Source organism: Rattus rattus, chromosome 3 (genome assembly GCF_011064425.1).
Source record: "Rattus rattus isolate New Zealand chromosome 3, Rrattus_CSIRO_v1, whole genome shotgun sequence".
Lineage (NCBI taxonomy): Eukaryota > Metazoa > Chordata > Mammalia > Rodentia > Muridae > Rattus > Rattus rattus.
Window position 1 is genome coordinate 34148890 of NC_046156.1, and position 72089 is coordinate 34220978.

The window sequence follows — 72089 nt, forward strand, 5'->3', positions numbered from 1 at the left end:
ACCTCTCTCCCATTTGGATCCACTCCCATCCTGACTCTTGTTAGACAAAAAGCAGGCTTCTAAAAGATATTGAAATATAACAAAATAAAATATGGCAAGACAAATCAACAGAAGAAAAAGAGCCCAAGAGAAGGCACAAAATCAGACTCACTCATTCACACCTCAGGAAACCCATAAAAACGCTAGACTGGAAGCCATAACGTAAACCAAAGGGGCCTACTGCAAACTCCCGCAGGCCCAGTGCAGACTGCTTCAGTCTGAGTTTGTAAGTTTGCACCATGTTGTTAGAGAACCTTGTTCTTCTGGTGTCTTCCACCCACTCTGGTTCCCTGAGCTCTGAGGGGAAGATCTGATGGAGACATCCCATTGGGGGCTGAATATTCCAAGATCTCTGTCTGCCTAAGGTCTGGCTGTGGGTATGTGTATTCGACTGAGAATCATTTCTGTAAATTGTGGTGCACAGCACACCCTTGTCGGCAGCACATCACACCGAGATCTTTGAAGAAGCATTACTTCATTTTTGTAGTCTCATTTCCTACTACATGAGTAATTTTTCATATATCCACTGGTTATTCAGAGTGATTTGTCTGGTAATGGCTTGTCCATTGATCTTGACAATTATGCCTTGACATACAATGTTTTTTACGGATGAAAACCATTCAGCTGCTATCACACATGCGACATGTCCCCAAAACCCAGGACTCTGTGCGTTAGGTGGTAAAGGAACTTTGTGAAAGTGACTGTGCTTGAGATTCAATGTCCTAGGAATGGCCAGGTGGGGCTGTCCTGATTTAATCACTCCTGTTCTTCTGGGAGGGAAGGCAATGTGACCTCTGCAGACTGCAGTGACAGCCAAGAAACAGGCCGAGTTCTGAGGTGGGAGAGACAAGGAATGGGCTCGCTCCTAGAAGCACCCTGCCCCACTGACCTGCAGTCAGACTGATACTACACTTCTCATCTCCAGACAAAGGGAATTTGTGGAGGTTGGGAGAGCTGTTTTGTTTGGTTAGAGAAAAGGCCTAGATATACAGAGCAGTCTGGCCACACACACGATCCATTATCAGTTTGTAATTAAGCTGATTACGTTTTAATGTCACCAACAGGAAACAAATACATGGAAGCACATGCCTGCAGTCCCAGCACTTGGGAGGCAGAGGTGGGAGGATCAGAAGTCTGAGGCTAGGCTGGGATAACCGAGACTTGTCTCAAAAACAAACAGCAGCAAGCAGAAATTGCTAGGAAATTAGTCAGTGAAAAGGTACATGAATTAAATACACAAGTATACAAAAGTTTATTATTGTTGGGTGTGGAGATTATATATATATATACCAAAATACTAGGCTGTACACCATAATATAAAAAACTTTTTATCAGTTTAAAATAGATGAGAAAAGGGAGCGTAAGAGTGTACGGGGAAAAATTGCTCAAGGTACAATACATACTTGTATGAATGAAAAAATTAGCATAAAAGAAATAAAACCCTAATAAGAGAGGGAAATGAAGATGGCTCAGGGGTTGGCAGACCTGGCTGCTTTTGCAGTGATCCAGGTTGTTTCCAGCACCCACATGGTAGCTCACACCTATCTGTTCCAGGGGGTCTGATGCCCTCTTTTGGCCTCCGTGTACACCAGGCAATAATTGTGTTGGGGTAGAGATAGACATGTAGGCAAAACATCAATAAATTAAAAAATTGAAGAAAAAGAAAGTATACTAAAAGGAACTTGACTTTATGCTAGTGGTGAGGCGGGGCGCGGGGAGCGCTTTTTAGAAATACAGACGCCTAGCAGTAGTGTAGAAAGCCTGAACCGTACTCAGCGCCTAGAAGGCAGAGTCGGAGGATCAGGAGTCCAAGGTCAGACCTGACTATGAAATGCATTCAAGGCCATCCTGGGCTACATGAGACCGCCTCTACAAAACGAACCACCAAAAGGAAACATGGATGTTAGTGATTCCACAGTGAAAACTCAGAAGGATCCCAGCAGGACTGCATCCTCTCTCTGAGAAGGACCTGAATCCTTCAGGACAGCTGGTAGACATATACGTGCTGTGTGTGCTGAGAAGTCTCTGGAAGAAATGAGAATTGTTGGAAACAAGGCAGAAGGGAAGTGGGGGAACAAGTCACTTAGTGATCAAGAGATGCTTTAGGAGATCGGCTGTCAACCAGTGTCCTCTGGAGAGAAAGCAGGACTACCTTCCACTAACCACATCAGAATGTCAGTTGACTTCGAGTGACCACCTGACTGGATTAAGGGATATCCAGATAGCTAAACATAATTTTGGGGTGTATCCGTATTATTCCTATAAGATACTGGCAGCAGAATGAGTGAAGAGTCACCCTCACCAACGTGAGAGGGTATCATCCAGCTACTGAAAGCCTAACTAGAGAAAAACCAGGGGAGAGCCAGCGTCCCACATTTACTCGAGGGTCTCCATGTTCACCACCTCTGGACTTGATCCAGTAATTGATCACTGGCTCCCCTGGTGCTCAGAGCTTCAAACATGGATTGAACTATACCAGCTTCCAAAATCGAGTGAGCCACTTCCTGTAAGACTATTTTACTAAATTCTATATACTAATTGGCTCTGCTTCTGAAGAACTGCCATCTAAAGTTTAGTGCCACCAATGTTTCCAAAGAAACAGAATTGTGAGGATGAGACTCCTCAACTGGCACTACAATTCCTGAAGCTGGCTCTCTAAACTGATTAAGACATCAGTGACTTGCTTTCTAGTAGCTTTGCTAGTCTGTGTTGTCACCCCCTTTATATCAGCCTTTGACATTCCTGAGCACTTAGAGAAGGAGCTAAAAAACTCTGCAAAGCAGCTTGTTGTGAACACTTCCAAAGCAAGAGAACGGCATGGTTAATTGTGCCCAATGTCACTGACAAGAGAAACGACCATGCTCAAGGGTTCTACTTCACAACTTGTTCACGGCATAAATGACCTAAAAGAATCTAGGTGTCCTGGATTAAAAGCCAATCAATTAAAAAAACAGCTCCTTACTTTGTGAGTGGCAGGATTAACATACAGGCTGAATTCCCAAGCTCTAAGTATCACACCTAAGTAAGCAGTCACAGCTAAGGAGAAAGTCCAAGCCAGTGGGCTATACCCAGAGAATGCTTGAGTCTCCTCAGTTGTCTTCTCAGCCTAATAACTAGGTTCAAGTGCCCACTAGCCTGACAGATGAGGCACAGCATATGCGTAGCATACAGGAAGCTCTGCAGTCCACCCCCAGCACCACATAAACCAGGTGTCTTGGCATGAACGTGACATTTCAGTGCTCAGGAAGTAGAGGTGAGTCAGCCTAAGCTAAGCAGGGTCAGCCTGGACTGCAGATTAATTCCAAAAGCAGTGTTCACCTGTCAGCTCCCTGATTCAGGCCCTCAGACTCAGGACTTGATTATATCACTGTATTCCTGGAAAATTCTAATGCGATCAGCAGCAACACACAGGGCTCTACTAAATAAACCTTCTGAGATCTCTGAAGAGACTAAACATGTACTTACCCGTCTCACCAGAAGCCAGGAATAAAGATGGGACCACTGAGAAAGCTGACTGAGGGACAGTCTCTTGTCTAAGTTTCATGAGTTATAAGATATCTGATTCTGACTCTGTCAGAAATACAGTGTAGACTGATTAAGAAGATAACACCAAATGAAAGGGTGTCCCAGCTCCAGTTCACAAGCAGAAGACTAGCCCACCTGCTCTGATACAAACTGATGCCAGCCTTATTGAAAGCACAAAGGATTCCTGAGAGATCTTATGAAGATATGACGTTTCATCCGATTATGACAGCACGGTACATACCAGGGGATCCACAACCACCAGGTCACTGTGCTATCCTCCTAGCCGCAGCTTGGGCAAGAATGTCACCTCACACTTGTGACCAACTCAAGCAGCCTCTCACTGACCATTGCTTTTCTGTATCAAGCATTCCTTCTCCCTAGCTTTGGTTTCACAACGTAATCAAGTTTCTGTTCCTTACCTTTCTTCCTTGACCTCAAAAATTTGGGATTTCCCTTAACAAAGAACCATCCAGAAGGCAAGGACTATGATCTATGCAGAAGATCAGCTACGGATGTCCCTACATTAGTTGAAATTCCTTGGAGTTTGTAGCAGGCTCCAAGGACCACATCATACCCTCTTATAAACACAAAACGGTTTTCTGGAAATCACTACATACACAGATAAAAGTTAACTTCAAGTACGATATATAGTACAGGTGAGCTTTCATTACCTAATCCTACGTCAATGGACTTGACTTTGCAGTATTGCTCCATTCCCACAAGGTGGGAAGAGTACGTGTCAATGGGTGGTATTATTTTAGTATTTCTAAATTCCCTGGATAAGGATTACAGACATTTTATTTTGCTACTAGGAAAAAATGGCGTACAATTTCCCAGTTTTTCACCAAAGTAGTAAATATTAAGATCAATAATGGCATCTTTATTTAATGGATTATTTTCAATTTTTAAATTTTTCTCTTATGTTAGTCTGTTTACACTTCTAAAGATCAGTTTCACAATCTTTTAAATATTTATCACTATTTTATGTATAAATGTTTGCCTGCACATGCATCCGCAGAACCACACAGTGCCCTTGTAAGCTAGAAGAGCTCTTTTAAGTTACCATGTGCTTAAGTGCTGAGTCCTCACTCACTCCAGCCCCTCACTACATATTTTATTAAATATAATGCTGGTCTATTATCCACTACTGGTTCTTTGCTCTCATTGTGTGTGTGTGTGTGTGTGTGTGTGTGTGTGTGTGTGTGTGTGTGTGCGCGCGCGCATGTGCTGCATACACTTACAATTACAGAGGCCACAGCAGACCAGCAGTGCCTTCTACTTGTATTCTCTGTAGATATCATTGCCCTAATATGGGACTGTCACTGAGCCAGAAGCTCACCTTTGGGCTGGATTGCAGTGAGGTCTCAGGATCCACCGTCTGCTCCCAGTGCTGAGGTTAAAGGCACACAGAGCTATGCCAGAATTTTACATGGATTCTGAGGATCTGAGCTGAGGTCCTCACATGTACACATAGAGCATGCACAACAGTGGGCACCCCTTTGGCCCTGAGCACCCGCATCTAGGTAGGTATGTATTTTTTATCGATCTATTATTTTCTACTTGGTCATCTGGTTATCTTTCACACTTTGCCTGTTTTAACTGCAAGCTTACCTTCAAGTCAGGCTTTTTCTGTTGCTTGAAACTGAGGCATGTTTAAAGATATTTCTGCTGGGTGGCAAGACATCTTAAATTTTAGAATTTATGTGAGATATTTGTACATAATCATCCACATTCCCAAGGTATCAACTCCAGAACATTCCACAGCCAAGGTACCAACTCCTAATCGTCAACAGAATGAGTCAGCGAGCATTAGCTACCACCAATAGGCTTTTAGTTTTCAGTTCCTCACACTAATGATTTCCACCGTGTCATTTTCTTCTTGGTTACATACCAACATGATTCTTTGTTACAGTTCATAAAGGAATGAACGATTTTAGGGCTAGCAACACAGACAGCTCAATGGTAGCTTGCCTATGTGATGAGAAAGTGTGTCTAATCGCCAGCACCAAATACAGTTGCTTTTTGTGCTGCTGAGTGGTCCTCAGAACGTAACGGTGGAAGAATATTATTAAGCAACCTTTTGAAACTTGGTGATGAATTATTATCTCACCTTTATTGTCAATATAAATCATATCAATAAACACCTTGATGTTAAACCACCCTTGCATTCTTGAAAGAACACTATCTGATGCTCTGAAGCTTTAAAACAATTGTAAAGGCTTTTGTGATAAATAAGGCAGTGTTTCTTTCTCAGCAGAGGGGAAAGTTGCTGATAATTCTGCATGATAGAGACTCCTAATGTATTTACTACACGAGCAATTTGCCTTTATCTGATAATGAGAACACACCAAAGCCCTACAGCAGACAGTTAATGATAAAACTCAGACACAGCAGCGTAAGTTAAAATTAATTACTCGCTTATGTGATATTTTCAAATGTTACACCCAATAACAGTAATAGTTCAAAACCTCTGCTATTTCTTCCCCTGGAAAATGCAGTCTTTGGTGGCAGGGCAATACCTCCATCTCTGATAAAACAAGAAAGGCTGTGTGTTTTCTCCTGGGGAAAAAGTGTATACATAGACATAAACACAAAATTTAAATGAAATACAGGATTTACACCCCCTACTGTAAAGCTGAGCTTAAAACCCCTATACTACACATAGCCCAGTATACAAATATTCAAAACCATTAGTGAAACACATGAATAAAATATCAAACAACCCAGACTAAGAAAGCATTCACATGTCTACAAAAATTCCCCTGAAGAAATTATGACAGGACACATAAGATACTTGCATTTTAAAGCTATTTATTTACAAAGTTCTTGCTAATATAACTGCTTTTAAAAATACAGCAAAACAAGGCCACTTACTAACCTGTGAAGTAGCACATGCATGGTATAGAAAAAAAAATCCAGTCAGTTAAACTATCAAAGCAGATTACTGAAAAGTCCGTAACAAGGAATCTTGCAATATTCCCTTGAACATGTAGGAAATAAAATACACTTGGCCATAGGAACCCAGTCATTCTGTCTTATTGACTATAAGAAATGTTATAGTACAAGATAATGGCAGACTTGCAAAATTTCTGACAATAAACTTCCAATCTTGTATTTAATGATATGGGCACAATAAAGAGTTGACCATACATTACATCCATGCATTTCACAGGCACTTAGCAAGAGTGAAGACAACCTCAGAACAACTGTACAGAGAACAGAAGCAATTCTTAACAGCTTCCCCGTGGTCTTATCCTTTGAAATAAATTCAATACAGTAGTCAAAACTAAACCAAGATTTGCTAGTGTCTAGAACAAGGAAATAAAATAAAAATAAAAGTCTCTGAAACAATTATAAAGTACACACTAATATCTTGTCTTTGCAACATATACAATGTTTTGTAATCTTTCTCTTATCTCAATTTGCAAAAAGAATTCGAGTGATCTTAATTATATGGTTAATAACGGTGTGTCTTTTAAAATTCATGTGTTAGATCTTTTATTTAAAAAGAAAATAAACTGCAAAAGCGCAGTTAAGTACATCAAACAATCCAGCTGAAGAACAAGCCTCCAGACGATAATCAGAGGCTTTTATTCAGCAGGAATCAAATTGATGTTTAGTCTCTGTACAAATTGAGATACACAAATATGTACTTCCCAAAATTCATTCAAGCTACTGTACAAATACACAATAGTTTGCTGCACCCACCAAGAGTTTACTGTATCAGGGTTACAAAGCTACTGATTATCATGAATAACTTAAAGCCACTGGTCTTCTGATGTGAGATTCAAACAAAGAGATAAATTACATCAAAATTAGTATTTTTTTACATAGACTATCTTGAAAATGTATTTCAAGAAAATAAAACTGTTGGTTAGTGTTACTTATCTTCTCTACAACTTTTACCAAGTGCTAATTCAAAGTACCATGTAAGTCAGCATCTTATTGAAGTATGAGGTCCCTTGGGATTTAAGTTTCATATCAAGTGAGTTGTAGATCGACTTAATGTATGACTTCTCCGTTCAAAGAAAGAAGGGAGGCTGACAAGGGAAGGCGATGGAATACCCTATAAAAGACAAAACAAATATAATTTACATTATTCTCCTCAAAACTTAAGAGTTGCAGAGTAGCAGAGTTGAGAGCCAAGCCTATGTTCTTACCCTCTGCTAATTAACATGACAATCAAGACACCAACAGTTCCAGACTCTAAATATAAAACTTAAGATCAGAGGAAAGGAATAAAACACAATTAAAACTAGTTTAGCATTCTCAAACAAAAGCTAGATGACTGACTGATTCAGCAGATGTTAATTAACTTCACCAGAAGACACTGGCTTAGTAACAGCGCTGGAGTCTTTTCTTCTATGAGACACTGATGGCTCAGTGTTAAGTTTTGGAAAATCAGTAGGTTCTTTAGTTAAAAAATAAATACTGGAGGGGTTGGGGATTTAGCTCAGTGGTAGAGCACTTACCTAGCAAGAGCAAGGCCCTCAACTCCGAATGAATAAATACATACATACATACATACATACATACATACATACATACATACATACATACATACATACAATGCTGGAGGAACTTGTTTATTTGACAGAGGACGAGTGTCAGGAACTCCCCTTCCAGGGATTGAACTTGGAACTCAGGCTTGGAGGAAAGCACCTTACACCTGCTGAGTCATCCAACTGGTTCTTTCTTAATTCTTAATTAAAGGTTGGTGTGTGTGGGTGTGAGGGTGTGCTGTGCACTCTCATGGGTCCTGAGAACTAAACTTGGGTGCTCTGAAAGAGCAGGAAACATTCTTAATTTCTGGGCCCCCCTCTCCAGAACCCTCTTAATTATTAACATAGAATTAGGGAGGATAAAAAGACATCTAATTTTAAGTCATATATTCCCAGAGTGCTGTATTATATGCACAGCTCCTATATGTATGTATATATGTGCATTTTCATGGGTGTATATTTCACTCCACATGAAAACTGAACAGAACTGCAACATTCTGAATAATAATAATTATCAGATTGCTAAGCAATCTAAACTTATTCTTTCAAAGGTCAAAGTTAATCATCATTAGAATCTTAAACTATATCCAAAACATGCAGAAGGTTAAAGCCCAAGAGTGGGTATAATCAAGATAAACTAAAAGTCTACTTTTTATTAGAATGCATATAAATGACTAACTTTATCTAAACTGAGGGCTTGTAAGATAACTGGCTCTAAGTTCTCACCAAAGGGAGTAAAATAACTAAAATACTACCATTCAAGTGATAGGATAAGAACTTCAACAGGGAAACTGTCTTCCCCAGGCAGTTTCTATGATTTACTCTATAAAAGCCACAAGTGTAAGGATCTATGTATCACCACGTCACTCTCCTTTACACAATCATTTTCCTATCGAAGAAAATGTGTAATAAAACATGCTTCTCGTGAACCTAATACATGTTTGTAAAAACACCTTTATTTGGCAATATGCGAAACCTATTTAATCCAATTCACTATCAATGCAGAGCAACGATGAAGTTGTAAAGTCAAAGGATCCAACCCACAGAAAGGGATTCGATGACAGAGTGTTTTCTTCCACAGAACGAGTTTCAAATACAATGAGCTCCCACTAGACTTCAGGAGACTTGTTTCCATCACTGTTTGGCATAGCTCCTAGTTCTTCACAAGCGTCAGCAGAGACTAACTTTTTTGAAATTTGAAAAAAAAAAAAAAAAAACAAAAAAACAATTTGCTACCTTCCCCTAGTAATTCTGAAGACCCTAGCTGGGGAGGTAGGATGGGAGATGGACACCCGGAGCGCTGAGCATGCCCTACAGTGGGCCTGAGAGCGCCGCATGGACTTAATCCACCATTGCTTATGGGTGCTAGTATACAGCAGGCCATGAGGAGAGAGCGTGGAAGCCTTAAAGATATTTTAGGTACTTCTCATTTACAGTGTATTTCAAGTATTACTACAAGTAATATAAATTTTCTAACAATTCTTTTTTAAAAAACCATTTACTATAATTTAAAGGCAATGGCATTTACATTATTTACAACAAAAATTACACTAGATAAACCTTTGGCCTTGAGAAAATGTATAACCTAACAAGCAAGTGCTTGTCTGCACTGTGGTTACAATTTTGCACACTTTTTTTTTAATTTTCTTTTTCTGTTTAATTTTTTTTTTCTTAAAGACAGAATCCTTTCCATAACTACATGGCGGAGGCTGACCTTGGACTTGGGGCTCTGCCTCCACTCCGCTGCATGCTGGGACTGCAGGTGTGTGGTTAGCATGTGTTGGTTGCCTTGTGCACCGGAGACAAACCCTACCAATGAGCCGCGTCATCCTCTGTGGAGCGCTACAGACTTCAGCCATCTTCTAAAAGACAGCTTTCACCTGTCTCAGCTCCTGGCCTGCATTAGCTCTGCATGGCACACAGCTAACCACTCGTTAACACTAGAGCACACTGTGTCCCAGACCCTAACACGGAACATACAATTAGTTCACCCTCTATCACCGTGCTGGAGATTTGTCTGCTGTGAGAAGTGAAGCAGATCTTTAACAAAACGTGCTTCAAGTTACACAATAGTAATGCCAAAACAAGGTTTGGAGACTTGGGCTTCATGCTCTAACCAGTACCCACCTGCCTTCCTGCATGGCAGTATACATGACATAGATGCATTATTTTACTATAACTTAGTCCTCTGAGGTAAGCATTACTGACCTGACAGCCACTTCACTTCCCGAGCCTTCGTGTTAATAGCGCAGGTTACTAATCATTCAATAACACGGCTACTTTGGTGATGTGACACTCCTACAAATGTCTTCACCCAATCATTCTAAAACCGAATGCAGACTGTTCAGGAACACTTAAGTATTTGCCCAACTTGAGATTCCAGAGAAATCTCTATTCTTTGGTTGCACGGATTATACTACACATCAAATAATTGAAAAGAAATAAACCTTTGCCCAATGTTATTGGAACTCATCAAATAGAAATATAACATTTATAAAGTGATAAGCCAGGCCAAAACATGATTTTCTTCTTATGGAAATTAGAGTATGTCTCGGTTCCAGTAAAAAACTCATATCCAATAAACTACATAGTAGGCATGCAACTAACTCGGTAAAAGGAGACTCTTAGCTGGGCATGGGTGCACACATCTTTAATATCAGCACTTGGGAGGCTAAAATACATAGGCAGATCTGAGAGTTTGAGGCCAGTCAGGTCTACATAGCAGCTACATGATAGCCAAGGCTACACAGACTCTGTCTAAAGGATAAGGGGGTGTATCTTTCAATTGCTTTTATAAGTAAAAGTTACATGTTTAGACAATAAAACAAACTCCATTACTTCGTAGGCTACCCTAAAATTTTCAATTAAAAAAACTATCAAAAAGTTTTTTTAGAAAAATAGATGACTTTACAGTATTAAAAAGTTCACCAACGTATACATCTAGGAAAGTCCTTCACCATGTTAAACCAATACTTACTGCTAAGGAAGATGTGCTGGACAGACGGCTCACAGCAAGTTTGCCACTACTCGGAGGACTCCTTCCTTCTGAGCTATGGGATGATGACAGAGCCATCCGCAGGGCTCTCTTGGGAGTTTTGGAAAAAGAGAATGCCCTTGTAACCTGAGGTTTAAAAGCAATAGTATTAGTTATAGCTAGACAAACTTAAGATGGTCCATAAAAATCTGTCTTCATAAAGGAAGCCAAATATATCACTTTCCACAAATAGGATGTGGTAGAACTTCTCTGGCACACGCGGCGAGAAATGAAGTATGCTGTAAACTATCCCCGCCTCCTGCAGGTAGGGGCACTGAAATCCAGTGGGAGAGGGTGGGAAGGAAGGTAGCCAGCCTGGAACACAAGAACTTAGGGCTTGTTGTGTTGCTTGTTTTCTATTTTCCTGTTTGCAGGGTGGGATTGAACCCAGGCTTTCTGTGTGCTAAATAAAAAGCTTTATCCTCAGCTAAACCCCAGCTAAGGAGTTTCTCTTATCCTGCCACAGTGTAGACATGCAATCCAAAACCCTAGTTTCCTTACTGCAAGTGAAGGAGTTCTTCTAAATCACAGTCTACCTAGTTTGTCTCCTATGTTACATGTGTTAAGTGAGGGCATATATAAAGGTAGAACAGGACCTCCCTTTCAAAGGGAAACAAAACAAAGCTATAAGGCTGCAAACGTCATGTGGCTCTCTGAAATTCTACTTCTACTCTTTTTGGTTTTTTGAAATATATTCTCTCTCTACATAGCCCAGGCAGGCCAGCACACCCAGCCAACTTCTACTTTCCATTACTAATATAAGATGAAAACATGAATACATTTCCTAACTCAAGTCATGCTTTGCTGAAAACTGTTCTTGGCGTTATTTAACATGAATGTAAATGCATTTATGTCTAAAACACCAACAACTCACTCAAGTCTGGTTCATACAACATTCATTGCACCAAGAATACATCAGCAATCTGTAAGTGCTGTGACAAAGAAGCCACTGAACACTATAAAATGTAATCTGTGAGTCATTTCCAAGTACTGTAGATCAGTTCTGTTGTAGACTGTGTGTGTGTGTGTGCGTGCATGCGTGTGTGCGTGTGTGCATGTGTGCGTGCGCAGGTCACAGGGGTCCTGCCATGTATCAGCTGTTTTCTAACTTTTTTCTTGTTAAAGGTGGGATCTCTGCTGGCCTCACCAAACAGGCTACACTAAGGACCACTGAGTTCCAGGAATGCCCCACACTTAGGATTATCGATATCTCAGTGCCCAGCTCCACATGTTCTAGATTCAGAACTCAGGTCCTCACAACAGCTCTAGACTATTCTGTTATTGGTGCTGAAGGCAGCACTCTTTTAATTTAGTGTGAAAAGTACATTCTAGAGAACTAGAAGTTCCAGAAGTCCAGAACTTCACTAGAACTCACCTTTTTTGAAGTCTTTTTTATTGCTCTAGATGCTCGACTAAGTGTACTATCCATATCTTTTGTATTTACTTCAAAAGATTCTGGATCAGTCACGTACATAAGATTCTCCTGTTGAAAAACAAAGTTCAAAAACCAACTGTTTCTAAAACCATTAAGCACTCATGCACATCCCCACACATGGTAACATCTATAAATGAAGCTACTTCAGACTTGTGACACAGGCACATATGTCCTGGATCTGACAAATGTAGCCACCCTACCCCACTATCAACAAAACTTTAATGTACTTATTTTTTACCCTTAAAAACAGTACTTTGAGGATAATGAAAAATAATTATTGTATAAAGTTACTGTAGACCACATAACTCAACAGGGAATGCATCCATATAAAATCTTACTAGCAACCCTAAAACTGAACAGTATTTAAAACAGCAAATGCTCTTTTAAATTTATGCCTCAAAGCCAACAAAACACAAAGTTTCCTTAAGAGAGTCACACCTGACTTTCTTCCTCAGTTTGTGTCTGGAAGAAATCTAAATTAGAAGTTCTGGCCCAACATCCTGAGTCCCTACAGAAACAGCAGCTAGGTATCAGATATATGTAACACTCTTGAAACTGTGCAAACATTGTGTATAAATATGAGCAAAGTGTTCTTTCCAAAGAAGAGAGTTCACAGATTATAGAGTACATTCTCCAACGAGCAAAAGCCCTCCTAGAGTAAGCAAAGAACCATGGACCAAAATTACCCTTAAAACAAGATAACCTTTGTCAGAACATATCCATGAACTAGAGTCATGTCAGTGGAATTCCAAGTGCTTATGAGAAAACTCCAAAAAAAGCAATTCTGGACCTCAGTTTCTTCAAAACACAGAACTGCTCTTGGAATGTGTTTTTTCGTGTGAAATGGATTAGAGTGAGTTTATTTCAAATTATTCATTATAACTGACTATTGTTTAAATGTCTCTGCAGAAAAACATGGGTTTTTTTTGCCTCCTGGAGCTTATCTGGATGATTGTACAATTTATTCACAGGACTCATGTTAATCTTCAGCGTTATTATAAATTGTCTGATGCTCTGAATAAAGCTACTTACTGTATGATATACTAGTCAGCCTCATTTATTGGCTCCATTTCCCAGATCCCAACCCCTCTAGAGGACCAGACAGTCTTCTTCAACTAATTTCGAATAGTACTTTGGACTTTCGATATTAAGGATTTTCACTTTAAATCCATAAATCTAGACTGAAAAAAGGTCAATGACCTCATTCTTCAGGTACTGAAAAGCCTGCTCTAACTATAGAAATATATACCATCTTGTGAATGATTTTTTTTACTGAAAGTTTTCCTGTGTACACACACACACACACACACACACACACACACACACACACACACACACACACACACACACAAAGGGAGAAAATATCTGGCATGTCTAGCCGAAGTAATTACAAGGAAAAAGCCTGATAGTACTCAGAACTGACTGAGTACACGGCTGTACAGAAGCCAGAGTGCAGTCCTAGCACCGGTCAGGAGGCTCCCATCTGCCCTAACTCGGGCCCAGAGACTCAGTGTTCTTCTGTCCTCCACCTCCCTCACAAGTACATACCCCCACACACAATAGCTAGAATTAAGATGAATCTTTTAAAATTAAAAACAAGATGCCAAGCAACCAGAGCTTCCAGGGACTAAGCCACTACCTAAAGACTATACATGGATTGACCCTGGACTCTGACCTCATAGGTAGCAATGAATATCCTAGTAAGAGCACCAGTGGAAGGGGAAGCCCTGGGTCCTGCTAAGACTGAACCCCCAGTGAACTAGGGGACTGTCGGGGAGGGCAATGGGGGGAGGGGGGGGGAACACCCATATACTGGAAGGGGGAGAGGGAAGGGATCTCGGAAACAGGGAAAGGAATAACACTTAAAATGTACATAAGAAATACTCAAGTTAATAATAAAAAAAAAAAAAAAAGAAAGAAAACAAGTCTTTCTACCTTCTTTAGACCCACTTTTTCCACCTGACACATCTGCTAAATTTCAGACTAGTCCAATCCCCAACAGATAACAGTACTTGTAGATATTTTTATCTTAGAAAGAAAAGTTGGGCTGGAGGGATGGCTCAGTGGTTAAGAGCACTAGCTGCTCTTCCAGAGGTCCTGAGTTCAATTCCCAGCAACCACTTGGTAGCTCACAACCATCTAATGGGATCTGATGCCCTTTTCTGGTGTGTCTGAAGATAGCCACAGTCTTATTTATATATACTTATTTACATATAATAAATAAATAATTTTTTTTAAAAAAGAGAGATAATAAATACCACATATACTGTTTTTGAAATGGTCTCTCATTTTTCCACACTTAATTCATATTTATAATTTTCATAGGAATAGGATATACATCTAAATTCTAAATACTTAATGAATTTTTGTAGTGTCATGGGCTAATAACTATAGCTAAGGTCTACAATAATGATAGCCTTATTTCAAGACCATCTACGCTGGAGCTGAAGAAATGGCCCAGCAATAAGGAGTACAGGCTGCTTTCCAGAGGACCTGAGTTTGATTTCAAATACCCACCTGTCAGCTCAAAACCATCTGTAACTACAGTGCCTGGGAACCAATGCCCTCCATGGCCTTCTTGTGCACTGATGACCAAACATACACAAAGGCAAAACATCCATCTGTGTAAAATACTATGTATTTATTCTACCTATAGGTTCATATATAAACTTTAAAACAGTGTAAAACTTTTCATAAAGTACAATTTTAGGGCCAGAATGATTAAACCGTGAGTAAGGCGTCTGTCTGCTAGCCTGATGCCTGATTTCATCCCAGAACAACTGTGGTGGAGAAACAGAACTTGCTCCTATGAGCTGTCCTCAAGCTTCCTTCACAAGAGCACAGTAGCATACACATGCACTCTTCCAATGAACAAATGTCACATTTGAAGCTTAAGTATAATTTAGTATTTCAAATGGTAGGAGCACTACTAAATTTTCTAGGTATAATTTTATTTTCTTTACAAATTATCTTAGGGATCACTCTGCCAAATTCTAAAAGTTTTCCCTAGGACTTTAGAGACAGAAGAAATCCATAAACTAATTAAAGATGAATCAACATCTGTGTATTAACATTCTCACTCAGGAATATCTTATCAAGGGCTCAATACTGCAGATATGTTGCACTATTTTTGTGCGGGATACTGAAACCAGGTCTTGGAAACTGTCAAGATGAACACTCTACCATTGAACTATAGTCCTAGCTGAATACAAACTTGATAAAATAGTGTGCCTGTTTCTTAGAAAGACTACTCTTATATACTTCATAACAAATGTTACTGAGCTTCCAGTCACTGCGCCCCAGACTTAACCCTATGGCACAGCTCACAGGACCCAAATCCCGCCCAGAGAGAGCTGGTCTCCCAGGAGTGCTGACACACCTAATATCACAGGCTCACGGATAGGATAGGCTACAATCAGAGACAGGAACACCAACTAACACCAGAGTTAACCAAATGGAGTGAGGCAAGAATAAGAACCTAAGCAGCAGAAACCAAGGCTATTTGACACCAACAGAACCCAGTTCTCGCACTACAACAAGTCCTGGATACTCCGATACACCTGAAAAGCAAGATTCAGAGTTAAATTCACATCTCATGATGATGAAAGAGGACTTTAAGAAGGACATAAATAACTCAGTTAAAGAAATACTGGCAGAACACCGGTAAAGAGAAGCCTTTAAAGAGGAAACATAAAAATCTCTTAAAGAATTACAGGAAACCACAACCAAACAGGTGAAGGAATTGAACAAAACCATCATCACAAAGTGAGACAACCCTGGAGACAGAAGATCAGGAGTCATACGCAAGCAGCATGAACAGAACACAAGAGATAGAAGAGAGAATCTCAGGGGCAGAAGATACCATAGAAAACATTGGCGCAACCGTCAAAGAAAATGCAAAAGGTCCTAACCCAAAACATCCAGGAAATCCAGGACACAATGAGAAGAACAAACCTAAGGATAATAGGTATAGAAGAGAGTGAAGATTCCCAACTTAAAGGGCCAGTAAATATATTCAACAAAATCATAGAAGAAAACTTCCCTAACCTAAAGAAATGCCCATGAACATGAAAAAGCCTACTCTAAATAAACATGACCAGAAAAGAAATTCCTACCATCACATAATAATCAAAACACTAAATGGACAAAACAAAGAAAGAATATTAAAAACAGTAACATATAAAGGCAGACCTATCAGAATTATACTAGACTTCTCACCAGAAAATCTAAAAGCCAGAAGATCCTGGACAGATGTCATACAGACACGAAGAGAACACAAATGCCAGCCCAGGCTACTGTATCCAGCAAAACTCTCAAAACCAAATTTACACAATATCTTTCCACAAATCCAGTCCTAAAAGGATAATAGATGGAAAACTCCAACACAAGGAGGAAAACTACACCCTAGAGAAAGCAAGGAAGTAATCTTTCAGCAAACCCAAAAGAAGATACCCACACAAACATAATTCCACCTCTAACAACAAAAATAACAGCATCACTACACCTTAATATCTCTTAACATCAAAAGACTCAATTCCCCAATAAAATCTAACAGAATAGATACGTAAACAGGACCCAGCATTTTGCTGCATATAGGAAACATACCAAAGTAATAAAGACAGACACTACCTCAGAGTACAAGGCTGGGAAAAAATATTCAAAGCTAATGGTCCCAAGAAACAAGCTGGAGTACCCATTCTAATGTTGAATAAAATCGACTTTCAATCAAAAGTTATCAAAAAACGATAAAAACACTTCATACTCAAAGAAAAAAAATCTATCAAAATGAACTCTCAATTCTGAATATCTATGCTCCAAATTCAAGGGCAGCCACATTCATAAAAGAAACTTTACTAAAGCTGAAACACACAATGCACATCACACATTAATAGTGGGAGACTTTAACGTCCCAATCTCAATAGACAAATCATGGAAACAGAAAATGGAGACACAGGAAAACTAACACAAGTTCTGAACCACATGGATTTAACACATATCTATAGAACATTTCATCTTAAAACAAAAGGATATACCTTCTTCTTGGCACCTAATCGTACCTTCTCCAAAAATGACCGCATAATCAGTCACAAAACAAGCAGCAACTGATACAAGAAGATAGAAATAATCCTGTGGGTCCTATTAGATCACCACAGACTAAGGCCGGTCTTGAATGACAACAAAAGCGATAGGAGTCCACATACACAGGACCTAAACAACGCTCTACTTAGTGATAACTTGGTTAAGGAAGAAATAAGAAATTAAAGATTTTTCAGAATTAAATGAAAACGAAGTAACAACATACCCCAAAATTATGGGACACAGTGAAAGCAGTGCTGAGAGGAAAACTCATACCCCTGAGTGCCTTCAAAAAGAAACTGGAGAGAGCAAACACTAGCAGCTTGACAACACATGGAAAGGTCTAGAACAAAGAGAATCAAATATACCCAAGAGGAGTAGAAGGCAGGAAATAATTAAATTAAACTCAGGGCTGAAATCAACCAAGTAGAAACTAGTAGGACTATAAAAAGAATCAAAAGGAAGAAAAAAAACCCAAAAAACAAAAAACTGGCAGCTTTGAGAAAAATCAACAAGATAAATAAACACTTAGCCAGTCTAACCAGATGTCAGAGAGACTGTATCCAAATTAACAAAATCAGAAATGAAAAAGGAGATAACAGAAACTGAAGAAATAAAAAAAAAAAAAAACACACAACCAGATTCTACTACAAAAGCCTATACTCAACAAAACTGGAGGGAATGAACAATAATCTAGATAGATACCAAGTACCAAAGTGAAATCATCCAGATCAGATAAGCCATCTAAACAGTCCCATAAACCCTAAAGAAATAGAAGCAGTCGTTAAAAGTCTCCCAACCCCCCCAAAAAAAAGCCCAGGACCAGATGGGTTTAGTGCAGAATTCTATGAAATGTTCAAAGAACTAATACCAACACTCCCTGAACTATTTCACAAAATACAAACAGTAGGAAAACTACCCAATTCTTTCTTTGAAGCCACAATTACGCTGATACCTAAACCACACAAAGACCCAACAAAGAAACAGAGAACCAATTTCCCTTATGAATATCAATGCAAAAATACTCAATAAAATTCTAGCAAACCAAATCTAAGAACACATCAAAGCAATCATCCATCATGATCAAGTAGGCTTCATCCCAGGAATGCAAGGATGGTTCAATATACAGAAATCCATCAACAAACCCACCACACAAACAAACTGGGAGGGGGGAACCACATGATCATCTCCTTAGATGCTGAGAAAGCATTTGACAAAATTCAGCACCCCTTCATGGTAAAAGTCTTGGAAAACTCAGGAATGCACAAGGCCCTGGGTTCGGTCCCCAGCTCCGAAAAAAAGAAAAAAGAAAAAAAAATGTTCTCACATTTCTGGTATAAGTCAATCAAAAGCATCTCACTAACATCCGGCCCTTCTTCCTTTCCTTCTGTAAGCTCACCTCTCAGGCTAGTTAGTGAACATCCACAGGCACAAAAAAAAGTTATCTTTGGACTATGAGTATAAGAAACAAAAGAATTACAGGCTTAAATTTGCATAATACCCAATTTATCATATTATGCATATGCAAATATTTAAAAATGTAGAAAAATTGAAAATCTGGAATACTGGGGATCTTAACATTTAGTATCCAACAATTTTGAATACTCAGGGCTATGTATCTTACATATAATTTGCAGAATAGTTAAAAATAAAAATCATATTAACTTCATAATAAATATTACTGACTTCACAAGAACAAATCTCTTCCTATAGGTCCTCTGTCTATTCCCTTTAGTTATAATTCTGCTTACAAGACTAAGAAAATCAAAATACCGCTATTCATAAGCAATTGGTGGGAGCAATTAAAATCAAGACATAGAACATTTTATTATGTACATGAATATTTTGCCTGTATGCATGTATGAATGTATGTCTGCACACTACATGTGCGCCTGGTGGCCGCAGAGTATAGACATGGGCATCTGGATACAGAGGGTTTTAAACTAGCATGTGGGTATTGGGAACAGCACCTGAGTACGATGCAAGAACAGCCAGTACTCTTAACCACTGAGCCGCCTCTCCAGCCCCAAGAAATAGAATATGTATTTTATTTTCAATAGAAATATTGAATTAGTGGCAAAAATACTAAATGATGGCTTAGGGCATTTAATCTAAGTTACTTCCAGACTAACTATATTGGCAAAATATAATAATGCTTGAGTTCATTTATTCATAAAACTATACTACTGGAATTAAAGGATGTGTATGTGTATGTGTATGTGTGTGTGGTGTGTGTGTGAGTGTGTCTGTCACATACATGAAAAAAAAAAATCCCTGACTGAGAATGTTGGCAACAGACTGGAAATTTCCCTGTATACATTCTGAGTTAACACTTTAAGCAGACTAAACTTTACACTTTACACTCTGAGGGAGCAGAGATAACACAAAGGTTTGACCGGCCTGCCAGAGGACTTACAGACATGGCTGTTATGTAACATGTGCATCAGTAGGTGGCAGAAAGACAGGCTATGTCTTCACGCAGTGTTCTGATTTGTGAACATTTAAATAATCAGTAGCCTTACCATTCCCTGGAAAAAGCAAGTCTGGCATGATCACCAGTCCAGTGCCAGGAGTCCGGGATGGGAAGCTAGCTCGAGATGATCACCAGTCTGGTGCCTCAAAGGTCCAGATGAGCATCCAGATAGGAAGCGCACTGGACCCTAGAAGATTACCCCTGGGATCATGGCACCTGGTCAGGAATGAGCCCAAGACAGACTAGCCCTGCATGAGACCACTCAGGGAGACCCAGTGAGGAGCTGAGCCCAAGATGACACCAGTCTGGCACCACAAAGGACCGGGGGAGCAGACCATATCCAAGATGACCCCTACCCGGCACTATATTTAACGACCTGGGCATAGCAAGTGGTCCTGTGACCACATGTGAGATGACCCCCGACACCCAGAGTCCCCAAGAGGCACTAAGTAGAGCAAGTCAATGGCAGAGAAATAGGGAAGAAAAACAGAAGGGTGTGGGCACAGAGAGCAGAGGAACTGGAGGCTCAGGGGTAGTGAGGTGGTGTGAGTGGCCAGTGACACCTCCTGGATCCTGGGCTGTGCTGCAACCTGGGTCCATGGCCTTGCAGCAGCAGGGATCTGTTCCCAAAGGCCAGGGGATGTCCCTGACTGGGCTGTCCCTTAGGAACATACTGGTATCTGAGGGTGTGCAGAACTGGCTCAGAGCTATGAAAGTGACAGAGCTGACTGACCCTAACCCTAGCTAGCTGCCAGACTAGGGATAGCACCCTTCTCCCAACAATGCAGTAGTTATAGGTGAGTTACCCAGTGAATCAGCATGAGGAGAGCTTACCTTACCGCTCATCTCCCTTCTACCACTCCCTTGCAGTAGCATGGACAAAGGAAAGATACCTTCCTCCTCTCCCCCTCACCTCTGCCACCTTTGGCAGGCAGGAAACCTAACACTGGGATCATGAGAGCAAAAGAGTTGGCCCCTTTCTTCACCTGCTGCAGCACTTAGGAGAGGGAGCACTGCACTTTGCCTAAGCAGCACAGTAGAGATGACCATGGTGGTGGGGGTGCAGATGAGCCATCCCTAAGGGTGTGAACACTGGAGAGCCAGCCCTGCTGTGAAATGTTGTTGGTGAGATCCCCTCCCCCACTTTTGCCATGCCACCTAGGACAGGCAAGAGAGCTGGCTGTATCCTTCAGCTGCTCAAACAGTAGAACTGACCCTGATTTCTACGAGCTGGCCCAATGGTGCGAGATTGGAGAGTCGTCAGGCTGGTCAGCTCAGGCCCCAATCCAGGGCTTTGAATTTGTCCCCTACCCCCCATAACATCTACCCCAGCAATGAACTGCTGGAGTGCATGAGGGGGCCAGTCCTACAGATCCAAAACCACAAGCTCTCCATGACACAGGGCAACAACAGGATATCTGAGAGGAGTCCCGCTGGTTCCAGTATTCATAGTGTAGCAGAAGTCAGAAGCCTCAACTAGACCAAAGTCATTAAAATGAACACTTGCAAGCAAAGAAGTGTGGACAAAAGGTTACACTGTGGGATACATTGTGACCCAGTACAGCTTCCACAAGAATGTTCTCATTTCTGTAGTGGGGGAGGTTGCAAGGGTAAAAGACAGGAGAAGAATGGGACTGGGGCACATGATGTGAAATTCATAGAACCAATAAAAGGTTTGAGTGAGAATAAAGGAGCCTGAGTCCTAGAGTTTGCTGTACAATCATCAGCCATTTTCTCAGCTTTAGTTTCACATGCATTGTTTTAAAGTTTTCTTTCATCCTGAAAGCTTTGTTAACCCATTTACAAATGGTCACAATAAATGAAACAGTATATTCAATAAAATAATCATACTTATTTTACTCAGTTAAACAGCCTCAAGCTGCTGTGGTAATCCTAGGGTCTGAGAGGCTAAGTCAAGAAGGCTGCTTCAAGCCTGAGGGCTCCCTGGGATTACATGTCAAAGAAGGAAGGAGACTTCAACAACAAACAAGCAAGCATCTACTGGTCAGGGTACCAGGAAGTTTTTTTAAAAAACTATTGATTCAAAGAACCTGAAATGCTTTTTAAAAATACACCAGTTGTACATATATTTATATCATTTGAACATACATATTTAGAAACATACTTTCTTCAACATGGCAAAATATTCTCAAATTAGACATTAAACTAGGGGCTTTAAATTTTTTTTTTTTTTTACTATGTGTGAAACCTTAAACTCAGAAAAGAGCTTACTGATGTCACCAAATCTTTCAATGCATAAGCAAATCTTAAGGAAAAAGAATTTCAACCGACTAGAATAATTCTGTGATAGAAGTATAAATCAGTACATAGGTAAATGTTTGCTGCCATCTTGTGGATAATTATATTATCTGAAATTCTCTGCATTTGTTGCTTGTAGTTCAGTTCTAATATGATTATTCATCTTATAGCTAATAAGCCAATAATTGCATTTGAAGCCAAACTTCCCAGTAGCTTTGCATTGCAATGTTAGAGTATGCTCCTAGAAAGGACTGCATAAGCCATCCTGCCCCCTACTGTGTATGTCGTGTGTGACCATCACTATGGTCAGAAGGCAGATGTAATGGTGGAACAGTGTTAGCCCCACTAACCTTAATACTATTATTGAACAGTGTCAATCTGTTTCAGCAACACATTCTATTCACTGTATCGTTTCTGCAGTGAGGGCTCTCTATCTAACAACCTGACCCTATCTATATGAAGATCAGGTTGTCTTCCAAGGAACTTTGAATTCATCCAAGAGCTACTACAGAATCTCAAATAGCTGGTACCTAATTTCCTTCCAATCACCACACCCAGCTCTTCACTGTAATTGGTCTAATATAAAGGTACTTCCAGAGTTGCTGTGGGGAAATTAGACTGGCAACTTATCCTGATAGGAAAAGCAAGCTTCCACGGGTTTCAATGAGAAAGAAAACAAAATGCTCTCTCTTTTACTATAGTCAAGCTTCCCTAATCTAATAACGTGAAATCATAATCCAACAATTTGAAATCCAAAGTGTTCCATAAAATACTGTACACTCAATACTGAGTTCTGGAGCAACTTATCACAGAACTTCAGATGAGAGAGATACCTGACCAGGAAAGTCAACAGACAGTCCACAATCTGAAAAACTTGCCAACATGTGCGACATTTAGGGTTCCAAGCACATTGAAGGAGGAATATTCTGCCAATACTATTTGTACCTAAGAACGCCAATAGAAAGTACAGGATAGGAGCGAAGCAAGATAGTGGCTGAGCAAGACGGACAATGAGAGTAAACAAGAGAGTCCTAAGTGCTAAGGAAAGCCAGATGAGTGTCTACTTTTGACTTAACCAAGGGGCAAGATGCACTGAAGAAGGATGCATCACTCTCTTGTCCACTTGAAACAAAGTGGCAAGATGTCTCTGGCCTGGGAAGAATTAAGTCCTGGACTTGAAACTCACCAAAGGGCACACCATGATGAAACCAATACTGCACAAAGTCCCAAAGCCAGGGACTCAGCTGAAGAACCATGCTAACCAACAGCTGAAAGACTGCCTTTGCCACTAGTATGGCTACTCTAGAATCTTACGGTGAGTCTAGAATCTCATGGAAGCCAGGCCTCCTGGCACACCTTTGGAGGGTTATTTGGATTAAGATAACTGATGTTCCGAGGCCTGTCTACTGTGGGTGGCACTCTTCTGCATCACTCTGAGGCTGACCAATGTTAGAAAGTGAAGGAGAAACGAGCACAAGCGTCACTCTCTGCCTCCCTCCTCACTGGGGGAGGATCTGACCAGCCACTTGGAGCCCCTACTGCCCTGGCTTCACCACTATGATGGACTATATACTCTGCAACTTAAAAAAGAATGTTTTAAGAAATCTCAAGTTTCAAGAAGACAGTAAAGACTCAACAGGGACACTTAATACTGATGGAAGCAATTTAAAAATCATTGTGGAGAAAAAATTCACAATGTTACAAAGACAATAGAAGAAAGCATCAATGTCAGGATAAGTCAAGCAATAAAAATAAAATACTGAGCCATCTTAAAATACAGTCACAGAAAAACAGGAATGAAGAGCGCTTGCAGAAACTTTGGACATCATTGAACAAAGATCTCCATTACTGGATTTCAAAGGGGTAGAAAGATGACTTAGTAGCTAAGAGCACCACTGGCAGCTCCTTTGAGAACCCGAGTTTGATTCCCAGCATCCACATGGTGGCTCACAGCCATGTGTAACTACAGACCCAGGAGAATCCAATGGCCTCTTCTAGGCTCCAGGAGCACCAGGCCACAAACATACATACAGGCAAAACATTGGCAAACACAAAAAGGTAGTTTTATAATTTAAAAAACTAAAAGTTAGAAAACAACTTACAAAACAGCTACACAATACATTATATATGCCAAATTACATTAATGTCCATATATTAAATTCTCTGATTATAAGGAAAAGCATCTACAAAAGGCAAACGGTGCATTCCAAGTGCCCCCAAAGCCTCACTAAACTGCAGCTACAGAGCTAGAAAGTTAAAACTGACCATCTGGGAATGAGGGACTCTAGGGATATTTCATGTGTCTAAAAATTTAAAAAACCTTTTCCCCAGACAACCTAGGTTTTTCAGTATGTGAATAAAACTAAAGGCTCTCTCCAATTCATGACTACCTCACCATTGGAAATGTCTGAGTGCATTGTGCACGCTTATCCCTGCATTTGACACAGGTTTAAGAACTTACAGCATCTGCTTTACAAATGGTGTTGGCAACATGTCGACACAGCATCTTCAGCCAGCTCTCCTTTGGAAGCTCCTCTGACGTCATCTGGAAGCTGAGCAGCACGTTGGCCTGCTCTGTTGGTGGCCTCACAAGCAAGGCAAAGGCATTATGACAGTCTAGGGTTCCAGAATAACCATACACAGTGTTACTCCTTAGCTGTCAGATATTTCACTTCCACAGAGCACCAAAACCAACTACCTCCTCTCTTCCCTTTTTTTTTTTTTTTTTTCAAATTAAAAAGAGCATCAGTACAGTCATTTGAAGCAGTGGGAAAAAATATTATAACCACATATACTGTATTAGGAACCAAAGTAAACTGAGAATAAGTAAGGATTGTTCTCTTTGACATTCAAATGTCTTACTGATAGTTTAATGCAAAATAGTTACCATTTCTTAGCATTCTAGTATTTAACTTCAAAACTAATATGAGAGCATCTATCACTAGGAAGTTACATAAATCACATTGAAACATTAATTGCTTTGTAATAGAGATGCTAAAATAACGAATTTTAAAATTAATGCTAAAAATTTTTAAGAAAAAACGAAAACAAGCAAACAAAATTGCTATGAATGAACATGTGGAGGCCAGAGCCTTGTAGGACAGGACAGCTCTCTCCATCACAAGGGTCCCTGGGTCTGACCTCGGGTTATAAAGAGACTACCTCCCTGATCTGTATCTTAAAGACACTCCTTAATGTGTGTAATGAACACTTTCACAACCACTACTCTGCCAAATTTAAATAAATGTCTCACCCTAGGCTCTAATAGCCAGAGTTAAACAGGTGGAAAAAAAAAAAACAGTTTTGTAAGTTCCTGTGCACTGGAGATGTGCTCGGTGGTAGGGTGCTAGACAAGCAGGTGCAAAGCCCTGGGTCTGATTAGCACAACACACAAGAGAAAAGGGAGCTGGAAAAAAAAAAAAAAAAAGGGACTGGAAAGGAAAGATGGCTCAGTGGTTAAGAGCACTGCCCGCTCTTCCAGAGGTCGTGAGTTCAAATCCCAGCAACCACATTGTGGCTCACAACCATCTGGAATGGGATCCAATGCCCTCTTCTTGTGTGTCTGAAGACAGCTACATTGTACTCAGACATAAAATTTATAAATAAATAAATGTTTTGTTTTTTTTAAAAAAAAAAAAGGTAGATGCTATCTCTAGCCTTTTCAGACGTAAAGAAAAATCAAATGCTAATCAAATTAAAAAGGAAAAGTTTCCCTTGAGACAGTGCTCTAATTTGGATCAGCATGTCACCAAAAGCTGTGTTAAAGGCTTGGTCTCCACCTAGGCATGAGTGGGAGTTCTAGATGGCTGAGGCCATGCACTGGGGGGATTGTGGGACCCTGACCACTTCCACTTCACAGCTCTGCCATGAGGCTCCAGCACGTGGTGTCAGACATGATGAACCATGTCACCACCGTTCATTCACACCATTCACAGCAGTGGGACCAAGAGAATGAACTGAAATCTCCAAAATCATCAGCCAAAGTATTTTTAGAAATACATTATCTCGGGGTTGGGGATTTAGCTAAGTGGTAGAGCGCTTGCCGAGCAAGTGCAAGGCCCTGGGTTCGCTCCCCAGCTCCGAAAAAAAAGAAAAAAAATACATTATCTCAGGAATTTTGTAACAAGAGAAAACTAGCACACATGCAATACACAGGAGCATGTGTGCACACATATGTACACATACCCACTTATTTTTTACTATTTTTGAGAATAGTGACTCACTGTGTACCCATAACTGGACTCAAACTCAGAGATCTGCTTGCTTCTGCCTTGCAAATGCTAGTATCAGAGTGAGCCAAAACACCCATCTTTTCCATGTGCATGCATATGCACAAGTGCGCGATCTAAGCCTGTGCCAAGTTACCAGGTACTGTGGGCTATTTATTTCACGCACATCTACTAATAAGCTCTGCTCTATCTTTTCTTAAAAATTGGTATAGTCTGTTCTTATGAACACTCACATGCTAGATAATGTGTGCTTTAGGGGACAAAGTGGGAAGTGAGTTCTTTTCTTCCACTGTGTGGGTCCCAGGGATGGAGGTCAGGTCAGCCTTGGCAGCAAGCACCCTTACACCTTGGCCTGCCTTGTCATTATTCCCACAACCACCTTCCCAAATCTTAAAGACATTCCTAGAGCAGGAGAGATGGCTCAGTGGTTAAAACCTCACTGGCTTCTTTGCCAGAGAACTTGGGTCCATTCCCACCACCTACAGGCCTCACAACCTTCTTAGCTGACTCCCAGGGAGACGTGTGCCCTCTTCTGACCTCTATGGGCACTGTATGAATGTAGTACACAGACATTCAGACTAAATAAACAGCCATGCACAATTTTTAATGGGAAAAAAAGAAAAAAGAACCAAAAATGCACCATTGGTAAGAAAAAAATATATTAAAAATACGAGGTCCAGAATAAAACTGGTTATTTATTTTGGATTCTGAAGAATTAGTAAGTTTTGATGTAGGAATCAGACAAGTTTAAGTGCAATTTTAATGGATAGCCATTTAAAAATGTTTGACTCTTAACCAAGGATATTCCCCAAGTTGATATAACACTTTCATTTGAAACAATGAAAACATTGAGTCTGTACCTAGAAATGGATTTGAGATGGAGAGCAATTACTTTAGGAGAGCCGAGCCACATGTGAAGAAACTGTATACATTAAAAAAAAACAAAACAAAACAAAACAAAGCAATAAATCTAAGCCTCACTGAGGACAAGCTATTCTTATTTAACTAATGCTTCTCCCAGAAGCTTACCTTCTGTCTCTCTGATGTCCAGCACCTTCTTAATCTGAGAAAGAGGCATTAGATGAATGTGCTTCAGAGAAGCTGGTGGCCGGGTGCGGTCATGAGGACTTCTAAAAGTGCCAATAACCTTGTGCCGTTTTCTTGCTATCTGATTGTAAGGGGAATGTCATAATCATTATTGTGATAAAGCCAAACTTTGCACATTTAAAAATAACAGCAACAATCACATAAATGTATAGGCAACTAATCTGAGGATGAGCCATTCCAGTTACTACGCGATCAAAGCCAGAGACTGACGAAAAGCACACATGTAATTACACAGCCAGACACTCATGTCCTTATTAGGAAAGTTCAATCAGAAAAACAGGCCTAGGGACAGGGAGGGCAAAGAGTCCCCCATGAAAGGACAAGAACATGAGGGACAGCTGTTCTGGGGCAGGAGTCTAGAGTTCTAAATGGTGTTAATTTTAGTTTAAGTTACGGATTTGAAATCTCTCCTAGTGACAGAATACAGAAGAAGTATCTATCAGACAGTCCCTGCCCTTATGACTGCTTGAAGAATACTGACAAAGGGAAGCTTCATAGGAGTAATGAAGCACTCATCCAACACCTCAAACCCCACCCTCGGGAGGCTATTGCAGGAGAGGACTTTCAGTGCCAGGCCACCTCGCTACACAGTGAGGCTGTCTCAAAAAGTAAATAACAACAACAAAAACACACACAAAAGCAATAGGGATTATAAATTCAAAGTGCTGTATTGGCTATAACTTTACCTTAACTGGATACCCATGCAAAAGGAAGAGATGGGTAACTGGAGAAGAGCAAAATCAGAAAGATCTTGTGATTCGTGATATATTGAGATTTTTACCAAAAGAAAAAGGAAAGAAAGAAAAAAAGAAACCTCCTTTGCAGCAATACAGATTTTATTGAAAGGCATTAACACAAAATGAACATAAATATGTACTTGAATTGAGATTGGTAATCATGAGTATGAGAAACACAGTTAAAAAATATATTACCTGGTATTGAATAAGATGAGCTAGTTATTAAATCATAACCACGCTAAAGCACACACGGACATGTCTATCCCACATGTCATACATATGTAGCACAAATATAAAGGCACGCGCGCGCACACACACACACACACACACACACCGTGAAAAGTAGGCAGCAGATACTCTGATTACTAAGCAATGAATGGACATGCATTCTGTTTGTTTGGCTAATGAAATATATTAATTTTAAGATTAATTTTCTAAAGAGGAAACAAGAAGAGTATTAAAATTGATGACAAACACTAATAAACCAAGGTTTAAAATAAAAACCCAGGGCTGGAGAGGTAGCTCAGAGGTCAAGAGCACTGACTGCTCTTCCAGAGGTCATGAGTTCAAATCCCAGCAACCACATGGTGGCTCACAAGTACCTGTAATGGGATCCAATGCCCTATTCTGATATGTCTGAAGACAGCAACAATGTATTCATATAAATAAAATAAATAATTCTTAAAAAAAAATTTAAAAAACTAAATCAGACAAAATATTCAAATGGAAAATAAATTATTAAAAGTATATTAAGATATACAGATTTTACTGATATTCAATTGTTCTTAATGTAGAAGTATAGTGATTGCTATAGGTTTATGTTCTCTAGAACTAAAATATTAAAAGTAACTTTACTTCAATTTTGCTGTTTATTTTTCTTAAGTGAGTGAGTGAAATACTAAAGGTCTGCCTAGGAAAGTGGATTCTGAAGTTCACACTTATTATCTGAAATATGGTAGCTGAACAGGGCGGTGACACGTCTGTAAGCCAGCACTTCAGAGGCTGAGGTAGTTCACACCAGCCTAGGAGACATAGCAAGATTCTGTCTTAAAACTCAAGCGGCTGAGCTGGGGGTACACACACTAGTAATGGATATGCGGAGAGGATGAGGCACAGATTACCAGGCCAGTACTTGCTAGACTAAAAATAAAATAAACAATGAGAAGAGAGACAGCAGTTTCTATTCAGGCAATGAGATGGAGGCTAGTGGGAATGCTGACGACTTTTAGTCAGCTTGAAATAAGTTCAAGTCATCAGAGGAGGGAACCTCAACTGACAAAATGCCTCCATAAGACTCAGCCCTACAGGCAAGCCTTAGAGCAATTCTTTTATTTGAGACTGATGTAGGAGGGCCCAGTCTACTGTGGGTGGGGCCATCCTTGGGCTGTGGGTCCTGGGTTCTCTAAGAAAGCAGCTGAGCAAGCCATGATGAGCAAGACAGTAAGCAGCACCCCTCCATGTCCTCTGCATCAGCTCCTGTCTTCAGGTTCCTGCCAAGTTTGAGTTCCTGTCCTGAGTTCCTTTGAGGATGAACAGTGACATGGAAGGGTAAGCCCTTTCTGGTGTTTCATCACAGCACTATTAACCCTGACTAGGACACAGGAGAACAAAAAGTCACAGGACTCACGAAGGTGAAGAAACTGAGGCTAGGACCTGAGAAGGTACAGGGATTGACACAATAAGAATTAAAGCAGAAGGGATGTCATGAGGTAATTATGGTAAAATATGAAGGGGATATAAAATTTTAAAAAATATCAAAATAAGTCAGTGCTGTACTAAAAGCTAAAATAAATTCCTAACAAATTGTTAAGGACATCTAAATAACCTAACCTAACAGAATGAGGCCAGCAGACCTAGAGATTTCAACAGGACAAACCTCAAAACACATTAACAGAAATGAAGAAAACAGTGAGACTATACACGGCTAAGCCCTGGATAATGTACCTACTACAGGTAAGATGGGGTTAAGACTGACTCCTGACCTTGCTCTCAAAAGCAGAGCAGGTCGAGAACTTACTGGGGGAGATTCAGGCCGTTCACAACCACCCAGTGTATGACTTCATGATTATTTCACGCCACATGGTCAACTGTGTATCAGATTCTCACTATTTTGCATGTTTTGTGCCATTATTAGCTAAATGAAAGTATCACTTCTGAACCTCTAAGTCCAGCCCTCTACTTTATCAGAGACAGAGCTTCCCTGAGATCTCACTGCCTGGTCTCTATGTGTTTCACACCTTAAAGAAAAAACATAATGGACAAGCGGAGCTCTTTAAAGAAGCAATGCAGAAATGGACAGACTTAGAAGAAAAAGCAAAGCCAGCAGGCACTTTTTGATGAGGGCAACAGAAAAGTTTCCCAGTAACAAACATGTCCTAGTGTATTCTTGTTATTGTCTACTTTACCAAATGAACATCTTTTTTCGACATAAAAAATACCGCATTCCTTTCTACCTGTGCTGGATAGTTTAATGTCAACCTGACACAGCTGAAGTCATCTAAAAGGAAAGAACCTATTTAAGAAAATGCCTCCATGGGGTTGGGAATTTAGTTCAGTGGTAGAGCACTTGCCTAGGAAGTGTAAGGCCCTGGGTTCGGTCCCCAGCTCCGGGAAAAAAAAAAAAAACAAAAAAAAAAAAAGAAAGAAAGAAAAGAAAAGAAAATGCCTCCATAAGATGAGGCTATAGGCAAGCCTACAGGACATTTTCCTCAGCGATTGATGTGGGAGGGCCCAGTCCACTGTGGGTGGTGCCATTCCTGCCATGCCTGGGCTGGTGGTAGTCCTAGGTTCTTTTTTAATGATGATGATGAGGAGGAGGAGAAGAGGAAGAAGAGGAGGAGAGGGGAGGAGGAGGAGGAGGAGGAGGAGGAGGAGGAGGAGGAGGAGGAGGAGGAGGAGGAGGAGGAGGAGGAGGAGGAGAAAGTTTTGAGAGTGGCCTGACTCAGCTTCTGACTTCAGGTTCCTGCCATGACTTCCCTTGATGATGAACAGTGCTGAGGAAGTGTAAGCCAAATAAACCCTTTCCTCCCCAGGTTGCTTTAGAAATGGTGCAGCCATTAGAATCCCTAAGACACCCTCATTGTATTGGTTAAGTATTTAAAAATACATGTTAAAAAATAGAAAGAAGCCTTAATTAAAAGTATATAGAACTCAATATTTGCCTGTGAACATACACAGGTGAGTTTTAGAATTAGTATTATTACATCTCACCAACAGCCTTCTTATTTTGAAGATTCCAATTTGGCATTGTGGCTCATGCCTGTCATCCCAGCACTTGGGGAGGCTGGAGTGGAAGGACTGCCCAGAAGTCAAGGCTAGTTTGGGGCTATAGAATGAGACACTATCAACATAGAAAAGGAAGAAATCAAGGAGTCACAGTACTAAGTTATCAAATTAGCTCTTCAACTGCCTTCATCTTGGCTACAAAAGGCTACTTACACTTTAATTAAAAACAAAACAAAACCCCAATTTGTAGATCTTGAATATACATAAAAACAAGGTTCCCCACAACTCATCATCTAAGCATTTACTTGAAAGGAATCCTGACTTAATTTGCAGTCTGGAAATTTGTATCAAACTTAATATTAGACTTTCTCCCAAAAGTATTCCATAGTATTCCACACTATGAAATCAGCAATTGGTCTCATTTTTTAAAAAAAAAAATAACTGAATATACCCCAATTTCTATATTGTACTTCAATTAAAGATTTATTTTAAATACTTAGGGAGATCACAAGATACATCAGTGTTAAACATCAGTGAGTATGCATTTACCTCAAGGCAGTCATTGAAGAGGAAGAGAGTGACTTGTTCTCCTCGGTCACAGGGGTGCTCACCAAGAGAAACTGTTTCCACTCTTTGTATTAGGCTTCGATGAGAAGATAATAGATTAGCCTGTGAACATTAATAGAAGAAGTCAAATGTTACCAAGTAAGTATTATAAGTTGTCATTCAAAAGTGGTGGTAAGATTGTCAATATATTTTTAAAGATCTGTTTCTGTTTTTCTTACTTATGTGTATGTTGTCTCCTTGCATATATGCTGTTTGCATAACTGTACACTCAGAACCCAGGAGAGGGCCTCCAGTCCCCCGTAGCTGAAGTCATAGGCCGTGAGTCACTGGACGAGGGTCCAGCAGCAAGTGCTCACAACCAGAGGCATCTCTGCAGCCTGAGACTGCTTACATTGAGACCTTAGAAACCTCATTAAAGCAGGAAATTCAATGGTAATCAACAAAAGCTACTTACTGGGCATCCATCTACTTCATAAACAACATCAAAAATTTGCTTCTGTGCTTCTGTTTTTCTCTTATCCTCATTGATATGTCTGAAAAATTAATGGTTGTTTTGTTAAACTTCTTTTAGTACAGACACTGAAATCAGTACACAAATAAATCTCATGTCACAAAAAACCTCAAAACATTTGAGGGTTGATAAGGGATTTGGCTCAGTGGTAGAGTGCTGAATGCCTAGGAAGTGAAGGCAAGGCCCTGGGTAGACAAGATGGATGGGTCCCCAGTTAGAAAAAAAAAAAAAAAAAAAAAACAAAACCTAACTTTCATGTGGGTGCATTAATTATGATACATGAATCAGATAAATACTCCTTCAAAACATCTTGCTATTAAAACATGTTCCAAGGAATCTTTCAGAAATGCTATGTTTCACTGTGGAACATTTTACTCATGATTTACATTTACAGATACAGTTAGCCTGTAGAATACTTGTTGTTTGAAACACACTTTGAGTTAAAGAATTGTTTTCCCTCCAGTCCTATGGCAGTCACTTCCCTGCAAAGAGAACAGCTACAACCACTACTGCTTCTAGAGGAAACTTTATGAATTTAAGGAATGTGTAAAGACTTCATTCACTGAATGAAGTCTAATTAACATGAGAAAATTTATTTAAGAAATATAAAAAGTAGTAGGAAAAAGAAAATTCAGCTGGTGAGAGGACCTACAAATGCAAGGTTTACACATCTTTGTGAATCAGAATTTAACTGAAATCAGAACATCCCCATAAGACCATGTGCATGGGGATGACATGAAAAGGCCTTTCTGTGAGACACAAGAAGATCTATCTGTGCACTCATGGCTAATTTCAAATTTCCATTACCATCTCTGCATATATAATTAATGTCAGAAATAAATATTTTGAACAATATAGTCTTACAATACTCAGTGTTTAACCGTAGCCATACTACTAGAGAAAGAACTTAGATAATTTACAAAAGCATTGATACTTTTCTATTGTTTATGACAAAGATTACCACTTCCAGCCTAATCCAGTAAAAACATAGAAGCATGCTAGCAAGATGGATCTACAGGTAAAAGCACTTACAGCTCCATATCCCATAATTCCATGTAAAAGAGGAAGGAAGAAACAGCCGCCATTGTCTTCTGACCCCCACTTACCTTGCATGAAGCCCATGTGTTCACACCCTCTGTCTGTCTGTCTCTCGAAAACGCAAACGCACACACGCACACACACACACACACACGCGCACGCACGCACATGCACGCACACGCACAGTAAAACATGGACTGCTTACGTCATTACTTCTTTTAGCGATCCAATAGCTTTTTCTAACGTGCTTTTGTCTGGATTTTCATCAGCTGTATGCTTTTTAAGATCTGTAATAATAAAATGGTTTTTTCCATGATTAAAAAGAGTTCGGTGATTTTCCACCTATGCCATATCAGTATTTTTACTATAGGTTAACTGGTTTTTTCTTTTAAGATAACACCTGGCCCTTATCTTGAGAAGTCTGAGGCCAGGAACTATATGGCAGATCTGTAATCCCTAACGTTACAAGTAGGAGGAAGAAGGATTCCAAGTTTGGAGCAACAATGGACTGCACAGTAACAGCCTATTCTCCAAACAATGGCTGAGTGCGTAGTTTAGAGGTTGAACACTTGCTTGATATGTGCAGGGTCCTAGGTTTGCTTATTCCACAGTATGATGGCACATGCTTTGAATCCTAGCACTTGAGAGACAGAGATGAAAATATTACTGTAGGTTGCCCATTAATACACCTAATTGAACATCTGTCAGGTCACCAACTGCTTTAATTAAACAAAAACTATTACTCAGCATAAAATATTTTCAAGGTATAGTTAAATAGAATTAAAACCTAATTTATATGCAAAATTCCATTGTAAGTTTCAGGATTTCCTGGACTACAGTGTCTTTAATAAAAGAATGAGGGGCCAGGGGTTAAGAAGCTCTTATTTGCAGAGGGTCTACTTCAGTGCCCAGTACCCAAGTTAGGCAGCTCACTCCTACAACTCCAACACCATGGGATCTGATGCCCTCTGCTAGCCTCTATGGGCACTCAACTTCACATGTGAAACGCTACCACTACCCACAAACACAATCTTTTAAAACAACAATCAAAATAGTTTTAACCAAAGTTCTCTAATAACACTGTCTTCATTAGTTTCCAAACTACTTTCCTCATCAAGTTTTCAGAACACTGACTTTTTTAAACATTGCTTTGTCACATGTCTTTCAGTCATATTGGGAGGCTTGTAGACTCCTGAAGCTTTCCCTACAGTGCTAACTGCTTAATTCTGTGTTTAGGTATGGTATGAGGGCATGTGACCCCATTACAGAGCATTTGCATACTCTAAGAGCAAGCTTTGTGCTATTTATTATAGACATTCATATTAACATGCTAACTCTGCTTCTCCAGTTTTTGGAGTTTTTGTTTTGCTTGGGGATTTTGTTGGGGTTTTTTTTTTTTGTTTGTTTGTTTTGGTTTATTTTTGGTTTGGGTTTTTTTTTTTGGTAGGCATTCTTATTATTTGTTAAGTTTGTTACAGGGTCACTCTAAGTACAGGAGGCTGGCCTCCAAGTCATAGAAACCCACCTGCCTCTGCCTCTCTGCCTCTCTGCCTCTCTCTGCCTCTCTCTGCCTCTCTCTCTGCCTCTCTCTCTGCCTCTCTCTCTGCCCCTCTGCCTCTGCCTCTGCCTCTGCCTCTCGGAGGCTGAAGATGCCTCTTCTCGGGTTCTTGTCCGTGTTCCCTATGCCTCACCTGACACATCCTTACCCACGCTACAACCAATCTAACACCACATCAACCTAATGTTTATGTGGAAGGACACAAAAATCCTTAGAATTTCATTTTAGTCATGATACCATCTGATAAACTCCTACTTAATAAAAAGTCCAAATGAGAGCTGGGAACTTGCTCCCACCTCAGCAGGCTTTGACTGGGAGAAACCATGGTCTAAAGTGAGACTCTACCCCCCAAAAACGAAGAACTGGAAATGCAAACTGGATTTTTAAAAACTCAATTTTGAAAACCTAAAGGATGGACTATTTAAGCACCATCAATATAATCAATACAATAAGATAGGTTTAAAGACCAGGGAAACCTAAAGCAATTCCAACTAGAAAGGTAATCTATGAGAGGAAATTCCCTGGTTTTTTTTTTGTTAGTCTTATAATTTATACTAAAATATTCTTGAAAAAACATTAATCAATCAATAAATTAGATTTCTGAATTTCATACTTTGGTCAACTGAGTATAAATGACAAACATACACTTTTTAGCCAGAAGATTTCAACATAAAGCAGTTATAAAAAATCCTACGGATACAGTTTTAAGTGTTAAAACAAATGGAGTATTGCAAAGGCACACTAGATAACCTGAGAGTAACCTGAGACAGGGCCTCAAACTCTCTATGTAGGCGGGTCACCCTCGGCTCCACTTGCCAGTGCTGCAACTACAAAGGACTGTACCATGCCTGACTCTGGAGACAGTCAGGATCAAACTTAGGGATCTTGCACACTGCCAATCCCAAGATTCTAAAGAAGGCTAAGTATAAAACTCAAATATAAAAACTTAGCTAAACTTCATGACTAGAAACTTGAATATGAGTCCTCTCCTGTGAGGTCTCTGTAGGAAATCTGTTTCTTGAAACAGATACATTTAGACAGAGAGACACCAGGAAATATAACGAACTTCTAAGTAGAAGGACACAGCTATTACAAAGAGTACCAGGCAAAACTGAGTATTTGTAACTTTAGAGACTGTTTATCAAGATTATCTTAAAATTGGTATGTATAAGAAAGCTTGAGTGCTAAGACATAATAAAGTTTGAAAATAAAGATATCGACTCTTCTTTCTGGTAGACAGCAGGAAGCTATGGGCTGGAACTACAACACTAATATAAACCAGATATCATCTGGTCATCTTCAGATCTACAAGATCATGATCAGCTAGGCTACAGACGACTCACATTCTCAATGGGGGAAAACTATTGAATAAAAATATCTAAGATAACAAAATTAAGCAAACAACAAAACAAAACAAACAAACAAACAAACAAACAAACCAGGAGGTAGACAAGTACCGTTTAAAAGTAAGGCAACACTGGGTAACCGCTGTACTGGCCGAATGAGAAGTTCCACAAGGCTTTGCCGTCCACACTCTGGTTTAGCTTGATTTATCTAAAAGGAAGAAATTAATTTATTACAAGCAAAAATAGCTTTGTGTAAAACTTCAAAACATTCTATAGCAAATGTCCCCGCCAAGAATAACAGATAAGTGCCAGCAGTTGGCAGTGACTCTGAAGGTAAGGAACTTACCTTCACCACACCGAGCCTCAGAATCTACAGGGTCAAAGGTAAAGAACTTGTGGCCTGCACATGCATGCACTGGCATGAGCACATCTGTGCAAGCACAGGCAGGCACGCACGCACGCACGCACGCACACAAACTTGCACACAGCACACATGCACACATATAACACATGAATAAATCAACAAATGAATTAAGAACTCATATAGGACGGGAGCTGCTCTCAGAAAAATCACAACTCAGTAATTTTCCAAGACCTAAAATTTTCTCTTGTTGAGAAAAGGTGTGATCCTCTACAGAGTTGCATGCACAGGCCTTTCTTAAGTTCAAAACAGTGTCATGAAGCATCACTAGGTGCCTCAAGAACTAAACCCAGAACATTATTTCCACATATGGGCTACCATATGCAACCCTGGGTTCAATCCCCATTGACACAGAAAAAGTCAAAACAAATCCAACAGCATCCCTATTCACTCCTCTGCTATGTAAAATTCCAAATTTCTAGGTCTAAATATCACAAGCACTCCCAGATACAACTCATTTTTTTTAAGGTCAGTATTAAGATGTTCTTATGGTTAGAATTTTACTAACATTATATATTTTTTAAAAATTATTTTAATAAATTATTTCAGAAGTAACTCTCAGAATTTTTATAATAAAAATTTATATTACCTTGAGAAAAGCATGAAATCTGGGCTTCTGTTTTTCACATTTAATAATCATTTCCTTGCTCATTTCAAAGAAGTTTACAAATGGAGGATAGGTTTTTACCAAATCTTTGGACTAGAAACAAAAAAGGGAAAACAGCTGGTTATGAATGTCACCTCAGACAATAACCTTTGTGACACAATCATCAATAACAACTAGATTTATATTCAAAAGAAAACAGTTTAAATTTTCCTCACAATTTCTGTTAATAGAAAACTTTCCTTTACAAATAAATTAGTGTTCAACACAATGACGCAGGGCTCAGCATGCAGGAGGTCAAGAGACTGCCAAGATTGCCAGTAATGGGCACACTGGCCTACCAAGCTCCAGGACACCTTCAGCATTAGAGTAAGAGTTCATCTCCAAATCTGGTTTTCATTGCTATTCAAACCCCATCAACTCGTAACCACAGCCTATGCATCAACTCATAACCACAGCCTATGACATCAAACAGCAAATAGAGACATATATGCATGCACATACAATTGACACATACATTAAAACAGGACAAATTTTTGAAGCTCAGTTGTTAAAGTATTTGCCTAGTATATACACAAAACCTGGAGTTTTCTCCCCAGCACCATATAATCTAGGCATGATGACAGATATATATGAACTCTGCATTCAAAACCTGTTTTCAGAATACTTAAAATCAAATTAAAGCTGGTCTACAGGGAGTATAAAATTACATGTTATTGTTTGTTGAAGAATCCAAACCACTACTAAATACCAATCCTATTACCCAAAACATGAAACTTAAGAAGGGAAAAATCTGGTCTGAAGAATGGCATAGCTTTCAGAGAATTTATTGCTCTTGCGACAGGTGCAAATTCAGTACCCAGTGCCCACACGAAGCAGGGAGTGTTCCTAGCACTCCAATCCCAGAAGTCTAGTGTGCCTTCTGGCCTCTGCAGGAACCTGCCTGCACTGATGTGCACATACCCCGACACACACAAACATACCATTAATATCATCAAAACATACAATCTTTACAAACAAAACATGAGGAAGATTGCTTGGCTAGGGTTGGAGAGACGGCTTGGCGGTTAAGAGCACTGGCTGTTCTTGGCTCAGCCATCTGTAATGGGATCTGATGGCCTCTCCTGTCATGCAAGCACACATGCAAAGAGAACTCATATGCATAAACTACTTAAATAAATTTTAAAAATGTCTTGGCTAATTAAACATCTTACTAGTCATCAAATAAACAAATGTCTGTTTTCAGTCCTCTGACAACCTGAACAAACACATAAAAAAGAGGCTTCAGAAACAAAAGCACTGCTGCAGAAAGAACCTCGTGCGCTCGCATGCACAATCATGATCCTACAGCATTCCGATAAAAACGGTTTGTCAGCACACCACCTCATGAAAACCAAAGTATTCTCTGGGGCTTTTGTGTCTTTTGTTTTGTTTTGAGACAGGGTCTCACTTTAAGTTCAGGCTAGCTTCAAACTCTTAGTAATTCTCCTGCCTCAGCCTCCAAGTATTACAGATATAGGTCACACAACCTAGCACAGAGTGATTTATTTACTAAATGTAAGTGTCATGGACTCTATAGGCTTTTGTTAGGAATTACAAACACGTAAATGTGTATATATAAATATATACAGGTTTTAAAATTATAATATTTATATGATTATATATATATATATGAGAAACCATTTAGGATGGCAGATAACTTTACGCAAATGTCACTATGCAACTGTGTTCTGAAGATGATCTTGTGCTCAGCTGGGGATATTAGAAGCATGTTTGAAAAGTTGAGAGCAATCCTAGCAGATTTGATGATCATGGGAAACAGCATTTTCCCTTTTCCTTCCCTGTCAGTCCTTAATGAGATACCATTTAAATGTGAACTCTAAAACAAACACTTACATATTTAAGAAAGATGTCACCAATACTTCTGCTCTCATCCCAGTTAGCAATAAGGTCTTCAAGATCATCCTGAAAAAGAAAAAAAAAAAAAATCAAACATTTAAACCCAATAGCTCCTTACACATCTAACAACACTTATGACATCTTCTGCTGGGAAAAAAATTCACCTTATGCAATACCATAATGTTATGTGTGAACTTCTTATCACAACAAAGAATTAAATTTTTATCTTCCAAGACAACAGCGTTTGGATTAAGGAAGAAAATATAAATAGCACTGTCAAGACAGACCAATCTTAATTTCCCAATATGAATGATAGATCGATGTTTTATCTTACCAGCTATAAACGTTGATTGGCCTTATTAATTATGAAAAGGCTACTTTTAATCCTGCTGCTGTAGCAACTAATTTAACACAAGTCATTAAAAATTATAACCTGCAGCAGGGTCAAGCAAATTTTACTAAAAGGAACAGATGGTAAATCTTCCAAAGCCATATGTCGTCTGTCATTAGTATTCAACTCTACAGAACAGAAACAACCATACAAAGTATCAAATGGAGAGAGGAGAGACTGGAACCCTAAGTCCTAAATGGGATGCCTTTACCAAACCTCCCCCCTCATGGCTCAGAGATCTATGTGGAAGAGAAGGCAGAAATACTGTAAGAGCCATCTTAGATGAGCCCAAAAGAATACACATAGAATTGCAGACACCATCAAACTGAGAACATATAAGCTCAGAGACTGTGGCAGCGTACACAATACTGCACATGTCTAAGCCAGACAGAGCCCAAGCACTGAGAAGGGGAAAGAGACTTAAGTAAATCCTACCCTAACAAACAAGTTATTAGGAACTGATACTCCTGGGAAACAGAGAATTGGTTTTCTCAATGGAGTGTCACTGGGTTTATTTAGCAACCACACTCCAGAACCCAAATGGTCAACCCAAAATGAGATCCATGTTTTTTTCTTTTTTCTGGGCTCTTTTGTCTTGCTTTGGTATATTTCTTGTCTTGTTGATTTTTTTTGTCTGTCTTTTGTTTTTACTTGGCTTGTTATTTTTTTTTTTTTTTTAAAGAGACAAGGAACATGAAGTTGGGTGATGGGGAGGTGAGGAACCCTCTGGGAGAAGGAGGAAGGGGAAAGAGTGTGATCAAAACAGAATGTATGAGAAAAGGAAAGTCTGACAGGCATGGGCTCTGCTATCAGACTTCACTGAGACAGCTAGATGCAGCCTACAAACCATAATTTGCTAGTCCCTAGTTCACAGAATTCCTCAGTCATCCCAAAACACAAAATATTCACAAAAACTTGAATGGGCTGAAGAAACGGCTCAGGGATCAAGAGCACTTCAGTTCATTCAGAGAACCCAAGTGCAATTTCCAGCACCCACAACTGTTAATTCCAATTATAAAGGATGCAATGCCAACCTCTGCCCTCTACGGGTACCAAGCACTCATGTGGTGTGCATACAAAGATGTAAGCCATATTCATACACATACAGTGCCAGATTTTTTTATGACGATATTTACCATATTTAAGCCTACTCAGCAAGGAGGACCACCACTGAGCGCAAAGGCAGGATACATTGTAAGATATAAGTTTTACATACAATACTGATCTACTTAGCTAGGTTGAAATGCCTGAAATGGTACAATAAATATACACAACCTGCAAAAAGAATGTTATTGGCCTTTAATGCAAATTTACCTTTATCTTCATATGTACGTCAAAGATGTCTGGGATGCTCCCAAAAATAGTCTTGATTTCCTCGGGTGCAAGAATAGGCCCACCCCGTTGTCCTTCTTCTTCTAAGGGTACCTGAAATAACTAAATGGGGGAAATCTAGATTAAGCAAACTGTGAGAAAAAAGGCTAAAAATATAAATAACTATGATAAACAGTGATGTCAACATCAGAAAAAGTCAACGAAAGTAGCTTCCTAAATTTGACAATCTTTTCTTATAACATTTTCTTGTTGGTTCATATATTGATATACTTTGTGCGTACGCACATACAAGGTTGGGGAAGTTGGCAGAAGGGGCACATAAATTAAGTCACATAGGGGTTGGGGATTTAGCTAAGTGGTAGAGCGCTTGCCTAGGGAGCACAAGGCCCTGGGTTCGGTCCCCAACTCCGGGAAAAAAAAAAAAGAAAAAGAAAAGAAGAAATTAAGTCACACAGTCACAGATGGAAACACTCAACACAGAACAATGAAATTATCTTAATAGTTGATCTAGCTGTTCCAAGACAAACCAATCAAAATTCTAGGACTTTATATAGAGAAAGTCTGATTCTAGAAATATCTGAAAAAATACACAATTATTTCATAATAAAAAACAACAATATTCAAGCTGGTATGGTACAGTATAACTAAATCCAAGCAATGGAAACTGGTGCAATTTATATAAATAGAAAACCACATTAACGGGGTTGGGGATTTAGCTCAGTGGTAGAGCGCTTGCCTAGGAAGGCAGGGAAGGCCATGGGGTTCGGGTCCCCAGCTCTGGGGGGGGGGACACGACCATTAACAATCCCAACATACAGGAAGGAAGCAGGAAGAGCTGGAGTTCAAGGTCATCCAGCATTGTATACCAACACTGAGGCCAGCCTGGGTTACATTAGATCCTGTCTGACAGCGGGGTTGGGGATTTGGCTCAGTGGTAGAGCGCTTACCTAGATCCTGTCTGACAAAGCCAAAAGAAAAACGAAACAACCAACCAACCAAAATCCCAAGCAAAGCTAAGTAAAATTGTAACCACTCAAAGATGCTCTTCCAGCAAGTGGCATTAGGATATCATTTGTTATACCCACAAATGGACATCAGCCTGAATAGAAACCTGTCTGCAAAAATTAACTCAAAACAATTCACAGGAAAATAAAATCTAAGTTCATGAATTGCTAAAGATAACATGGTTTAGTTTTAAGTAGAATCTTTAGACATGACCTCAAAACTGTGGACTAGAATAAAAACAAAAAAATAGTCATTTAATAATTGAAATTTTTTCTAATGAGATATTTAGCAATTTTCTTATTTATATACAATTTTAAAAAAATTTAAAAATCACATACTTGACGAAGGACTAAAACTCAAAATCCCATACAAAGAACTCTCAAAACTCAGGAAGGAGATGTCACAACCTAAAAACCCTGATAGTTCTCTGTGCACTAACATGTGTTTCAGCAAGGGCAGAGAGAAGCTAAAAAGAATCAAATGCTGGAGCTCAAACAGCCTAGATAGCCAAATTGTCAGAAGGGCAGAGGGAAGAGAAAGGAGGGGAAGGAGGAAGAAGCTATAGGCACACTCTAGATGATTCTGAAGGAACCCAGGCCTCAGCGGGTGCACACCAGGATTCCACTTATGTGATACCCTTAAGAAAGACAACCAGGGAGATGTGAGAGGACAGAACAGTTCTGACTGCAGACTACAGTCATGAAAATCCCATTGAGAACAAATAAATATTTAAAGGTACTAGTCAAGTAACAGTAAGAAAAACCAATTGTCCGTTCGGTTCTTAACACATAGACTATGACAACAGCACAGAAGACAGAGGGAGTACATCTAAGTTTCAGAGCGGTCAGATGGCTGAGCAGGTAAGATGCTTAACCACCAAGCCTGACAACCTCCACCTAGAGAATTCACATGGAGGTGGGAGACGCCCAACCCTTCAAAGTTCTCTTCTGACCTCTGTCGGTGCACTTGCACTCATAGCAATCCAACTGCCGTAGCCTCCAAGGAACTGGCCTACTCGCATGAATCAACAGGCCCAGTTAACTGACACTTTTTAATTACACATGTGAAATTATTAGATTGGAGGCACGTTTCATGCCATGTTGCTTACATACACTCAGAAAAGGTTCTAAAGGACGGTGTCCTCTATTTATGACAGTTCTTTCTTTCCTTCCTCCTATAGCCAGGGTGTTAATTATGGACTGAACGCAGTGAGGCCTGTGTTAGACTACAGCTGGGCATGAGCAAATCTTAGGCTAAGACCATTCTCTTTAAGATAGCTTTTAGGACTTCTGTTTCTTTTTTTTTTTTTTTTTTTTTGGGGGGGGGGGGGGGGGGGGACACAACTTCAAAATAACTTAATTATAATTTGTCCACCTAGATCAGACAAATACCCAAAATCTGCTTCTCTCTTTTGCGGAGGAGAAGTTCTTATTTCAGTAGTCCAGCCTTGCCTAGAATTCGTGTTCCTCCTACCTTAGCCTACCGAGTATTGGGATTTCAGGTATGGACTACTATGACCAGTTGTGGCTTAGTAGATAAAGTTCACACTGATTACAAAAATTGGGGTCAAAGTGTGAATTGTGTTTTAGAAAAGATGGTCGCCGGTATATTGACATAGTTGCTCAGTCTGGTAGAGCTCTTTCGCCATGGGCCACCTGGCCAACTGCTTTGGAGGAACTGGCGTTGAACTCCTGGAAGACTTAGCACAAGACTTCGGTGTTTATGCTTATAAAGCAGTATCTTAACAATGTAGAAGTCAGGCTAGAGACACAGCTCAGTGGTTAAGAGCACTGACTGCTCTTCCAGAGGTCCTGAGTTCAATTCTCAGCAACCACATGGTGGCTCACAACCATCTGTAATGGGATCTGACGCCCTCTTCTTCAGTGTATGACACTCACCTTTACAAGGATCTTTAGGCACCAAGTGCCTGGGAGTAACTAACAAAAGACCCTACAGAGCCACAAGGTTACACAGAGTCCATGTTACAGAAAAAGCACTTCTAGAGACAAGTGCATGGCAGCTCCTGACTGGCACTCCTCTCAATAAACACTGCAGTTAAGGACTATTATTTCCAAAAAAAAAAAAATTAATGCAATCCTACTTGGTTTGGTCTTTTAGGTCATCCTCCTGTGGCAATGGTACACACATCTATGGAGTACTCAGGAAGCAGAGGAAGAAAGTCAGTTTAGTCTGAGGCCAGACTACACTATGCGTTAAGAACCAGCACAGCCAGAAATAATAGCAAGATTGATATCAACCCCATATCCACCACTACCACCCAAAAATAAACCCGATATTCTTTAAAAGAACAAAACAAAGGTCATAGAAAGGAAGACCAGGAGGGAGAGCGTTTGAAACAACAGGCATCACTCTCCAGCCATGCATACGCACTTGAATGATGGTGGCCAGTATATTGACATAGTTGCTCTCAGTCTGGTAGAGCTCTTTCGCCACCTGCCACCTGGCCGACTGCTTTGGAGGAACTGGAGTTGAACTCCTGGAAGACTTAGCACAAGACTTCGGTGTTTCTGGAAAAGAGGAAGGATTCAATTGGAAGGCAGATCTAAACATTATACAGACATTTTAAGGCACCACCAAAGAGATTTCTGTTAAAGTAAAACTTCTTCTTGGGATAAGGACAGAAAAATGCAATGACCAAAAAGGTCATGGATTCAGAGCACGGAGCAATGGGAGTCCACTCACCTGGCACATGTGAAGGTTTAGTTTCAACCCCAAACCAATTAAACAGCTTGCAGACATTTTACTAGTAAATGGCCTGTACTCTCCAGATTTACCCAGGCCATTACATTGAGGAAGTCCCCTCAATGAGAAGAAACTAAGTGGTGAAAACAGGGACCCAGATTGGATCCTAAACTAAAATACTTAAGAGTTTCCTGTTGTTCAGGTGAGAGAAGGATTATAAATCAGGGCACGATTATGACAATTAGAAAAATCTAAACTACTACAAAGTGCTTCATGCTATTAACATTATAACAGTTTGTTTTAACTGTTACATGGCTATTTAAGGATGTCTCCAAAGTAGCTATGGCAGTGCACATCTATAATCTCATTATTCAGGATGCTGAAGGGAAGCCATGAGTTCAAGGACACCCTGGCCACACAGTGATATTTCCCTTCCCAACTCAAAGCACAAGCTGATAATGTAGAGTAAGGGCACCTCCCTAGCAGGTGTGACAATTAGTACAGAATACTATGAAGTCAGAGTCCTTTATTTTCTGTATCTTAAATCTAGAAAATACTATTTATATATTTACAAATGAAAGAAATGCTGGTAATCATAATTGAATAGTCTCTTCCTATTCAAACACAAAGTGACATCACCTTCCTGACTTCTCTACCTACTCATTCTCTCACTTTCTCCAGGACTTCTTTTAACTGTTTAGTATTAAAACTAACACAAGTGTGTGGGTGCATGCCCATAAGCCAGCGCTTGAGGAACAGGGTCATCAGCAGTTTAAGACCAACCTCAGCTACATGAGACCTTGTCTCAAAAAGAAAAACAAGTATCTGTCACTCTTTAGCCATTGCCCTGAACAAATCCTAACTCCCGTGCTCTGAAGTTCAGTGGCCTGTAAGACAGACACCACATTTTACAAACACACAAAAGCACACAGTAAACAATCACCCAACAAAAGCATTTCTGTGCACAGTTGACTGTTTTGCAGGATTTGTTTTTCTTCTCTGGGTTTCTATTGTTTTGGCTTTGTTTTGAGGCTGACTCTCCTATTGGCCAGACTGCCTCAAACTCCCCTTCTGGGCTCCACATGCCCAGTCCTGGAATCACAGCAGTCTATCACTTCAGCCAGCTTCAAGTGTTCTGTTCCCCAACTAGAGCAGGGATACTAGAGAAAAGCTTTCCCGCCCACTCGCTGGAGCAGGGGTCTATTCTTAGACATGGCAGCACGTGCCATCTTCAGATCAGTGAAACGTGAATGACTACCTCCATAGTGAATGCTGGAGTCCGGTGTGTTGGAGATATCCAGGAGCGAGCCGATAGAAAGGGAATGCTCTGCTGAGGGCCGCTTGCGCGGAGGGAAAGGAGAGAGGTCGGTCTCCCTGGAGAGCTGAGCCAGGCTTTCTTTCAACCTCCGTCTTTTGCGGTTGCTGTTTGGAGTACTCAGAGACAGCAGAGACACGGATTTCTTGAGCTCAGGAGTATTAGCCTGAAGTCAAAAGCACAAAAGTGTTTCATTTTACTATGATGGTTCTAACAAACAGGAACATGGAAAATACATCTCTACATCTCAACTGGCAAAACCCCGAGTTTTTATACTAATCCTTACAATCTTACGGTCTTCTAGATAATTCAGAAGCTTCATTAAAAAAAAAAAAAAAAGTGGTGAGGACAGCACACCATAGGTGGCAACCTAACCCCATTTTGTTCATGCGCCTTCTCCACTGAATAACTGTCCTTCAGCTTGTATTTTTTCTAGCTACTCTTTCTAGAACATGGACTGAGAAAGGATGAGCCACACTTCTTTTCCTTGTGTCTGGAGAATACAGCAGTGAGGGAACTGAAGACTTCAATATTTCCTGGAAAACATCCCAAGTTCAAACAAGAGTTTGAAGAGCTCTCACTGCATCTAAAGCACATTTAAACATTAAAGAACTTGAAATCAAGAATCTAAATATATCTCTCTATATATAGATCTGTATAAATAATAAATATATTTTTTTCAATTATTTCTTCTAAACACCTAGATAATACTAATCACTCCATGCTTTCTAAATGCTCTGGATAAACGATAGTATCAATTCTGCCCAAATTCACAGAACCAAGAGCAAAACCACACCTTACCTTTTCATACAAATACATAGTTTCACCAGCCCGAGCATCCATCTGAATGCTTCCCCAGAACCACTAAAAGAGAGAAAAATATTTTAATTAAGATTTTAAATTGAAGGGGTTGGGGATTTAGCTCAGTGGTAGAGCGCTTGCCTAGGAAGCACAAGGTCCTGGGTTCGGTCCCCAGCTCCGAAAAAAAAGAACCCAAAAAAAAAAAAAAAAGATTTTAAATTGACCTTAGCAGAGAAGCCAAACTATTGTTAAAGCTAACTAATTTTCTTCATTCTGGAGTTACTTGCCTCTTGCTTGACCACAAAAAGTTTCTTTGAAGGTTCAAATGGAAGTTCCTTTACTGTGTTCTCATCAACAATAAGGTGGGTGCACCTTTCATCCCCAACTGGTAAATAGGTACCTCCTAAAAAGAACAGGAACACACATCAGTCAAATAACTGTTCTCCAAGTCTCCATCTCTAAAGCAGCTACTTATTATCAAGTGGTTAGTTATATGAATCAGTTGTTTCTAACAAAGACTTAAAGGGTTTGTTTTGCTCAGTTCAGGGTGCAGTCCACTGATGACAGGTAACCCACGGCAGGAAAAGCACAAGGTAACTCTGGTCATACCACAATAAGCAGAGAAATAAATGCAGGCATTCAGCTCACTTCCGTCTTTGTGTGCACAGAATGGTACCACGCACGTTTAGGGTGGGTCTAGAAACTCCCTCCAGATATGCTCAGGAGGTGCTCAATATCAGTCACCACATCATCGTGTTACCTGACCTTGCATTTCAGTCATTTCTTCCATACTGTGTTTCTCTTCATCTGAAAATCCCAGAAAACTTAAAATGCAATCTTGGAATGGAGGAACTTTAAATTCATTTCTAAAGTCATCATCTGCTGCACAGAAACACCTAAAAACAAAATGTGCACTTCTAAAACCAGCTTAAATCCCATCAGCTAGGCAAATTAGTTTGTGAAATCTCGGTAATTCTCAAGGTTGGTTTTGGTTGTCTGCTTTGTTTAGTTTAATAAAAGAGGAGTGTCGTCTGGGATGCTGCTTAGTAGAAGTTGAAATGAACATGTATAGGCCTGGGAGTCATTGAATCTGACAAAACAACCACAGACAACCTTGACATCATTCAAATCCTAGCTAGGCTTTTGAAATTCTGTAGTACAGACATTCTTCAATTTCATGAAATTTTACATAATGCTGAAGTACCACAGCAGACAACGTGTGACTGGAAGGTTAGCAAGAAAAGATAATAAATTTTAAATACCAGCTTAAATGTATCTAAACATAAAGTAGAAAAAAACATACTGGAGGGCTGGAGAGATGGCTCTGCGATTAAGAGCACTGGCTGCTCTTCCAGAGGTTCTGAGTTCAATTCCCAGCAACCACATAGTGGCTCACAGCCATCCATAAAAGGATCTGACACCCTCTTCTGGTGTGTCTGAAAATGGTGACAGTATACTCATATACATAAAATAAATAATAAAAAAACATAATCCAAATACCTGAAAGCATTAAGCTTTTATATAATAAATTTTAGAACATTTCTGATAATGGAAAAATGTATTGGTATGTGTGCACATGGGTGCTACAGTGTAAACATGGAATTCAGCGAACAATGCCCACAAGTCTAACCTCCCCTCGTGTGAGCCCTGGGAATCAAACATCAGCCATCAGGCTCGATAGCAAGTACCCAGCAAAGCATCTGGAAGGCAAAGGTACTTGCTGTCAATTCCATACAACCTAAGGTAAATCCTACAATGCATATACAGTAAATGGAGAATACAGTCCAGTCACCCTCTGACCTCCAAATCCATGCTGCAGCATGCATGCCCACATAGACAATCATGCATACACAAGGTTTTTATTTCTGAGAAATGATTTTATAAAGTAAAACCCAATGATACCAAATTTTAATTGTTTCAAAACCTGTCTTATTTAATTATTATATATTATAAATTATTTGTCTTATAACCTGTCTTATTACCTAAGCTGTTCAATACTATTTACAAATTTAGTTTTGTTAGCTTTATCTTTAAAACAAATGTTAACCACACTTTAAAAACTAAAAACAGTATGTTGGGCTCAGTAGTTAAAAACCCTGGCTGCTATTCCAGGGTCCCAGGTTTGATTCCCAACACCCACAGGGTGACTCCAGTTCCAGGGGATTTGATGCCTTCCACCTTCTGGCTTCCCCAGACATTGGATACATTTGGTACTAAAATATTCATTCAAGTACGTGTACACACACACACACACACACACACACCCAAAAAAAACCAAGTATTTTAAAAAAAGGAAAATAGCATGTTGCATTCACACAGTAAACAATGGATTCCTAAGCACTTACTGCTCATTGCGTCTTTCCCATGCTTCATAAATCCATTCTGGCCTCATAATTGGAGTACCCAGGCTCACAGCAACCTAAGAATATTAACACCAATTACAATGGGTTTTCATCTTAAAAAGTAGAATTCAAGGAAGTGCTTCTAAAGAATCATGTATAAAATTACTAGCAGAATTTTACATTATATTTTGTTAAAGTTATGGTGACTTTAAAATAAGTTCCATGATACCTTAACTCTTTTATTCTATTTTCTATCATTATTAGTTCTTTGATTTCTCCTTATGTTCTGTTCATGCATTGGAAGTACTGGCTGAAACAGGATTACAGAAGAAAACAAGTAATGACTGTGGGGCAGTGGACTGGGCCAGGAAACTTGGTAAGGTTGAGCAGATTGGAAGCCCCAGAGCCTCTGAGAGGAACCATCTGAGAGGCCGGTAGGAGCTTCACCTGCTTCCGACCAGGCTCCTGTCACATGACCACACTCAGTCCACAGAAACCTGACCTGAGGTTATATACATCAGAACAGAGTTCTCATGCTAATGAGGTATCTAGATGGACCCTGAGAGTAGGCCAATAAACTTCCCTTCCCGGATAATCCTCCCTGCAAAGGGCATTTAATCTCTGGTCTGCCTAGAGGAGGTGGTATTCCATTTTCCACAATAAACAATCGATAAACAATTTGGAAGCATCTCTCATCAAGAATGACCATGGGGAACATGGGAGAAAGCCTTTGTCTACAGAGCCTCACCATCTAATTCTCCACAGAAGGCTCCTGTGCTCCAGGACTCACCGCCACTGAGCTAAACCGGAGTTCCCCTTCCCCAGGGCCCCGGCCTCCACAGGCTGCTCCTCGACTTCCAGATGCATCTGGATGTCCAGGAGTCTAAGAAACCCTGGCCCCAGCCTCAAGGCAGGACCGTGGACTCCCACCCTCAGTTCCCAGCTCCTCTGTGCAGGGAAGCACAGCTGTGGCCTCTCACACATAGGCTGTGCTTCCCACCCTGAGAGGTCTACTGGAGCTTCTGGGGCAAAACCACCAGAAATCAAAAGGAGAAATCAAAGAGCTAAAGTCACTAAAATCAGAGGATAGGAGTATGTTTTCAGGGAAGGTCTAAAGTGAAGAGAACCAATAACCTCTACCAGCAGTTCTCAGCCTCAGGTGGAGCAGGAGCAGGAGGAGGAGCATGGCCATGACACTGTAGCTAGCACCAGTCTCTGACCTTGATACCACTAAGGCAAATATGAAGACACTACGTGTGATCTTGTAGTTATCAAGAAAATCTTGCTGTGTTTCTTAACGTAGAATGATGCCTTTTATTTTTTTTTTTTTACGATATTCCAATCTTGACACAAGGGCAATATAATATATATTAGGTTTTATCAGTAATGCACTTATTACTTAGAGTATTTACAGAATGGACAATGAAAAGCTTCCTTTCCACTTACACCTAAAACTGACCTGCAAATGAATGACCTTTACCCACACAAGTGTTTGAACCTTGAAGATTTTGATACTGTGTATAGAAGTATATTTGGGGTGGAGGTAAGTTGTCATAACTATGATAATACTGGACTGTTTGACACTTAATATACAAGTAAAGACAAATAAGATATTTCTAAGTTACTTATTAGTATGACATTTATAAAAACAGAAAACAAGTGTTTATCTGGGGCATAAGGAGTAGCCCTTAAGAACTGAAACAAAAGGTTCAATAGAAGGACTGTCAGAACACTTGCACCATAAAGTAGATGTGATAATAGCAACGAACTGGGAACATAGAACGACTGAAACAGTAGCTTTTAATGATATTTACCATAGTAAACAACTGTAAAGTCTACTAGTAACACTGACCACTATTACTTCCTATGTACATAGGAATGAATAAGGTAAATGAATTTAATTTCCAAATGTACCTATGATGGTTCCATCCTAGCAGGCAGGCAGGCAGGCAGGCAGGCAGGCAGGCAGGCAGGCAGGCAGGCAGGCACGCGCGCACACACACACACACACACGCGCGCACACACACACACACACACGCACACACGCGCACACGCGCACACGCGCACACGCGCACACGCGCACACGCGCACACGCGCGCGCACACATCACATCTAACTGATGATGTTCTCAACCTGTGGGTCACAACCACTTTGGGGGTTGCATATCAGCTATTGTGCATATCCGATATTTACATTACGATTCATAACAGTAACAAAATTATAGTTATGAAGTATAATTTTATGGTTTGGGAGTCACCACAAGATGAGGAACTATATTATAAAAAAAGGTCACACCATTAGGAAGGTTGAGAATCACAATTCTGTGAGTTTTCTTCTGGTCTCCAAATGTTCAACATTATACACACACACATAAAAAAATTAGGGGAAATTTCTTACATAAACACACTGAGAATGTGACAATGGATGTGAAACTTCTGTTAAGATAATTCAACTAGGGTAAGTGACATAAATCAGTGGTTAAGAAGTCACCATGCGGTTGGGGATTTAGCTCAGTGGTAGAGCGCTTGCCTAGCAAACGCAAGGCCCTGGGTTCGGTCCCCAGCTCCGAAAAAAAGAAAAAAAAACAAAAAAACAAAAAAACAAAAAACAAAAAACTTAAAAGAAGTCACCATGCAGTTGCCAGGGCCCATGGAGTAGAGAAAGCCTGTCCCTGCATGTTGTCTTCTGACTACATACGGGCCACGGCACAAGCACACACCCACACGCAAACACACACAGACAAAATAAATCAAATGCACAACCCAACTCTAGCTCACAATAGACTGCTACCCTAGTAAGTTTCAGCTTACACAGTGGCCCCGCACAGTCATCCCAGCACTGGGAGGCTGAGCAAGAGGTCATGAGTCTGCATCTAGACTGGGCTACATGGATGGGCATGGCAGTGCCACCTGTGATCCCACATTTGAGAAGCAGTAGGGCTCTCTCTCTGAGTTTCAGGGCACCCTGGCCTATCCACTGAATTCTAAGACAGCCAGGGTTACAAAAATAGAGACCCTTTCACAAACAAAAACCAAACAACAAAAAAAAGACCCTCTCAAGAGAAAAATATTGTCTCCTTTAAAAATTCTTTTGAAGAAAATATATAGATAGTTTACACATTCTGAGACACAGGCGTGTTTTATAAGAGGGCTATGTTTTATAAAGCCAACAGTGAAATATCCATTCTCACAGTCCTTGACCTAGTTGTCACTGCTGGTCACACAGCCTTTACTAGCAATACCACCTTCCCAACCACCCCTCACAATCACACCACCTAACTTCAGTCTTACTCCAGGTTCTGTTTTTGAGATGGGGACTTACATAAGACAGGCTAACCTCAAACATCTGCAGGCAAAGACAGTATTAACTGCTTCTCCTGTCCCTGCTTTCTACATGCTGGGATTATGCTTCTGCACTATCAGGACAGGCAGGCAGTGCTATGGACTGAGAATCCTCCATGCGTGCCAAGCACACGCACTCTGAAGCTAAGCTATGTCACAGAGCCTTTACTGACATTCCAAAGGCAAACCTCCACCTGATCCTCAAAAATGGTAGAACAGAAGAGTGACATTATTAACCCCAAACCAGGCATGGTAGTCATGCCTATGAAGGAGTTGGGCAGCAGAAACAAGACACTAATGAGCTCAAGGCTAGCCTGGCCTACACAATCATTTCTAGATTATTCTGGACTATAGTATACGACCATGTGAAAAATAAACATTACAGAGCAATACTATACCGAAAAAAACAAAAGTAGTAAGCTTACATACCCTAAACTTTTCTCCTTGCGTACAATTTGCCACCAGATGTGTTACTTTGGAATTGCATTCTTTTCGAATAACTCCACCCATATGATGAACCAATGTCACCAATTTGACCTCAAAAGAAAAATTAAACAAAACTGATTTTAATTCATTTGAACATTTATACTAATAACTCATTTAACTTTACAAAACTTAAAAAAAAACTTTTAAAGCAGTAGTTTATTATTGCTAGTTAAATCTATAAACAATACAGAATTAAGTTAATAGACAACCAACTCTAATAACTGCCCAAATACAGACTTATTATTTTCATTTATTCACTTTCTTTCTTTCTTTTTATTTTTTAAACAATATTGGGAATTGAAGCCAAGGCTGTATACCCAACAAACAAATATATCGATTTCTTTTTTTACAGTTTATCCTTCTTTATGTGTCTGTGGGTATGCACATACACAATTAGGTCCCCAGAGCTGGTATTACAGGCAGCTGTGAGAATGGACACAGCTGCTGTGCTGGGAACCAAAGTTTTGCCCTCTGAAGACCAGCAAGTGCTTTTAACCACTGAGCCATCTCTCCAGCCACAAAATATTGAGTTTCAATATCAGGCTATAGAACATCAATATTCTTCCCACAAAATTATAGCAATACTTACTAGTTCCAACGTAGGACATATTATGAACCAAAAAAAGGTTCTAAGACTTATTTATGATGGTAAAAATACTTTAAAGCTTAGTTTGTAAACCAATATTCATTTTTTGTAACAAAAAAACCCAACCAATGTAACTAATAATTAACAAGAGAATAAAACAGTTCTGATAGTTATTAATTCACAGGCCTACTGTCACTTACAAAACAGTCTGTTTTTTTTTTTTTTTTTAACTTACAAATTTCTTTAAAACTTAGAATCTCATAGTCATAGCATTTTTCCTTCAAGACTTTAAATGCAGGCATGACACCAAGGAGAAATAAATTTAAAAATGCAGTTTTACTCTGTCCTACTAGGACAGTGTCCATACAGTCATCTCATACTCACGAGCTCCTCCTTCTTCCTGAATCCAGTGAAGCAGAGCACCAGATTCAGCATGCTCGTGCAGTACAGCGGCCGGCAGGAGAACGGCAAGGGCTAGAGGACACAATTGCAAACCTGTGAGCTTCCTTTTCAGTTAGGATTAGAAAATATTCCTGAAGCTTAAAGATTTCACTATTTGCTAATTAACTTTTCAATATCCAAGGTGTACACATAATTTTGTGCTTTATATATGTTGTTAAATTTTATTTTATAATATCTTACTAATAAGGTCTTGGCCAGTATTCATGATGGATATTGGTCTGCAGGTATCTTTCTTTAATATATCTTTGCCTGGTTTTGATGTTGGGACAAAAATTATGACCACAGAGAAATACCTTTGTGAACTCAATTCATCTCACAAATAAAACACATGATTTCATTAACAAAATAGTCCATTATTTGGCAGATTCCACCACTCATTTTTGACAAATACTCATGACAATTAGGAGGGATCAGTAACTTTTTAGGTCTTGATGTTTTTATTTTAAAATATTTTTTCTAATTTGTATTTTATGTGTATGTATGTGTTGCCTGAATATATCTGTGTACCATATACATGCGTGACATTCACAAATTGCTTGGAACTAGAGTTGCAGATGGCTGCGAGCCACCTTGAGGTCCTGGGTACTGAACCTAGGCCTCTGGTAGAGCAACAAATGCTCATACCCACTGAGCCCTCTCACAGACCCATTTCTTTTTCAGCCATATCAGATAGAGATGGAAAACTTGCACTTGCATCATGCTAAAGTTTAAGAATTGAACACTTCCCCTCAAGGAGGAAGATCAACCGAAGGATACCATTCTCAAAACTTCTGCTTATTAGACTATAGAGAAAAGCATGAATCTAAGATCACTAGGATTGTGTAGAGTCACCATGTGGCATGGTGGCTTCTGACAATGCTTGGGAATCCATAGCCCTACTAGAATGGAGCACTCTTTTGGAACTTACCAAGGTCATGGCATAGGCGCCACTTTGCCCACCTACCCTGAGATGGTTAGTGCTAATGAGGGAAGATTCGTTCAAGCTCAAAGTATCAGTTCATGGTCTCTATATATTCATTAAAGTGGTAGTTTGTTTTATGAGTGTGTAGCATGGGCCCAGAATCCACCCATTTCAGTGGTGCATCATGTAGAAATTAGTCCTTAAGAAAAATTGATAAGACAGGAAGTAATATTTGTATCCACTTCAGTGCCTCAGTGTGTCAGCTGAGGATTTTAGTCCTCACGTGAGGGTTTGTGGGGGTGAGGGTGAGGGAGAATGGACTTTATACATATTCATGGTGGCCTTGGTTGTAGTCATGGGAGGCTGGGAAGATTTGTCAAGAGTAACATGGCCCTTTCCTTGAGGTAATGAGTCAAGAGGGACAAATGAGTCCCTCAGATATATACATTTGAAATGAGTCCAGAGACAATCATCCATTGTCATTATAATGACAGCCAGAGACTGACATTTTGAAAGTTAAAGATTTTTTCATGGAGTAGTACAGAGCGTGTATAAGCTCAGCCTTTTAGTTATGTGACCACTTAGCTTCCCTACACCTGCTACCAATGGAATCCAGGGGCAAAATAGGCCAAGATGACTATGTAGCCACTGGTAGTCTGGAAAGCTATGTAAAAGAGTTTGTGTTTGAGGCCACAATATACAAATATTTGAGCTTCAATCATGGTTCCCAGATTTCTTCTGGATTTGAGAGTCAAATGAACACTTTACCTCAACCAAACCTACTTCTTATGGGTTTCTGGAACCATCCTCTGGTCCTGTTTCACCCCTTTGTGAATCCAGCCCCAAGGGCCAATAGCCAAAGGTCTGAAGACCCATGTGTGGATTGCTCCATGACCAGGTAGAAAGCAATACAACTGAATTCACCGGGTCAGAATATAACCTCACAGGTTTTTTTGTTTGCTTTTCTTTTTTTCTTTTTTGGGTTTACTCAGAAACCACATATGACATGCAACCTTCTAATGCTCAGCAAAGCTCCTCCCCAAACTTGCCTTAATAGATTTTGCATGCTTAATAAATTTTATAAATATATTACGTATGGCTGGTGCATGCATGCAACTATCCATAGATATTGGTTAGCTCACCCACAGATCAAGAACACAGAAGGTATCGGATGTGTAGAGAATTTACTAGGGAGGCTCCCATGTCAGGAAGTCAGGGAGCAGGGAGGGATAGCCCTCAGGGCCAGATACAGAGTGATCAGAATGAAACAGAGAAGGCAGGAGGGAAACTGGCTGGAGCTGTCTTGCTGCCCAGCCCCTGGGGAGCATCAGACTGAGGACAGCCATCAGAAGAGTATTTGCTTCCTGGAAGTGGCATCCCTCAGTGCCATGTCACCTCAGTCCTCACTGGAGAACAACTGGTAGAGATTAAGTATGGGGTGGCTGGGGGTTTTCTCTCTCTGTAGCCTGAGATCTGAGGGACTCTGAATGCTATAGACACAGAAACTAAGGATCTGCATCACAGACAGAACAAGCAGGACCAAAAAAGAGAGATTTATAGTGTTGGCAGTGGTCTCTGTGGGAGGGAGTGTGAGCTCACAGGGAGGTCACCTGCTGCACTCTCTTTTCTCAACATTTCTAGATTTTAGTACACACACACACACACACACACACACACACACACAGAGTTAGAAAAAAGCTAAAATTCTAATTAAAATCTTACGATAATAGATATGATACCAGTTTCAAGTGGAAAAAAGGTTTATGTGTACACCTTGGAAGGCAAGCCTCATGGCACGAGCCACCATACCCAGCAACGAATTATTCTTATTCAAAGTGCCACACACATTCAACAATTAACAGCATTTTCTAATTTTCTAATTTTTCTAACTTTCAAAGAATACATTAATAAAGATGTATTCTTGAGCTGATAAACGTGTATTTCTTACCTCTCCCATTTGTGCACAGTTGAGTATAACTGGTGGTCCAACAATCCTACAATCAGCCTTGTATAAGTCATTGAAGACAGACTTCTGGAAGTCAGTAACTACAAATATATTCTCAAATTCTGGGGAATCCAAACTTCCAAATTCTTCCATTGAATCCATCTTTACACAGGGCACTTTAATCTCCTGGATTTTTTTCATAGTTATTACAAATAAAAATAATTCATGGGTTATACAAAATAATATTTGACTCCCTAAAACTGCACCTGTATTTTTGGACATCTTTTTTTAGAAAATTTAACTCTTCAGGTCTACAATTACCAACACAACACATAACAGTGTAGAACCATATTTCTCTACTTTATATGTCACATATCCTCATACACACCTAGACCTTACTGTGAGGACATAAACATAGGCTCTACGCCTCTGTGGTCTATAAGCCACCTCACTAGCACGCATACTAGGTTCCATGTACTAGAACACCAGGTAATGTCCTCTCTGGTGGTAATGGGGATTGAACCTAGAACACAAAGCATGCTCGGCAAGCACTCTACCTGCCCCTGAGCTACCGTGCCAGCCTTTGTACTTTTTGTTTGTTTTTTGAGGCAAAGTTTTGGCATTGCCCAGACCAGCCTTCAACCCTCAGCAATCCTTCTGGCCTCAGCTTGCTGAGTGATAAGGCATGAGCCACTAGACCACACCTTTAAAAAAGTGTAAATGCATGTATTGTGATATATACATGCATTAGGTATATATCCACCAATTTTATTCTGATAACTACTGCTTATTGTTATACAGTAGAAAATAGCAAAAATGTAAACTAAATATAAAACTAATGGGGAAAAGTACATATAAGAAAACCACCAGATCTTTGTACTCACTACATCCTTTTCTTAAATAACAAAGTCTCTAAAATTTGAATTTCTAATAGATGTCATAATTTTGGGGTTCAAAACAACTTATTCTAAATTAAGTTACTTCCAACATTTCTAATTCAGAGTGCACAATACACTTCGTGCCTGATTCCAGTCACCAGAGTGAAGTAATTCAACCGAGGGAAGTGAAGCATGCCACATGCAATGAGATGCTTGACCTACCATATTAATAATACTTTTTATTAACTTTTCATCCGATTTCCCAGGACAACTTTCTTTTATCTTTATAACAGGGACTTCCATTATCTTAACAGTCTGTAGAAAAGAGACTTAAGTTTAAGATTAAGAAAGGTAGGAAAGTATTTACAAAGCTGGGTGAAGAATCTCTTTAGAAAGGAACTACAAGCCTAAACTCCTTACCTTTAAGGCCTTTAGGAGCTCCTCTTGTTTCCCAGCTTCCTGGACCACTACCACTCTTGCTTCCACCTGAGGCATTTCTTCTATTAACAGGCAAAATGTCCCAATGTGGTTATAAGGTACCAACAGCACAATCAGTCCCTAGGCCCTCTTTCTAGTCAGAAAGTCTATGTCTGAGGAGAGCAGAATATTCCCAGAAGTTGAAATAACCTAATTCTGAATTTCCTACAAAAATATTTGACCATATATCACTTTTAAAAAGTAATATGTACATTGTAGCAAAAAGCATACAACACCAAAGAAACAATGCTCTCTAAAGAAGCATTATGCAGCATGACCCTCCTTAAAGTACATGGAACTTTAGAAGAAAACATTACAAAGCAGTAAACCACAAGCAGCTCCTCACTTAAGCATGAATAAACTCCAGCTTAACAATGTTCTAGCAAGACTGCCTCAATACAAAGAAAGCAGTGTCAACACTAAGACACTCCTTTTTCAAAGTAGGGAAACATTAACCAAATAATGGACGGAGAATATAGACATAGAGCCCTAATTAATACAAAAAAACTCAGTAGTAAGTACTTTATGATTTAATTACCAAATGTGTTTTTAAAAGCTGGTACTAGGCTTACCGTCAACATTTGAAGTAGACACCATGCACAAGTTTTCCTTGGATGTTTCTGTAACTTTAGAATCAAAAACTGAAGTGTCTGCCAAGCTAGTTATCTCAGTAGGAGATGGTAACACACTGTCGTCCGCCATTGTTTGAACTTTATGAAGGCTGCAACAGTAAAACTTGAAATGTGAATACATGAGACAAACAGGGTCACTGACCTTCCTAATGCTTCAAACCTCCCCAACTGTAAATTTACTTCATTGCTACTTCATAATTTTGCTATCGTTATGAATCATATTATAAATATCTGATATGCAGGATGACCGAAGGGATGAAGACCCACAGACTGCCAGCCACTGACTTAGCCACTGTACTTGGGATCTAGAAATGTGTAAGCTGGGCCCAGGAGGTAAGGTAGGTAGATGGTCATGCTTGCAATCTCAGCACACAGGAGGTGGAGGTACAAAGATCAGGAGTTGGAAGACATCCCTGGAAACACGAATTCAATGCAAATGTGTGGTACAAGAGAGCCTGTCTCAAAACCTCCATGAGCCTAAGTTTTCTTTCCTATAAAACTGCTCTGGCATCATTTATAGAAATACAATGAAAAATAGGAAAGTGTATAAAAAGAACCCAGAAAACTCCAGCAAATATTTTACCTCTTTCTTCTACATCTATCTTCAACCCATTTCTCCTACAAAATGTCTACACAACATCTCCCTACTAATAATCCCAGCTTTACTGTTCACCTCATCCTCCCTACTCAAAACTCCTGCCAGTCTCAAATCAAGGTACTCCAGTGTCAAATTCTGTCTATGCACCAGCAATGAGTCTCTGAACAGTTTTCAAGGCCAAATGGCAGTGCTCTTTATAACTGCATGTATTCCATGGAGATCAGCTCTAAGGGCATGCCAACTTCAATCACCACTCTTGACTCAACCAACCCTTATGTGGATTCTCAGAATCTTTCATGGGTCATTGGACAGCTTACATATTACTGGCATTTTTATTTTAATTCCCAAACATCTCCAAACTTGACAAGACAAACATTAGTACCATTATACATCTGGACTGTGAAAGAAAACTTTTAGACTTCTAGGACCTCAGACCTGGAAAGTTAGGCAAGCAAGGAGCAAAGTCTAAAGTGTGGAGCTTGAGTTTGTGGTTAACTCAGTGTAAGTGCTTGCCTGGCATGCTGAAGGCCCTGGGTTTTGTACCTAACTGGACTGGGGAGTAAATACCTTAAAAATCAAACAAATATAACCAACAGTCTCACCTTTACCTCAGAGCTTAATCTGACTTTATTCGACAGTGTATGATCCACTTTTCCCTAGTTTAGATTCATATAATCAGAGACTGCTCAGATTCTTAGTAGAGAAACATTTTAAACTGTCTGCTCTGGAGAAACAGTAAAGTGTAACTCTCCATTTCTGAGTAGTGACTAAAGGCAGGCAGATACACAGTATATAAAATCAGACACCTGCTTCCTGGCTCAGCTCTATAGTAAGTTAAGTCTCGGTTTCCATGTGAAGGAAACAGAGGTTGTGATAGAAACTCAATAGGTAACTTGAAGGACAAAATAACTACTCATACTTATACGCTATTCACAATTCGTTATTTTTATCCATGGCAATCACTCTAAAGGTCTCTAAGGAAGAGTTCTAATAGTTGTCCTTTTTCAGAAGCAAGGACCAATTTCATACAGCCTTTTTCATACTTCTCCTAAAACTTACTTCTAGTATAAAATACAAGGCTCTGGGGGTTGGGGATTTAGCTCAGTGGTAGAGCGCTTGCCTAGCAAGAGCAAGGCCCTGGGTTCGGTCCCCTGCTCCGAAAAAAAGAAAAAAGAAAAAAAAAAAAAAATACAAGGCTCTGGGCTGGAGAAATGGCTCAGTGGTTCAGAGCACTGACTGCTCTTCCAGAGGTCCTGAGTTCAAATCCCAGCAACCACATGGTGGCTTACAACCATCCGTAATGGGATCTGGTGCCCTCTGCTGGTATGCATGAAGAGATCAACAGAGTATATGTAACATAAATAAATAAATTAAAAAAAAAAAACAAAACAAGGCTCTAAGTCACTTAAATGTCACAACATGATGACTTGTATCAACATTCTGCTAGATACCCATAAATAAGTGTCTTGTTCAGCCTTCATCAGGAAGCTTGAATCAGGGAGGGGGGGAGGGAGAGGGGAGTAGAGAGAGAACTATTTATTTTAAATTTAAAAAAAAAGTGCTCCCTTTTTAAAAACAAAATTAAGAGCCAGGTGGAGTGGCACATGCTTTTAAATCTCAGTGCTTGGGAGTCAGAAACAAGTGGAGCTGAATTCAAGGTCAATCTAGTCTATACAGTGAGTTCCAGGATAGGCAAAGCTATACCGCATCCCGGCCCAAACAAATAATATGCATGTTTTTTAAAGGAAACAAATACGATTTTTAAAAAGAAAAAGAAAAAAAGGAAAAAGCCAGGGCTGGAGAGATGGCTCAGTGGTTAAGAGCACTGACTGTCCTTCCAGAGGTCCTGAGTTCAAATCCCAGCACCCACATGATGGCTCACAACCATCTGTAATGAGATCTGATGCCCTCTTCTGGTGGGTTTGAAGACAGCTACAGTGTATTATAAATAAACACATCTTTAAAAAAAAAATTTTTTTTAAAAAAAAGGAAAAAGCCAAACATGGTAGTAAACATCTCAGAAGGCCTTAAGGCAAGAGGATTACTGTGAATTAGAGGCCAGTCTGTGTTACAGAATAAGAGAGTGAGTCCAGTACGGTGCACACCTTTTATCCCAAAACTCAGAATAAGACCCTGGTTCAAAAAGGGGGATAGGGGAATCATGGGCTATCTGACTGCTGCTGCCTTTGAGAACCTTTCCTCTAGTTGTCTAGTCTTGCTACAACTTGATTTGGTCAGTTGATATCCATGGGAGGCCTCCGCTTTTCAGAAGAGAAAGGGATAGGGTGGGAGAAGGCCTGGGAGAAGAGGAAGGAGGGATATTGTGGTTGAGATGTAAATTAATTTTAAAAGTTAATTAAGGGCTGGAGAGACTCTCAGCAGTTAAGAGCACTGACTGCACTTCCAGAGGTCCTCGGTACAATTCCCAACAACCACACGGTGGCTCACAACCATCTGTAATGGAATCCGATGACCTCTTCTGGTGTGTCTGAAAACAGCTACAGTGTACTTATATATAAGTAAATAAATCTTTTTTAAAAAGTTAAGTAATTAATTTTACAAGAGGCTGGTGAGGAGAAGGAAAAAGGGAGAAAGGGTGAGCTGCTCAGCTTTAAGGACTGGAGGGGAATTTGATTTGATTGACCCATGTTCTTTTGAGACGGGATATCGAAATCCTTGCTGGCCTGATTTCATTCTGCACTCCAAGCTGCTAGGAAACTCATGGTCAATCCTCCTGTGCCAACACTCCTGAGAATTGGGATTAAATGTTCACAAAGCCAAGATAGGATCAGAGATTTTAACAAATCAAAAGGACCACAGGAGCTGGAGGAGTCACATGAAACTTCATCTCAAAAAAGCCAAAAATAATTAATGAAATGGTCAGTAGAACACTGCTTAATCTAGACTAAAACGTCACCTAAGAAACTCCAATTCCTAACTTAAAGGTTAGTAGAAAGGACTTTGAACATCTCCAGTAAAAGGATAAATGCTTACAGTGATATGGGCATGACCTTGACCTAAGCATTACAGGGGTATAAATGTACTAAAATAGACTAGGGCTGGAGATGGAATTTAGTGGTAAAGCCTGGAAAGATTCAGAGTTCAATCTCCCAGACCGCCCTCCACCAAAAAAAAAGTCAAAATAGAGTCTATACTTATGTGCAAACTACATGCCAGAGCTTTACAATGCACTTTCAACAATACTTCAGCTTACATGACCCTCTTTAAAAATTGCCAGTTGACTGATAATGTGTGGCCTAGTGGCACAAGCCTAAAGTTCCAGCACCCACACAACAGGCAGGAGTACACAACTAAACCCTTTCTCACTATGCACCAAAACAGTGAAAATGCATATTATAATCTATTTTCAAAATATACAGCAAAAGAGCTACAGGGCACACTGATGATACATCTAGCACCCAACATCACTGCAAACTGAAATGCACCAGTTTCTTCCTTTTCACACATTCTAGAGGCTTTTTAAAAATAAACACAACAATCTGACCATAAAAAGAACACATCTTTGTCTTGGGATGTGCCTCAGCGTAGCATGCATGAGGTCATCCTCGGGCACCTCAAAACCAAGCAAGGTGAATGTACATCGGGGAGGAGGTAGGGGCAGGTGGAGTTTTATGTCACCATTGGCTCCACAATTCAAGCCTATTCTGGAATACCTGAGACCCTGTCTCACAACACATGGATTCTTCTAAATAGTCATTTTAGCTTTTCTCTTAAATAAACTTTTCCATAAAAACGTCATCCAGAGTAAAGAGACAAAACTACAATAGTTTTGAATACGTTGATAATGGTGTTAATTAGCGATCTCATTTACTTAAAGCTCAATATTTTACAGCCCCTATCTTAAATCTTTCCCTTGTCATTATTTAACCTTTGCAGCCATCCTAAAAGACAAATATCATTGCCATATCCAGTTTGTGGCTAAGAAAGTTGTTCACACAGCAACTCCAAGCCGGGTCTAACTCTGAGGGCGCTAAGTTAACCACTAACCACACACATCTGTGGCCAGGAAGGGGCGGAGCGGCCTGTGTTTTATATTTAAAAAAAAAAATCGAAAATCGGAATTCTGCAGGAATTCCAGAGGGAAACCACAAAACAATCAGGGCAGCTCTGGGCTGCAGCGAGCGGGCGGAAGGGCAAGCGGGAAGCCAAAATCCCTGTCCCAACTGCGCCCTTCACCCTGGGGCGCCTGACAGAAGCAGAATAGAACCCAGATTCCCGCAAGGAAAAACCGGGCCAGAACAGACGACAGGAAAGGAGGCGGATGTGAGGGAAGAGGATGAAGGGGAGCAGTACAGACAGGTACGCAGCCGTGGGGGCTCACCGCGGCGGGGACGCCGGCCTTGGTCCCCACGGCCGGTGCAGTTCCGGGCACTCCAATCCCTTCCCGTCCCCCACTCACCCCGCAGTCCTCACCACGTTCAGATATTTAAAAAAAAGAAAAATGAACCACTGCGGCGCAGTCCTCGCTTAGCCTTCTCAAACACTGAGTCTCCTCACTGGGGCCGCCATGGCTCGAAGGAGGCTACCGCCTCCGATTCAAAAAACCCAGACGCTCTCTCTCAGAGCCATGCTGATTGGCGCGCTTTGTCAACCTCCTTTTGATAGGCTGGAGTCTCTGGCGGACTGCTTATTGGTCAATCTCAACGACCGCCTCCAGGAGGCGCCGGCTGATTGGCTATGCGTGTGTTTCAAATAAGCTAAACGGCTGGAGCGTGTGGACGTCAGCGAAATGCCCGGATGTGGGCGAGGGGGGGCGTGGCCTTGGAGCGCCTCTAGACGTAGCAGGTGTTTCTGTGGTGACCGCTTGTTTACTCAGTAAACAGCCAGTTTCCCGAGGCACAGTCTCTACCATCACCTCCAACTTCAAGAAAAGTAACAAGCACCGCAAACCATTCGGCTCTTACCACTTCCCAGACTTTATATTTGGAGACAAGCTTGCATCTAAGTAACTAAAAAAAAAAAAGTGTAAGGAGATTTTAGAATCCCCTGATGCAAAATTGCTTCTGGGTGGCTTGCTCCTTCTCCCCAGGCCCCACCTCCAATCCCCAGCATAAGAATGTTAGTGACCTTTGAAGTCTAGAAAACAAATGATCAGGTTTTTTTTTTTTTTTCGATATTGCTATTCTGAAAATTGTTTCTAGATGTAATGTTCTATAATACAATCTCTTAAACATACACTTCTAGCTGGGTGTGGTTTCAAATCCTGTGACCCCACTTACTAAGGAGGATGGCGCTGGAAGTGGAGAACAAGATCTGCCTGGGCTGCACAGGAGACCCTGTCTCAAAACAGTTATTTTTTTTACTTTCAAAACCGAACCCTACCAAGTGGTTGGATCTGTTGCTACGCCCCAAACCTCAATAAGAGATTTTAAAACCACCTTTTAAATTTAGATTTATTAATTATATGTGTCTGTATTATTTTCCCTGGATGTGTGTGTGTGCATCTTGTGAGTGCTTGGAGGTAAGGAGGAGGCCAGATCCATCCCCAGGGACTGAAATTAGAGGATTATGAACCACCATGTGGATGCTGGGAATTAAACCCAGGTCCTCTGTGAGAGTAAGAAGTGCTTTTAACCACTGAGCCAACCCCAGCCCAAGATCTACTTTAAAAAAAACAAAAAAAGAACGCAAGATTTAGCTCAGTGGTAGGCGCTACCTAGGAAGCACAAGGCCCTGGGTTTCCCCAACTCGAAAAAAAAACAAAAAAAAAAAAAAAAAAACCAAAAAGAACTTCTTAACAACCTTAGGAGCTTGACAAATGTATGGCGAGTTCATAGAATGAGTAAAACAGTCTACAGTCTCTGTCTGGTTGGTTGTTTTTGTTTTGTTTTGTTTTGTTTTCTGCTTACCATTATCTATGGCCTGACAGTCTCTAGAATTCTGTACTAGGCATTAGGGCGGAAGAAAGGGGGAAAAAAATCAGCCTTGAAATTGCCCTCGGAAGTGTGTTTGCAGTTTAAGCTTGGGTGTGTCTGGCATTCCAAACATTCTCCTCACTAAAGTACTTTAAGCTGAAGGCCTCAGTGCTGTTTCCTTTGTGCACCGCCCGAGGAGAACAAGCTTCGCAATCTGTTGGATGAGAATGTGGGGTCTGAGTGCAGGAACTGAGATCATCAGCCTTTCAAAGCTAGGGCAGCACTTTGAAGAGAAATGAATAAGATACTACCTTCACTTGCAGGTTTTTATTGGCTCAGCAAATCTGTATGTATTAACCATAAGAAAGCCACTGGACTTGCTTTTGTGGGGGTCAGAGGAAGCATGAATAGGGTATAGACTTGGCCTGTCAGAATGGAGGGGCTTCAGTGGTACACGCTTGTAATCCCATCACCACAGAAGGGGAAGCTACTGTTCAAGGTCGTTCTTTGGAACATACCTACTTCCAGGCCAGCCCAGGCTCTGTGAGACCCTGACATTTTTTTAGACATAAAAATATAAAGAAACTCAGATATATATAACAGATAGATGTAAAGAAAGCCTAATATAGGAAATACTAGATGGGAAGTGCTTGTGTTTTCTAGAGGAACTGCTGACGGAGCATTTTAGATAATTGTGTGTGAGAGATGATTGCTACCAAACTAGCTAGCAGAGTGTAGATCCTAGTGAAATACAGCATAACATACTCTGGTGCGTGTGCGAGCGCGCGTGTGTGGGTGTGTGTGTGTGTGTGTGTGTGTGTGAGAGAGAGAGAGAGAGAGAGAGAGAGAGAGAGAGAGAGAGAGAGAGAGAGAGATTTGGAGGTGAAAAAAAAAACTTTCAAGAATCAGTTCTACTGTGAGTTTGAGGAATTTGACTCAGGTCAGGCCCTCCTGCTGGTAGTTTGAGGGGGAAGTTAGGGAGGGTTAAGGGGCTGGCTCAGCAGTTGAGAGCTCTTGTGGAGGACCTGGCTTTGGTTCCTCATGGTGGTTTGAAACCACCCCTGACTCCAGGTTCAGATCTTACATCTTAGGGTTTTTTCCTAACCAAATGTGAGCATCAGGCATGTGTGTGGTGTGCATGTGTACATACAGCAAAACACTCATACACAAGAATAAAATGTTAAATCTAAGCATGTTTTGGATGTGAGTATTTTTAAAGGATGGTATATCCTTGCTCTTTGGTAAGCAGAGGGTATACAGAGGTGGCGGGGAGTAGAAGCTGTTCTCAGTCATTGACTCATAGTTATTGTATAATAAAGCCCTGAGCATGCAGTAAAGCATGCTAGGAATGAGATGGGACAGACAAGGACCTTGACATCATCATAGAACTAACTTTTATCCCACACAAAGATTTTCACAAAATCTGGATACATGGAGAACAGTAATAAAAATAACTTTGTCTGATTCAGGAGCTCTTTCAAGTGTTTCCCTGCTTCTGAGTCTACATGGCAACAATCTTTTTATTAACATTCTCATAGATAAGGTTAAATTAGCTCAATGGCATAGTAACCTTGAACTTCCAAAACAATAAATCTCAGGTACTGATTTGTTTACTTACTGTGGCTAACTTCATTTTTAAAAGATCAGGCTAATCCAGACACCTCTAATCCCAGCACACAGGCCTTGCAAGCAAGAAAAGTTTAAGAGAGAACCCTGAAGCAGGAGGGACTGAGGTGCATAGTTTACATACCAAAGCAGACCTGGCCTCCAGGCAGGCCTCCAAGCTCTCTCAGCATCCCCCTCAGTCCTCACCCTGCCCCCAACCCTGAACTTTCCAGCTCAGAGGCTAGTCTGCCTCCCTCCCCGCCCCCCACACCCCTCCCTATATAATCCAGACATTTTGGTCTCTCTGCCCTTCTCTCTCCTTTCTCTCCTAATGCGCCCGTTTGCTCCCCACCCCCATGGCGACTCCCCTGGCCTCAATCCTTGGGGTCAGTAAATTTGCCTGCCTGAGAGCAGCGTCCCCATAAAGCTGCCTTTATATACTCTAATCTGACTCATTTGGCTCATTTCACAGAGGGAGAAGATCTTAATCACTAAACTACATGCTGAGTCTCCAAAACAAAAAGTGAAACAAAACCACAAAACATGGTAATGCATGAGAAGTCTCAGCTTTGGGAGTCAGAGCAGGAGGATCAGAAGTTCAAGCTCAGGCAGGTGCGATGGCCACTCAACTGTTAATGCAGGCAACCAACTGCCTGTGACTAAATTTGAGGTCCTGCTCCAGAGAATAGAATTCCTGCTTGGTGCTGTAAACCTGCTTAAAAACCCTTGGTTGCAGAGGTCGTAGGCCCCAGGAAGCATCTACTACTGCTTTGTTGCAAATACATGTTGTGAAACATATATATATATATATATATATATATATATATATATGGCTTAGTGCTGCATGTTTTTATTTTATTTATTTAATATATGAGTGCCCTGCTACATATACATCTGCATGCCAGAGAGCACATCGGATCCCATTACAGATGATTGTGAGCTACCATAGGGTTGCTGGGAATTGAACTCAGGACCTCCGGAAGAACAGTCAGTGGTCTTAACCGCTGAGCCATCTCCTTAAACCCTTAGTGTTGCTCTTAATCTTGGGCAGAGAAGCTTCTTTGCACAGTGGGCAGAAGTCAAGGTAGACACTCCTAGTAAAACAAAGAATTAAGGATAAGTGCTCAGTGCTAAACAGGATCTTTACACAAGTCCTCGGGCACTCTCGTGACCACACAGCAGCTATGATTATCTGCACATGACCTGAAGAAGATGGAGTCCGTCAATAATCCAGAATGGATGGAAGAGGAGCTCATGAAGCCCCGGCCCTCACTGAAGAGCTGTTGTCAATGGAAGGATGCTGAGGAGAGAGAGGGAATTCTGTTTCTTCCAGGGTGTGATTGGTATAAGGTTGCCCATTGGCCAGGTGAGTGGCCCCAAGTTTGTGTGTATGCAGACAGCACTGGTTGGATTGGGGAGAGAGACTGAGAGGAGAGGAAGTGGAGTTGGGGGTTAAGTATGATTTAGATACATTGTGTACATGTGTAAAATTGTCAGGGTTAATTTTAAAGTTCTAAAAAATTACGGGTCGGGGCTGGAGAGATGGCTCAGCGGTTAAGAGCACTGACTGCTCTTCCAGAGGTCCTGAGTTCAAATCCCAGCAACCATGGTGGTTCACAATCATCTGTAATGGGACCTGATGCCCTCTTCTGGTGTGTCTGAAGACAGTGACAGTGTACTTATATATAATAAATAAATACATCTTTAAAAAAATTACAGGACTTAGCATAAAAAAAGTCAAGGTCATATTCAGATACACATGAGTTCAAGTGAGTTCAGATTCACAGTGAGTTCAGGCTATATGAGGTCTTGTTTTATGAAAAAAAAAACAAAATAAGAAAAATCGCCAGGTGGTGGTGTATGCCTTTAATCACAGCACTCAGTAGGCAAAGGCAGAGGCAGGTAGATCTCTGAGTTAAAGGCTAGCCTAGTCTCGGTGAGTTCCAGATCAACCGTGGTGATGCCACAGAGAAACCCTGTCTTGAGAAACAAAAGAAGAAGGAAGGAAGGAAGGAAGGAAGGAAGGAAGGAAGGAAGGAAGGAAGGAAGGAAAAAACAGCAGAATTTGTAACCAATTGGATCAATAGAACTATAAAACAGGAGGGGTTAAAATGTGAGTAAAACTGTAATGTATCCTCCTGCGTGACTAAGAAAACAGTATCCTTAAATAAATGAAATCTTTTCCTAAATTCAGGACCCTGCCTTCCTCTGCCAAAGTTCAGATCATCCAGTTCACTCAGCAATTCCATATCAGTCCTAAGGAGTTTGTTTATAGAGTTTTTGCTAAAGCCAAGGCAGGTCTGAAAGCCGTAGCAATCCAGCCTTCCTTCCCCTGTGTTCCAGCAGGTGCTACTGTGCCCCCACTGTCAGTGTTGCCCTTCTCTTCCTCCTTCAGTTTTCCTCCCAAATTACCTCTTAAAGTCATCTTTTATTTATTCCCCTCTCTGTACCTATTCCCCCACAGTACCACCACCCAACATTATACTCCCAACCTACCAAAAGAAAAAAACAAAAACAAAAAGCAAAAAATAAGGTTTGAGTCCCTCCCTGCCAGAGTTCAGACTCACCATCTCTCATCCCAACCACAGCACGGCCTTCTGGTCAACCTTTTCAGGATGTTCACATTCCTGATTAGAAATCAAACTTCAAACGTTTTCCTGTACTGGTCATGGACTCAAAAGTTCAAAGTCCTGAATATAAAATGGAGATCCTTCACTGAATAAGCTGTGTCTGGCCATACTGGATTCTCCCCCATCCATGTCACTCTTTCACGGGCCCTTATATTTCCATACCACATTCACTTTCCCTTAGTTCCTTTTTCCTTATTAAAAAAATGCATGATGTTAATCAATCAAGACCCCGCTCAAGGCTGAGATGTAGCTTAGTGGGTAGAGTGTTCACCTAGCATTGGTTGGTTTTTGTTTTGTTTTGTTTTTTTTGAGACAAGGTTTCTCTGTGTAGCTCTGGCTGTCCTGGAACTCACTCAGTAGACCAGGCTGACCTCAGATATCGGCCTGCCTCTGCCCCCAATTCTTGGGATTAAAGGCGTATGCCACCACTGCTCGGCTATGTGGTATAAAGAGCAAGATCATATTGTACCCTTACGGTTAGCCAAGTGAATCCAATAAGTATTTATGGAGCTAGGCATAGTAGGGCATGTGTAAATCCCTTCAGAAATGGAGTCGGGAATATCCAGAGTTTAAGGTCATCCTTAGCTACATAAGGAGTTCAAAGTTAGTCTGTCCTGTATGAAAAGCTGTGTCAAACAAACAAACAAAAACGTGTTACCTAGGCATGGTGACATACACCTTTAATCCAGCACTGAGGAGGCAGAAGCAGGTGGGTCTCTGTGAGTTTGAGGCCAACCTGATCTCTACATCGAATTCCAAGCCAGACAAGGTTACATAGGAGTGCCCTGTCTCAAAACAAAACAAAGTAAAAATGTTCATATATGTGTATATACTAATATATGTGTACATATACCGTATATACACACCAGAGTATATATGTACTACTGTGTACCGTGGGCATGCCCAATGCCTGCAGAGGCCAAAAGAAGGAGTCAGGTCCCCAGGACTGGAGTTATTGTGAAACACCATGTGGTAGTTAGGGATGGATTTCGGGTCCTCTGGAAGAACTGACAACACTCCTAACCTCTGACCTATTTGCTTTCTTTTTTAAAATCGGCAAGTTAACAGTCATGAATACAGGGTTGGGGATTTAGCTCAGTGGTAGAGCGCTTGCTTGCCTAGCAATCGCAAGGCCCTGGGTTCAGTCCTCAGCTCCAAAAGAAAAAAAGACAAGTCATGAATATTCTTTTTTCTGTTACTTTATCAACTATCTAAGTTTAGACCCAAAACATTTCAGGGTAACTATTTACAGCTATATTTATAACACCAGTGTATACCCTGATACAGTGCTTAGGCTGATCAAAGCCATATTCTAAGAGTTTTATATCAAATAGATCTATAAGCTCATATTGACTTAATTTTCTCTCCTCAATAACCCCCATTTGAGCCAAGGTCCTGTGTGTCCCAGACTGGTCTCCACTTACTTCCTAGTTGAATATGCCCTTGAGCATCCGATCCTCCTGCCTCTATCTTCCACATGTAACCATACCACATTGGTTTATTCTGTGCTAGGGATAACCCAGGGCCTCCTGCTTGCTAGGCAAGCATTCACCTAACAAGCTATGGACCCAATCCATTGACTTAGTTTTCCTATGTCTGATATTAATTAATGAATGCTTGTTACCTGCTTACTAACTTGGTTCTAAAGGCTGCACTTTTGTGTACAAATTGGAATAAATTAGTATATCCTAAATATATCAAGGTGGTTTTTTTATCTTATTTTTTTCTTCATAAATGCCTAACACCCATTTCTCCTTGTGTTGTGACTTGGTTTGGATACAAAGTATCTCTCCTGAAAAGTCCCCTGTATGGACAGGCTTGGTACTCAGCTGTTCTTTGGTGTTCCTGGGAGCACTAACCCCAGAGTTGGATTAAGTCCTTAATAAATTCATGGCTACTAGGATGTGGAGGCTGGTTAGTTCAAAGTTAGTCTGTCCTGTATGAGAAGTCCTGTCAAAAAAACAAAACGAGGGGTTGGGGATTTAGCTCAGTGGTTAGAGCGCTTGCCTAGGAAGTGCAAGGCCCTGGGTTCGGTCCCCAGCTACAAAAAAAAAGAACCAAAAAAAAAAAAAAAAAAAAAAAAAAAAAAAAAAAAAAACAAAAAAAAAACAAAACAAAACAAAAAAAAAACAAACCATGTGTTACCCAGGCATGGTGGCACACACCTTTAATCCAGCACCGAGGAAGCAGAAGCAGGT

The 72089-nt window shown here is 40.3% G+C and overlaps 1 protein-coding gene and 1 non-coding gene across 3 annotated transcripts; one reads left to right on the forward strand and one right to left on the reverse strand.

Annotated features, from left to right (window-relative positions):
- Positions 1–6355: 6355 nt before the first annotated feature.
- On the reverse strand, positions 6356–59271 carry Ect2 (epithelial cell transforming 2). Of its 2 annotated transcripts, XM_032897363.1 has the most exons (24): positions 59123–59267; positions 58494–58573; positions 58296–58388; positions 57199–57381; positions 54272–54361; positions 53245–53352; positions 49478–49551; positions 47898–48028; positions 47420–47535; positions 47133–47195; positions 46275–46497; positions 44705–44841; positions 41291–41410; positions 39583–39651; positions 37672–37782; positions 36773–36869; positions 33963–34044; positions 32663–32741; positions 32191–32310; positions 27602–27740; positions 24805–24959; positions 12476–12583; positions 11044–11187; positions 6356–7630 (listed from the first exon to the last, which is right to left on the reverse strand). In XM_032897363.1, the coding sequence occupies exons 1-24, from the start codon at positions 59250–59252 to the stop codon at positions 7541–7543; spliced, it is 2742 nt and encodes a 913-aa protein (XP_032753254.1). In that variant the 5' UTR covers positions 59253–59267; the 3' UTR covers positions 6356–7540. The 2 variants fall into 2 exon arrangements, with proteins under 2 accessions (XP_032753254.1, XP_032753256.1); XM_032897365.1 differs by lacking the exon at positions 58296–58388 and having other exon boundaries at positions 59123–59271.
- Positions 20011–20136, forward strand: LOC116897593. Its single transcript, XR_004387595.1, has one exon. It is a non-coding gene; the product is annotated as a small nucleolar RNA SNORA17 (small nucleolar RNA).
- Positions 59272–72089: the final 12818 nt, after the last annotated feature.

What these genes read in the sequence shown, in the direction of transcription:
- Ect2 (XM_032897363.1), bottom strand. Translation starts at nt 59,252, where the DNA reads ATGGCGGACGACAGTGTGTTACCATCTCCTACTGAGATAACTAGCTTG. An exon ending in GTGACATCTTTCTTAAATAT is followed by an intron (nt 37,783 to 39,582) that starts GTAAGTGTTTGT and finishes TTTTGTTTCTAG; the next exon opens with TCCAAAGATTTGGTAAAAAC. An exon ending in GGACATCAGAGAGACAGAAG is followed by an intron (nt 24,960 to 27,601) that starts GTAAGCTTCTGG and finishes CTGGAACCCTAG; the next exon opens with ACTGTCATAATGCCTTTGCC.